Here is a 72089-nt window from a genome sequence, read left to right on the forward strand (position 1 = left end):
TTGTTATTATTAATGGTCTTGATTTGACTTTTTTTGTAAATTTCAGTCAAATATTAGTGCCAAAAAACATGCAATTGTGATGGACACATGCAACAGATATCTCTAAAAGAGAACCAATGGTTGCATTACAGGTATCAGCATCAAAAACACTAAATTTTTAGCTTTTTAATATTGATTAATCAGTTGTGAGTTTTATTTGTCTTTTAAGTTCTATATTAAGTCACAATTTTCTTGATAAGGAATGAAGTATGTAATTGGATAAACCAGTGGCGGCTGCTGGAGTAAGAGCTCTAAGCAAGCTTTGACTGTTGTAAGTTTGTAAGTTTCTTTGATTGATGGATTTTTGTCAAGTAAAAAAAGTGAATCGTGTTAACTGAAATCACATACATATATTGCAGATTAAGATAACATCTTTGTTTGGACATCATTTTAAAGAGTAATAGATTAATGTATTGCAATACTATTTCACCTACGTTGCTGAAAGGATCAAGAGAATGTAAAGGCATTTATTTAAAAAAACTAGGAAGAGTTGAATCTTTTTTTTATTTGGCTTTTTTTGTGTAATTTGCTAAAAAGTTGTATATCTGCATGATAATTTAAGACTGTACCAAATGGAAAATAATTTTCCCTAAGCTTTTCGTTTTTAGCTATTGTTGGTTTGTTTAAATTTGAGAATAATTTTTGTTTATCAATGAATAATAATATATTTTACCATTGACTAGTTACTTTACTTAAGTGGGTCATATGCAAAAAACAACAAAAATCAGTGACTACTTTTTATGGTCACTAATTGAATAAACCAGTGACGACTTTGTATAGTTACTAATTGAATAACACATTGACGAATTTTTATGGTCACTAATTGGATAAACCAGTGACGACTATGTATGGTCACTAATTGATTAGCACAATAACGACTTTTTATGGTCACTAGTGGGAGTGTGGGACAAAATAGTGATGACTTCCGTTGATTAGACAAAATTTAGTGATGAAACGGGTCGTCATTGATTTAGTGATAAAGATATTTTAGTCATTATTTAGTGACTACTTATATGTTTTGGTCACTAAATCGGTTTTGTGACAGACCTATAGTGACGAAAAGTGACGACAGAGATTTTAGTCACTAAATTGTTTAGTGACAACCATTTCTATTGTTAGTGACCATTTCATTTTGGTCACTAATTAGCATTTTTATTTTGTAGTGGTGATGGCTATGGGTTGCTTACGATTTAGGAGAACAGAAAAGATGAATCTTTTAGAAAGAAGTGTTAGGAATATGATGAAGCTTTGATGCCATGTTAACTAGTGTTTTTTTCATGAATAATATCTTCTCGTTGATTACAATATATAAATAAAGGTTTACAGTTTACCAGGACATAAAAGGGTTGTTACAAAACCGTCTAATGTTAGGTGAAACATACATAATATATATAATACATGCACTAACAAACCTATTTATAAACTTCTAAATTTTTTATGGAAAATAAGGATAGATTAATGAATTATGTTAAAATAAAACAAAACCAAAGTCTTTTTCTTTATAATTTTAAGATATTGTCCTTTGATTAACATAGAGTGATGATATTTAAACCCTAAAAAATCTAAATTGATGTTCTGTTTTAAAGAAAATATCCATTATCTTCTTTTAATAGTCTAAATGTTACCCTTTTAGCTTTGCTATTGGAAAAATTTTTAACTAAATATATCTTTAAAATTATTTTATATATATTTTTATTAGAAAAACCCTTTAATGTATAATAGCTTTTCTATTGAAGCCGCTTCTTTCCCATTCATCCTACCATTATGACGTGTTTGACATGGAGTGTTTAGAAGTTTTTAGTTTTTAGCATCTGATAAAATGCTATGTTTTGAACAAAAAGTTTTGTTTGGAATTACAAACTTTTAGTGTTTAGCTTAAACAAAACACTCTAAATCTAAAAGATATCGCACGTAACGTTTAACAAAATGCTACCAGCTACACGCTACTCATTACCATGCCGAAAGGGAGGGGAGAGCTTTCATCGTTAAGTGAGAGAAGTAGAGATGAAGCAGAACGACGACGACAAAGGTGTTGTCGTTGACAGAATCCAAGGCGACTAGATGTGGAGTTCCGTAAACAATGACATTCACTAGTTTCGAAGCTATGATGGTTTTCGTCTCGAGTAATATTTGAGTGATTAAATTTTTATCATCTTCATCTTCCATCCAATTTTTTTCAAATTCAAAGATTTGGGTTTGGATTTTCTTTTGTTAACTTTTCCTACTTTTCAACAGCAAAACCATTGAATCAAGTTTATTTTTGGAGTTCGCTTTTTGTTTATCTTCTTCTTCTTCCTCAATCAACATTCATCATCTTCACCGGATTTTTTCATCTTGAAAATCTGGTGCCATTGTGCTTCAATATCTAAGAGTGATAATAGTGGGGTTTGATATGAGTTTGATTTGACATGAGGTACCTTTATCTTGATCTTCATACCTAAGATGAACAATTTTGAAGCCAACAAAAAAACGATGTTTGTTTTTGTTTGAATTCAAAAAGGCTAAGGGATTTTAACTATTTGTAATAGAAAATTTTGTGATTTATGTTTTGTAATCTACTATATCTATTATAATAAATGAAGGTTTTTTTGCCACATGTCATCTTGTCATTCATTTAGACACATGGTATTTTCTAGAATTTTTAAATTTTCTATTTTTCACTTGTCATTTTATTGTATTTTTCATTTTATTAAATTAAAATTCTACATTTAATATATAAGGTAATATATATATGTAAGGTATTTATTAGAAAATGTTTATATATGTAATGTATTCAATACATTAAAGCCTCATTAATTTTAATAATTCAAAATTTTTCTCATCTCTAAATATTATTAAAAGAGAAACCTTATGACATCATCTTAAATAATCTGGACCCTTGATTGTATTTCAATCTTATTTTTCCACCCTTAAATCAAATTGTTGATATCATCTTCCCTATATGGAATGTATTTAATTCCAATAAATGATTCCAATCGTCAAACAATAACTTACATTCGTTGAAATTAAATGTATTTAATTTCAATAAAAGCTTTCCATATTTTTAATCTTAAATTTCCGGTTATGAAGATTTTTATATGGTCAATTTTAGAAGCATATTACTAACAAACCATTTCAATCAAGGCATTAATATCAATCATTAATATAAATCCGTTTATATTAGTAACCATTAATATAAAATCTATTTTTATTAGGAAATCATTAATACCAAAAAATCATATTCAAATTAACACATACATATACGATTCATCCTTGAATCCGCGGCTCACATTTATTTTCGATCGTTTCTTTTCTTCAAACCTTCTCCTACGGCATCATTATTATTGTTTATAACTTCCATCATCATTCTCTGCTTCAAACATTCGCTCTTGTGCACTAGAAGGTCGGTAATTTCTTTTGCTTTTTATATTTTTTTCGATTATTTTTTTGTTCCTATGTCAAATATATGTATTCATATATTTCGATTTTCTTTGTCACAAATTACATGAAATCAATTAACTACATTTTTGAAAATTTTCAAACAAACAGGAAAAGATATTACATACCTTTAACAAAACATAAATAAACTATCTTGGAAACTGATATTAATTACGAAAATATTACTTGTATATATTAGAGATGATTATGATTTTTTATGTTATAAGAATCCGGTTAATTTTGGCATTATTTTAAAATATCATTGAAATTATTATGTTTTTGTATATCATATCAACCTACTTTTTTATCTTTATATAGTAACAATAAAATTTATAAATTTACACAACAAATATACATATTTCGAATTTTGTAATATTATTATACCTTACAAAATACAACTCCCTCCAAAATAATTTTCGCCGGTAATTTCATCCATAACTTCACTAAATTTAAATTTGTATTTTCTTTATATAAATTTTTTTTAATTATCTTGATTTTTTTTCCTCCAAAAATATATCAAACATTTACGTTTTAGATAATGTTGACCCATTATAATTATTATTTTTCAAAAATATATCCGTTTAATGAGGAATTTGAATTATGAAGGAAGTAAATGCTAATTAAAACGAGATATATATTCCATAATTATTACACGAGTTTATTTAAAAAAATTAATATCAATGTGTAATCATTAAACATTTTTAAAGTGAAATTTCAGAATGCATACAAACGATGATGTTGTATAATGAAATATATATAAAAAAGAAAAAAGAAACTATTAAGACAGTCAATATTGGAAAAAACTTAGTTATGAAAAATTATAAAGTAAGATAAAAAATTATAAGATATTAAGAGATTAGTAAAAGTGTTACGGTTATTAGAAAAAATATCGTTAATATTTGTAAAAATACAGTATATAAACTAAATTATCACAATAGTAATTAAATGTCATTATTTGATATCTCATATAATTGAAAGATATACCAAATTACATTGATGATATACTAAAATTATTCGAAGTTGCACCAAAACTAATGCAAAGTTCTTGCGAACACCAAATAAATAAGAACAAACATAAAAGTTAGCACTTATATTTATAATCAATTTAATATAAACCAATCATGATTTAGAAAAGAATCTCCATTTGATATATACTAAAATTAAATCCATATAACATTTAAAATTCTATAAATTATATTATATGCATTTATTTGAATAGATGAAATAGTTTTCAATATTTAATTCAGTGGAAAAAACGGTATATTGATTGTCAATATATATTTAAATTAGGTAAGCTTATTATGAAAAGAAAATGTAATTGAAATGCTTATAATTATATAACAATATCATAACTATATGAGACGAGGAAGATTATTCAACTAATAAAACAAAAAATATTGATTACAAAGAGGTCCTTCAATGCTTAAAGATATTTATCATTTTTAATGTATTTTCTACACATTTCAATAATACCAATAACCATATATATATATATATATATATATATATATATATATATATATATATATATATATATATATAATCATTATGCAATATCTGTAGATAATTATATCTTTTTTATGCGTTTCCCGCGTTTCACGCGGGCTATAATCTAGTTTTTCTTATAAATTCAAAATTTTTAAACTGTTAAAATTTTATATTTAATTTCTACTATAATAAATGAATGTTTTTGCCACATGTTCTCTTCTTATTCATTTAGACACATTATATTTTCTAGAATTTTTAAATTTTGTATTTTTCCACTTATCATTTTATTGTATTTTTTATTTTATTAAATTAAAATTCCTTATTTAATATATAAGGTAATATATATATATATATATATATATATATATATATATATATATATATATATATATATATATATATATATATATATATATATATATATGACAAAATTACATAAATGGTCCTCATGGTTGACAAAATTGACCAATTATGGTCCTTATGACGAATTCTTTACACAGATGGTCCCTGTGGTTTCAAAATCTTGCAAAGACAGTCCTTTTGACTAACGGCGTTAACTTTTTCAGTTAAGTCCTATGTGAAACGACATTTTGCCCTTCATGCATAAGGACGCTTTATGTAATATGTTTCTACCACAGGGACCATTTATGTAATTTTCTCTATTATTTATTATTTTTTTCTTATTTATTTTAATTATATATTTAAGGATTTGGATTTATTTAAATTTATTGTTATATATATATATATATATATATATATATATATATATATATATATATATATATTCTAACATTTTTTAACGTTTTGCTCAAATTATTTTTTCTAATCTTTTTGACATTTTCTTCAAGTAAATTTATTAATTTTATTTTTATTTTGACGTTTTATTTGAATATTATGTATTTATTTTGACGTTATGTTCGAATACATTTTTCAAGTATATAAGGTTGTATAATTATTATTTTTGTAAACTAATTTATTAACATTTTTTATAAAAAAGTGTAAAATATTTGTTAAACGTGAATATGATTAACATAGATTAGGTAGACATAGGCTAATCTGAGACCGCCTCACAAAGTTGCCGAGAACGACCAGGTCATTTCACATTGTTTTTTTTAGCAGTGTTGTAAAAAATCACAACGCAAGAGCCTCTAATCGGTCAGATAGCGCTTAGGGATTAATCGGGATCTAGTGATTTTTTACAAAACTGCTAAAAAAAAAAAAAAAAAAAAAAAAAAAAAAAAAAAAAAAAAAAAAAAAACCTCGAAATAATTACATTTAAATCCAATGTGAAATAACCTGGTCGTTCTCGGCAACGTTGTGAGGCGGTCTCAGCGTAGCCTATGTCTACCTAATCTATATTAATCATATTCACATTTAACAAACATTTTACACTTTTTTATAAAAAATGTTAATAAATTAATTTACAAAAATAATAATTATACAACCTTATATAGTTAAATATTTGAATTAAAAAAATAATAATTATATAACCTGATAAAAGAAAAAAATGAAAACATACTTGAAAGTGAATTAAGTTACGAATTATAATTACAATAGCTGTGAAATTCTTTAACCAATATAAACATACTATATGTTGAAAAATGTATTCGAACATAATGTCAAATAAGTAAATAAATAATATTCGAATAAAACGTCAAAATAAAAAACATTAATAAATTTACTTGAAGAAAATGTTAAAAAGATTAGAAAAAATAATTTGAGCAAAATGTTAAAAAATGTTAGCATATATATATATATATATATATATATATATATATATATATATATATATATATATATATATATATATGTATGTATATGTATATATATCAATAAATTTAAATAAATCCAAATCCTTAAATATATAATGAAAATAAAAAAATAATAAATAATAGAGAAAATTACATAAATGGTCCCTGTGGTAGAAACATATTACATAAAGCATCCTTATGCATGAAGGGCAAATATGTCATTTCACATAGGACTTAACTGAAAAAGTTAACGCCGTTAGTCAAAAGGACTGTCTTTGCAAGATTTTGAAACCACAGGGACCATCTGTGTAAAGAATTCGTCATAAGGACCATAATTGGTCAATTTTGTCAACCATGAGGACCATTTATGTAATTTTGTATGTATATATATATATATATATATATATATATATATATATATATATATATATATATATATATATATATATATATATAAAAGGTATTTATTAGAAAATGTTTATATATGTAATGTATTCCATACATTAAAGTCTCATTAATTTTAATAATTCAAAAATTTTCTCATTTTTCTTATAAATTTAAAATTTCCAAATTGGTAAAATTTTATATTTAATTTTTTTTTTTATAAATAAAGTATTTAATAAAATAATCCATGGTTATTATTAGAGAGAGGGAGGGGGATGAAATAAAAAAGTGGTAATGGTAGTTTTAGTGGAAGGGGGACGATATATGGTGAATTACCATTTATAGTGGTGGTGGTGATCTCAGATCAATCTTCACTCTAATTTCTCAAATATGCATAGACAAGTAGATGTAATTTCAATGCCACTGGGACATATTATGTTGATCAAACTGCCAACCGAACCGCACATGTTAATGCTATCGGATCCCTTCTGATGGATTATAATGACTTTTTAACATGTAAAATTGGACTCTAAGCCCCTAGACTACTAAAATGCAAAGATAAATGAGCTTTTTAGATAGAATATAAGAGTAAAATATTATAAAATTAAACGCATGCTTATTAAAAACATTATCGGCTGCCTACGATAGATAATACATTGGTTTATCCAATGGATTCTTGATCTCTACCAAGGGAATTTTCAGCATAGAACTCAACCTACTTATGAATCGGGAGAAACGGTCGAGGTGATTAATGATCACATGAAATCACATGATCTAGTTCAGAATTTCTAACTACAAAATAAGCAATTCTATAACGTAAATTAAATAACAAAACCGAAATTTTACAACTACAATAACCAATTTCACCCCAACATAGAGATCAAATGAAGTGTGCATATTGTGAGTACCACAAAACGAAACCCACACAACACCAAAAACTAAAAGACAACATGAATTGAACCTGTGCGCAGCATTTATTCTTTTTTTAGTTTTCAACGCTAAATTAAAAGTTTAAGATGTCTTGGTTCCCTATAATTGGCCATTAATATGTTTTTTGTCGTATGAAGACCCCACCAAGCATAATAATATTGTAGCCATTGTGCATATTATTGTTTGAATCAGCCACTTGTGAAAGCTTCAGATTACTCCAAAAACATCAACAAGATGGAACCAGAAAATGAGCACATGGAAGATGAAGAAAGTATGGAGGTTGCAAAGCGCAAGAAGCTTGGTGGGATCAAAACCCTTCCCTTTATCCTTGGTATGTATATTCAAACCCGACTCATATTTCATGATCTATTAAAGCTTCTAGCGATCGAGTATGTAATATATTAAATCTGGTATCCATACTCACAAAACAACCTTGAAACTCATGCGACAACACAAGTTTAGATATGAAGGAATTGATTGATGGTTAGGTCCAACAGGGTAGAGAAACACAGCGGCAGAGAAATAGTTGTTTGATTGCTAGATTGAAATAGCAATCGATGCACAAATCACAATGGATTGGATGATATGACTTAATTAATCCAATAAGTTATATACTTAGTGTATTTTTTTTTCTTAATGTATAAATAACAACTTAAAAAGATAAGTCAAGATATGAATCATCTATATACACATATATTCTTTTTTCCGTTATATTCAATGGGTTATTCACTTTTCAATTAATTTTATTTAAGTATATCCCTATTTATAAATTTATAATTAATTACATTCGGTACATACATATTTATATAAAAAGCAATTATTAGTTATATCAAATGTTTAAAAGTTCGTACAAAATATTTTTTATTTAAGTATTTTATCATTTTATAATTCAATGTTACTTTTAAGGCATTTTTATTATTTATTACATAGCAAATTCATATCTACGACATTGACCATAGAATTTGTTAATTCGACATAGTAAATAGTGGGTGATTAATTTTAAAAATTAAAAAAAAAATTAAAAAAAAAATTTAAAAAAAAAAAAAAAAAAAAAAAACCTACTTTATTTAGTGACCGTTTTCTTGTTCCCGTTAATTCGCAATGAATAGTGACTTATTGAAGAAAAGTTAATATGCATGAATTTATCATCTCAATAAAAGGTTGTATGCATGAATATATTTATTTTTTGAGATTATAGATGGACACATTAATTAAAAAGTTAATTGTTAAATAAAAAATTAATTGATAGCTAAAAAATTAGTTGATAAAAAAACAATGTTTGATAAAATTACCTGAAATATATAAAATGATATTTTAAATGAATGTGTATATATAATTAATTAGGGTGTATATTTGAAAAAAAAAACTCTTCTAAAAAGACAATCTAAATAACTTTTTAAAAAGCTAGCTTATAATCTACTTTTTAACTTATCATATAAAAAAAACTCGAAAAATAAGATAGATATGACGCATCAAAGATAACCTAAATGACTTTTTTACATATATTTCACCAAATAAATTAAGGTCCGATATATTTCTTGTAAAATATTATTAAGAAAATTTCTTATCGAGACAAAAAAAAGTGCACTAGTTTTTAAAAATCAAGATTTTATAAAAACAAAAGTGATAATACCTTTTTTATGTTCTTTTTTTAATGATAAAACATTATCAAAATTTATAGTTTTATTTTTAAATGCATTTTGCTTCGCTAAATCGATTCTTCGTTATGATGATATTTTGACGCTTTTCTTTATGATATATCAGAGTGAACTAATAATCTCACTCTTACTATATCCTTCAAAACTAAAAGCATGATGTTTTTCATATAATTTAATTTGAACGTATAGCCGAATACACTTTCAAAATTTGACTTATGCTTTTGGGCTGTAGTTTTATATACATATCGGTGTCAAATCTTAATTAATATTGATAACATATTTTAAAAATAAAAAAAATAAGAAAAATAAGAAAAATAAAAAAAATAAAAAACAAAAAAACTATTGTTAATAATATAAATGAGATTTGTAAGATGTAATTATATTTTAACTAACATATTATTATTATTTTCTTTTAAATTTTTTTAGTGGTATAGTATTAAATAAATTTCTTAATCGGATACCCTTTTATAATTAGAGGCCTCATGTGACCGCACGATCCACAAGGCCTATGGATGAGTAGTGGAACATGGTATCCGTTTACGGAACCGTAACCGCCTCAGTTCCGGAATTGAAATCGCCTTAAGCGGTTTCAATTCCGGTTCTCATTTTTACGGAACTACTAGGTACCAGCCGGAACCGACATATATATATATATATATATATATATATATATATATATATATATATATATATATATATATATATATATATATATATAACTTCAAAAATGGTCCCTGTGGTTTTCAAAAATATCAAGTTTAGTCCCTAAGTTCAAAAAACCTCACAGATGGTCCCTGTGGTTTCAAAACTTTTAACATTTGGTCCTTCCGGCTAACTCCGTTACCATTTAGCCGTTAAGTAAGGGGTATTTTTGTCATTTCACAGCCCAGGGACTATTTATGAGGTTTTGTATTACTTTTTTTAAAAATAAATAAATAAAATTTAATATGCAAGGGTCCCATCTCTCTCTCTCTATCTCTCTCTCTCTCTCTCTCTCTCTCTCTCTCTCTCTCTCTCTCTCCTCTGTAAGTTGTATAAAATTCCTACCCTAATTTGAAAATACAAAGGTTTTTCACTCGTAATGCCCTATCATTCCATACTCTTCCATCGATCAAATATGTTTTCATTTTCGCCTTCGTCACCACCAAATTCTACCACCGGTTCCTCTGGTAAACACTCTGATCCCCATCTCATCCTTCTCTTCCTCCCTCATCATAGCCTGAAGGTGGATCTTTAGTCTTAGACAATCTCCTTCTTTCTTTCGTCAACATGTCAAATCCAGATCGAGCATCATAAAAAGGGTAGGACCTCACATTCTGATTTTAATGGATTTCCATTCCATTAACTTCTTATATGCCCTTTCTTTAGGTTCAGTGATGAGGGAAACAAATGGTGGTGGAGAGCGCTCAGCAAGAGCAGCTCCTGTTAATGGTGGTGTTACAAATCACGAAAATGCCCTTAGGCAAAGCAGGGGATGGAGGTGCTGGTAGTCCCTATTAGGATTTTAGTGCTGCCTTTTGAAGCTTCCCGAAGCTCTATGGGTATGCTATTTCCAGTGGTCACTGAAGAAGGAGCTTTTTTGTACAGCTCATTCCCGAACTTAGGCTTGGACTTTTCTGAAAATTTCCACAATTTCACGTTACCTTGGTCCAAGAGTTTTGTACGGAAAGGAATGAGGGTCCGGAAACTACAGAAACTACAGAGTACCTCGTTGAGAAATTATGATTCAACCAATCATCATCTTCCAGATGCTCCAGACCTTCATCAAAATTGAGCAAATAACTAGCCCGATCGTACTGGAATTTGGCGTGCGGACGTCGTTGCTTGTTAAACCGACGGATAAACGTCTTCAATTTCGGAACGGCGACAAGCACCGACCACTCTTTAATCTTCTTAAATTGTGATAATCCCTTGGACCACCACCGATTATCGTAAGCTTTTCCGTCGTCTGCGGTCCCTAGCCACCAGTTCGGCTCTACGGAAAATGTAAATCGATCGCAATGAATACACGACATCCAGAAACAATATCTTTTCTCGGGGAATGAGACCTCATCAATTAATTCTTCATCGATACCGGAATGAGACGTCTATCTCGGTCTTCAGTATTCCTGTTCTTGTTTCTTGAATACCCTTGTCGATTTTGTCTTGAAAAGTCTGGGTTTCTTCTTGAACATCGATTTTGTGTTCAGAAAGTACTACTTTGACATCAAGAATCTTACCAGGGACGCCATGAGATACGAAATGAGACACCGACAACATTTGGTCGTGTAAAGAGGTTTTTGGGGATGTAGGTTGGTACGCTGTGGTGGTTCTCGATTAGCTTTGCTGGTGTTGGACGAAGAAGGACAGATTCAATTGGTTGTGGCGGTGATCAAATGGGAGGCGGCGACATTTCGAGATATATTCTTATACCTATGAGAGAGAGAGAGGGGGGGTGGGACCCTTTATTAAATAAATTGTATTTTTTTTAAATAACAAAAAACTTCATAAATGGTCCCTCTTTTGTGAAATGACGGAAATACCCTTCATTTAACGTCCAAAAGGTAACGGAGTTAGCGAAAAGGACAATTTGTTAAAAGTTTTGAAACCACAGGGACCATCTGTGAGGTTTTTTGAACTTAGGGACTAAACTTGATATTTTTGAAAACCACAGGGACCATTTTTGAAGTTTTGTCATATATATATATATATATATATATATATATATATATATATATATATATATATATATATATATATTCATTTAAAATTCTAAAATTTTAAGCAATTTCTTTTGAACATTTAAATCGGTAGAATTTCTTTATAGGTTTTTGGAAAGATATCAATTGGTAGAACCCTCGATAAAGGAAAGAGATGTTGTGTATGAATCACTCACATGTTCTTCTGAATTATATATATCTGCGAGACTAATTTGGAAAAACGATAGGCGTAGGTATATCCAAGAATAAACAATTTTGATAGGAAAGATCCCTCTAATGACTTCTCTCGGAGCTTTTATAGTAATTAGAATATATAGAATTGTGATCAATCAAATATTGCAAAGTCCCGGTATTTATTACTAGTCATAATTGAACGATAATGGAATTTCCATCTATACCGGCACCATAATATCAAATTGGGGAGGAAGATTAGAATTAGAGATTGATAGAAAAACAAAGATATGAGTTCGCATGAGTAGGCAACAAAAACTATCTATTCTAGTTCTATTATCAGCTATGGGGTTGAATATAACTATGCATATATTTACTCATGATATTATTTATGATAGTGATATTTTCTAATCCTCATTTTTAAGACGAAGTGAATTTCATATTGATGTTATTGATAAATTTATTGTAAGCTTACGATAGATATATTTTTATAAGTTTTAAAATTTCAATAAATTTAATAAACCATGTACCGGCTAGCTATTGGAACTGCTACCTGTCGATTGCGATTCCAGTTACAACATTTTAGGAATTGCTGTTTCGACTCGCCTACGCTCATCCATGTCAATAATAATAATATATTAATCAATTTTTAAAATATTCATTAGTTTTGCGTGAGATGAGTTGGTGTTTGTATACATGAAACAAGGTTTTTTTTTACTTAACTGTTAAATCGTTCGGTCCAGATTAACGCAATATATAAATGACTAGATCAAATGCTTAACATATTATGCATACTAGTTGTGAGACCCGTATGTAATACGGGTTGGATAAAATAAAAAAAAATTAAATATGAAGGTTTAAACAAAAATTTATTTAAATTTGAAATTTAAAATTTAAAATTTAAATTTAAAAGGAAACATATTAAATACTATATGAGTTGTAATATTGTAATTTAATTGTTATTTTCAATTAAGGCAATTATTAATTAATTAATTAAGGTGTAAATATGATGTGTTAATTAAGAAAGATAAAAAAAATGAGAAAATGACAAATGGAAAAAACATATTTATTCAAAAATACCAAAAAATGATAAGTATCAAAACTCATAAGAGATTGATATGTGGCAAAAAAAACTTTCATTTATTAAGAAGGATTAAATCCCAAAGAAACATCCGGTAATAATTAGAACTAATGTTAATTTACCAACGAAAATTGTTGAATTTCACAATGGACACCATGCATAGATATATCCTTGATTCCTTGTCATGTGTAACAAGCTACCAATGAAGCTAGCTTTTGATGATTTGGCAGCAAATGAGATATGCGACAGATTCGCCGCTACCGGATTCCATGCCAATTTGATCACATACTTGACCCAACAACTCAACATGCCATTGGTCAAGGCTTCCAACACTCTCACCAACTTCAACGGCGTCGCTAGTTTTATGCCCATCATCGGTGCACTCGTCGCCGATTCTTTCGCCGGTCGTTACTTCACCATCATCATCGCCTTGCTCATCTACGAGCTGGTTCAATTCTTATCGATTTCCAGTTTTCCACAGTCCACACCACCTACTCATATATACACATGCATTAATAATGAAACCTAACGACTTCATATCATCTCTGCAGGGAATGATCATCATTACTGTATCATCAATCTTGCCTCAATTCCGGCCACCGCAATGTCCGACCCAAGTCAATTGCAAAGAAGCGTCGTCATCTCAACTATCGGTGCTGTATATCGCCCTCCTCCTTACCTCAGTCGGGTTAGGAGGAACTCGGCCGTGTGTCGTTGCGTTTGCTGCTGATCAACTTGACATATCCAAATTGAAAACACAAGCAAAAACAACCACCTGGAATTTCTTCAACTGGTATTACTTTTTCTTGTCGCTCGCAAGTTTATCTGCTCTTACGGTGGTTGTGTATATCCAAGATAGGGTGAGTTGGGGTTGGGGACTTGGGATTCCAACCATAGCAATGGGTATTGCATTCGTAGCATTTTTAGTAGGTTCTCCGATTTATCAGAAAATAAAACCACAAGGAAGCCCGTTTGTTAGACTTGCTCAAGTGATCGTTGCTGCAACCAAGAAATGGAAAACTTTGGTGCCTTCGGATGATAATCTTCTTTATCAGAATAAAGAGCTTGATGCAAGTATTTCTAAGGATGGACGACTTGTTCACACCAATCAATTGAAGTAAGATATGTCGAAAAAACATAATATACATGCACACTCGAATTTGCATATGCTTCTTCTATACTTATATTAATTGATCACCCACTATTTTGTTTTTGAAGGTGGTTTGATAAAGCTGCCATAGTTACCGATGAAGACACCGATCTCGTTTCAAACTCACCAAAGCTCTGGCGAATCGCTACTATCCACAGAGTTGAAGAACTAAAGTCCATGATTCGATTGTTGCCAATCATATCAACAGGAATAATTTATGTAATGGCTTATTCACACCAAGCTAGCTTCACCCTCACGCAAGCTCGCACCATGGATCGACATCTCTCCCCGTCATTTGAAATCCCTCCGGCGAGCATGGCTGTCTTTGGTGTCATCGGCACCCTTGTTACTCTAGCATTATACGATCGTGTATTCGTCCCCTTTGCATATCGCTTCACAAAAAACCCTTCAGGCATCACATGTTTACAAAGAATCGGTGTAGGTTTTGTCGTGAACATTCTTGCAACATTTGTGGGATCATTTGTGGAGATAAAAAGAAAACAAGTAGCAAGAAATCATAACTTGCTCGACAAGCCAACTGTAATGATACCCATAAGTGTGTTTTGGTTAGTTCCTCAGTATTCACTTCATGGTGTAGCAGAAGCGATGTTCCACGTTGGTAAACTCGAGTTTCTTTATGATCAGTCGCCGGAAAGTATGAAAAGCACGGCGTTGGCTCTTTACTGGAGTGCAATTGCAGTTGGACAATATGCAGGGACGTTAATGGTGACCATGGTTCATAAGTACACTAATAAAAACGGGAGAAATTGGCTCCCTGATCGGAATTTGAATAGAGGTAGATTGGAATACTACTACATGCTAGTTAGTGGGATTCAAGTTTTAAACCTTTTTTATTATTTTGCATGTGCATGGTTTTATACTTATAAGCCATTGGAAGAGCATGCAAAAAGTAAAGAAGATGGAGATTTGGAGTTACTCGTGGATAACACTACAACTTGACGATTGTAATCTGATTCTTTTATATGGAAAAATGATATGAAAATGGTTTTAATTCTAGCTAGCTAGTCTTTATTGAATCCTCTCAATGAGTAAGTAATCCAAAAAGGCAAAAACACAACAAGAATATCAAATTCAAATGTTCGTTAAGCCTGGCATGACATCATCATCTTTATCTCTGTCATCGTTCATGTATTTTCCATTCGAATTTCCATTGCATGCTTCATCTTCCTCATATTCATCGGTTTCTTGCATCTTTTCTTTTCCTTTGCCTTTTGGATCACTCTTTTTTGCCATTTCTTCTTGTTCATATTCTGCCAACCTAACAGCAAATGTTGTCTTTCTTGCCGTTGCTCTGCCTCTTCCTATTCCTCTTTTTGGAGAAGTGTGCGTTTTTCGTATTTTAGGGAGTCCAATTACAACTCCTTGAACGGGTACTCCTCCTCTTCCTCTTTTTCCAGCTTTTTTCATGGGCGACTTCCGCTTACGCTTCTTCACATCTCCTTGCCATTCCTCACCACTACTTTCGCTACTTTTTTCATCATCTTCATCGTTTGACACTGTCTGTATCTGTTCTTGACCTTCATTATTTGATCTTGACTGTGTCCGAGTCTCTTCTCTCTGTTCTTGACCTTCATTGTTTGCTCTCGCCTCTGCGAGTCTTCTTGCGTGAAAAGGATTGGTCTTGGATACCCGAGCCATTGGATTTTAAGCACAAAATCTCAAAACTAGTCTTACACCTATGTGTGTTTGATTTCAAAACCAGAAAAGTTCCTGAATAAAATTGAATCCAGGAAAAAAGAAGAATCACATAATGTACAAGGGAGATAGTGGAATATCGATTCAGATGGAAACATAAATCAGATTCGATTCGTAAAAGAGATTCAAGAAAGTAAACTACTGAATTCTCAAGAAAGGGTACAAGGAAACTGAATAGAATGAACACAATAAGAAAAAGATTCAGGTATTTGCAGAATTTGTTAACAGAAATCAAAGATTACAAATAAAACACGACTAAGAAGCTCGAATTAAGAGAGATTCAAAATCTTGATACAAATTCAAAAACCCTAAATGAGCGCCAAGAAGTAGAAATAAAGCAAGAACAGGGAGGAAGAGGGAGTAAAGATTCATAATGTAAATGAAATGCGAATCGATCGTATATGATCAGACTATCAAGTGCGAGTAAGAAACAGAGTATCTCAATTAAGAAACTGTAATGAAATTTCGAAAACTCCAAACAAGAAAACTGCAATTTGACATCAGTAGAGAGATGAATGTAACTAAAAGAGAGAGAGAAGTGTACCTATGAATGAAGCAGTTGATTACTTGAAAATGTAATCACTAATCATCCGCATTACCAATGGAAGGTGATGGTGGAAGTCGAAGCCTGAGTTGCATTATGCGTTTATGATCACAGAAATTTTTGATGCATTGTGATTATGAGTTATAGCAGAAGGAATTAATAGAAGAATCAAGTACCGAACTCCACTTGCATCGCTAGAGCTTCGACGCAAGCGGCAATTTTTCATATTGTACACGTGGAACCACGGTATTGGTGCATAATGTGGAAGTCGTTTTTTTTTTTTAATAAACGATGGTATGCAGCTACTTAAGCGCATTTAACAACTTCAAAACGATTATAAAATACAAATAATACACAAAACTGTAAATTTAGTTCTATGATATTCAAAAATCTTTGGATGGGGTCCAAACACTTTCGGGATTGCATGGAAGGTTCAAAATCAAAACATTTCTTTAATTTTGGTCCAAAAAAACTTGAAAAGACGATTATACCCTTTTTATTTTCTTTTTTGTATTTTTTATATTTTCTTTAATAACTTATTAATCAAAAATTAAAAATAAAAAAATTGGGCCCACCTCCACCCCTACCGATACTCTCTCTCTCTCTCTCTCTCTCTCTCTCTCTCTCTCTCTCTCTCTCTCTCTCTCTCTCTCTCTCTCTCGTATGAATGGATGAATGAAAGGGTTGTTGATTTCTTAAGATAATTAACATTTTGAATAAACTTCTCGATTTAAGCATATACCAAAGAGGTGCAAAGTTAGGTCTTCGATTTTCACAGAAGGAGAAAGGGATGAAAGGGTGTCCTTCTTCACCAGAAAGATCTCCAGATCCTCAGTCGAAACCTGATGTTGCTGCCCTTCTCGTTTGCGTTTATGCTTCAAGTTGTTGATTATGGTTTTCGTTCAAGATCTGAATTGGAAATCAATTGCTGAAAACACTAGCAATCAAGCGTCGCCGCCATTTCGAAGAATGTTAGGGTTTCAAACGATGTCGTCGGATCTATGTCTAACCCTAATCAAAATCCATCTCCACAACCAAAATCTGAAGACGAAACGAGATCTAAAAGCAAAATATCAATTTCTAGAGTGTATGTGTCTGTTCGTGATTGAAGGCAAGAAATCTATTTCTTTCCCCAGAATTCTGGCATTTGTATATTCATGAGATGAACACAATATCTTCATCTTTATATTTCCCCTGATTTCTTCATCTTCATCTAGTTCCCATATATTCATCTTGTTCAGCCTTATATGTATGTGTATGAATAAGGAAGAGAGAGAAAGTGAGAGAGTGTATCAATTTGGTTTAAACGTTCATCAAATGGTAGTGGTGATATTCCGTTTTTTCTGAAAATCAGAATGATGAAGATGGGTTTTGTGGAGAGAGAGGGGGGGGGGGGAGAGAGAGAGAGAGAGAGAGAGAGAGAGAGAGAGAGAGAGAGAAATAGAGAGAGAGAGAGAGGGACGGTGGGTTGGGTGTGGGATACTTTTTTTCTTTTTTCTTTATTTTTTAATTAGAATAGTATTAAAATAATTATAAAAAATACAATAAAGAAATTAAAAAGGGCATAATCGTCTTTTTAAATTTTTTTAGACCAAAATCATGGAAATGTTTTGATTTTGGACCTTCCATGCAAGGGAGAAAGCTTTTAGATCCCATCCAAAAAATTTTGAATACCATAGGGATTAAATTTACAGTTTTGTCTAAATAATAAGATATGTTAAAAATGTATTAAGTTTTTACTCTCCTAATTTATAACTTCGTAACAATCACATTTAGATTAAATTATATTAACTCAAAATTATTGGTATCAATTATATAAATATTTCGATAGTAGATGGCATATATTTCGATGATTGAAATTTATTACTTATTGTAGCATGTATTCTTAAATTTGGTTTAAAAAATAAACACAAGTTTTTGCCGATTCTCTATTGGGCCTCAGAAAGAGTTCGTACAGTCGTACTAGGTCCTTTTCCATTGTTTAATGTTTATTGAATTTTCTCTGTAAGGCTTCGGCCCAAAAAAAAAAAAAAAAAAGTCTATTTTCGTTTGAAGTAAAAGTCTTGGTAGATTACTACTCGAGCGAGCCTGACGCGATCAATATAATCTATCGATCAAAATGTGCAACACAAAATTTTTGACATTTTACTAAGTGATCAATTAAAGAGTATAGCTAAATAATACGAATTATAGTAATACATCATTGTTATTTTATAATATATCACTATTATCAAGTAATAGTTACAAATAGGTAAATTAAAGAGTAAGTCATGGTTGTGTATTTGTTGGAAAGCTCGAGACAAAAATAATAATAATAATAATAATAATCCATGGTGTATTATTAATAAGAGCATCGATAATGAATTTTTGGGAGTTTTTTCAAGAATTTTTTCATCCCACGAAAACACCTTAAATTTTTGAAAAAATAATAATAATAATACTGCGCGAGGAGCTTTTCATGGAGCTTCAAGCTCTTCGTATGAGTTTTTTCAATGTTTGGCGAGCTTATACGTTTTCAATCAATTGTATACAAGATGTTTAAGAAAAAGAAAACTGATACAAGATATCCTAAGATCTAATAAAAAATTTATATTAAACCTTAAGACTAGTGGCTACGGTCATAAATGTTTGGAGGAGCCTACGTGGTAATGCCTCAACGGCGTTTAGGGCCATGGAACATCATTCCCGCTTCTCGTTTAATGGTAATGTAGCTCAACAGGAGAAGCAACCAACCATATATTATTTTTTTACCGTTGAAAAGCCAAAAATTTTAAAAGAAATTAATTAATATTGTTGTATCTATAAATACATACTAACTTACCCAATTTTATTCACAATATTCTTTTCTTTTTCTATATTTTATACAATTTCAATACTACTTCAAAAAAATATGGATCCATTCAACACGTCATCCGATGATGATGATATGTCCATCACTATGATTTACGAGTATCATACTAATGAGCTACCAGAACCAGATCTAACTCTTCTACTAACAAGACGTGTGATATTAAACAAAAATTACAATGAATGACATAAACATCAACATCGTGATTATTTTGCGGATGACTGTGTCTACCAGTCAAAAGATTTCAAAAGAAGCTTTCATTTAAGTAATAATGTGTTTGTACAGATAGCCAACACCTTGGAAAGCATGTATCTTTTCTTTAATTTTTATACATATTAATTATATCTTTATATAAAATTAATACATATTTTTACTTATTAAATATATATTAGGTATCGTTTTTTTTTTCCAATTAAGATATGATGTTCGGGGTAGGCAGGGATTCACATAGTTGTATAAATGTGTTGCGGCAATTTAGTTGATGACTTACGGGTAGTCACCCAACTTTATTGACGTTTATATGATAATGTATGAAAGAACTGCTAAAGAAAGTTTGTATAGATTGTCAAAAAGTGTTGTTGAAAATCTAGGTAACGTTTATTTGTGGAAACCTTCATTACATGATATGCAAGAACAATACGTAGCACATGAAGAAAGATATGGTTTTCTTGGTATGATTGGAAGCATTGATTGCATGCACTGGAAATGGAGAAATTTTCCCCAAGAGTGGAGAAGGCAATTTGCAAGTGGTCATAATGGAGCATCTTTATTGGTATTAGAGGTTGTTGCTTCTCAAGATTTGTGGATTTGGCATGTTTATTTCGAGATTGCGGGTTTCAACAACGACACCACGTTCTTGATAAATCACCAATGTAATGCTCGTGTTTCCTTCTAGAATAGTCATAGTTTGTAATCACCTTAGTCTACTATTATAATCTTTTTATGAACAAATAAGAAATGATTATTCTTATATTTATGTGCTTATATGTTTTATACATCTTATGCAAATTATATAAGTATTTAATAATAAAATAAAAATACACATTGAAATTAAATGGTTATTTTGGAAAAATAGTCTTAACCTAGTTATAGTATACGTCATAAGGATTTCGGAGATATAAGGATTGTTCGAATACCGACTTAGAGCAAAGAAGTTATGATACATTGAAGTTTTGCGTTAAATCCGATTTAGTTGAGGATGTCGCAAAATAGTGAATCGGAGTGTAACACCCCAAAGTTTGGAAAGCCAAGAAAAGAAAGAAAAACCTCAAGTTTAAGGGGAGACTCGGCGAGTCCATGGAGGGACTCGGCGAGTCCGAGCGGGATCCGGGTTGTGGTGTAAGCGACCGACTCGGCGAGTCGGCCAAGGAGACTCGATGAGTTGGGTTTGAGCGAGGAAAAACCCTAAATCCGGGATTTGGAGCCTATTTAAGCGTCTCATTCTCTTTCCTAGGGTTCCTTTACTGCCTCTCTACCCCAGAACACCAAACCCTAGCCGCCATATCCGTTTTTGAGCTGGATCTTGCCTTGTAGAGTGCACTAAAGCTTGGAGAAGGAAGAAAAGCCTTGGAGGTGCAAGAAGGGACTGTAGATCCGAGATTAAGAAGACATTTCAGACTAGTTGGAGGTAATAAGTTGTTGCTTGGACTCCCTTTGCACCTAGACCTATTCTATTATGTGAGTTTTGGTCATTGTTGGTATGATATGTAACTAATCCGAGTTGGAGGTTCAGATCTGAGGTTGCTACCTCAGATCCATGTTTGTTTTGGTCTTGAATCCCCTAAAGTATCAGCCCTTGGTATGTTGAAGAAGTATGTTTGCCATAAACCCTAGTTTAGGGTGTTTTGAGCCTAGATCTCTTAATCTACACGTAAAGTTTGCCACTTTACGTGGGGGATACTCCCTAGAAGTATGGATCTATGAGTTGGAAACTCTGTTTGGCTCGAAAAGACACTGCATGGATTGAGGACTGGATAGACTCGGCGAGTCCTTCGAGTGGACTCGGCGAGTAGCTTGAAGATGAGGAGGAACTCGACGAGTAGGATGAACAACTCGTCGAGTCGGATGAAGTTAGGCATGGACTCGACGAGTTGGATGAGCAACTCGACGAGTTGGTTGAAGATTGTCTAGGACTCGGCGAGTCTGTTCTTGGACTCGGCGAGTCAGATCGCGAAACCCTAAACCCTTTGAGTTGGGGCTCGAATCAGTGAGTCGGGTGGTGACTCAGCAAGTTGGACAGGACAGGACTTGGAACTAGTTAGACTCGGCGAGTCGAGTCGCGAATAAGAAAGACCCAGAGCATATGAACTCGGCGAGTCAGTAGGTAGACTCGGCGAGTAGGGTTGACCCGGAAGGTTGACTTTGACCAGGATTTTGACCTTGACCAAAATTGACCTAGTGACCTTTGGAGGTCAGTTGGACTAAGTGTTATATTGATATTGGTAGCTCGAGGAGCTAGTGGAGCAACAGTTGAAGTCAGAGGTCAGGTAGCAGTCAAAAGGATTAGCAGCAGCAGTTCAGCAGCATCAGGTGAGTTTCCTTCTAGTAGGGACGGGTCTAAGGCCACAATGCCGGCCCGTTCAGTTAGCAGTAGTTTCCGGACTTCGATCCGATGCAGTAGTTAGTATGTTTGATGCCTTCGTGGCTCAGACAGGATTTATGTGTTATGTGTTATGTGTTATGTGTTATGTGTTCCGGGCTACGGCCCGATGTAGTATGCAGTATATGTGTTCATGCTAGTTGATATGTTATGCTATGCTATGTTCAGTCAGCTTCCGGACTTCGGTCCGATGTAGGGGCAAGGCCCCAGTTAGTCCAGACTTCGGTCCGATGCAGGGGACAAGGTCCCAGTCAGTTTCCGGACTTCGGTCCGATAAAGGGGGCAAGGCCCCAGTTAGTCCGGACTTCGGTCCGATGCAAGGGACAAGGTCCCAGTCAGTTTCCGGACTTCGGTCCGATGTAGGGGGCAAGGCCCCAGTTAGTCCGGACATCGGTCCGATGCAGTGGGCAAGGCCCAGTATGTGCTTTATATGTTATTGCATGGTATGTGTTAGATTGGGGGAGCTCACTAAGCTCCGTGCTTACGATTTTCAGTTTTGGTTTCAGGTACTCAGTTTTCAAAAAAGGAGCTCGGGAAGATTGTAGTGCACACACCATAGTCAGATAGCCTGGGAATGTTTGACTTTGATAATGATATTATGTTTTGAATTAATACTCGAGAATTTATGTTATGACTTATGATACAGTTTTTCTAAATATGATTTTAGTAATGTTTTTAAAGAAATTTTTGGGTTGTATTTTTGGGTCGTTTCAAGTTGGTATCAGAGCCTTGGTTTGAGGGATTTGGACATGCTCTCGAGCGTGTCTGGACTCAAACTGAGGGATTGGTATAAAGATTTTCAAAAAATGAAAAGTCGGTTTTGTAAAAAGAGAGTTTTGAGAAAGAAAACGGTTTTAGAAAAGTAAAAAGAATTCAGAAATAAGGAACTTTGAAAAGAAAAAAAGGTGTGGTGCATGCAATCAGCCGAGCTCAAGTAAGTACTCCTAATTTACCCATACAAGTTATGTTATGATTATCATTATCAGCTTCAGTTTCAGTTCAGTTTCAGTTTCAGTTTCAGCTTCAGTAGAACAACATGCTAGAATAGGACTAAGGATCTAGGATGATGCCTTATGTGCCCGTTTTATGTGTTTCAGTAGATAGTAGTAGGATAGCCTGTGTAGGTTATGCCTGATAGCATGAGCTTAGCATTGTATGCTAGTGCAGTTTCTTGTTATGAGAATTGTTTTGCCTGAGTATGTTTCCTCTATCCGAATGCTGCTTGCTTTGTGCTTTGTGGGACTCTGAGTGATGGGAGTTAGCCATTAGGTGAATACGTCACATCACATGTGATCAGGGTTGGATAATCTCAGAGTGCTGGATTTGGCCCTACTGGGCAGCTCTCGTCTGAGTCCAACCGTTGTAGGGACGAGACTTTTACTCGAAGGATTATCCGAGCCTCATTACATGTGATGGTATTCAGGTGGTGGCTAATTGGCATTACAAGGAGGCCTTCAGCAGCTGAGGACTGTTTGGGTAGAGTCAGAGGTTCCCTAGGGCAAGCCTAAGATGAGAGTAGCAGAGATCAGTAGAAGAGTAAAGGGGACTTGGTGGAGTTGAGGTAACTCTTGAGGAAAGTACGGGTAGATGTGGAAGGTAGTAGGGGCCCATACTACTGAAAGCAGAGGATCCGTACTCGATTCAAGAGGGGCCGAGGCAAAACCAAGGAACTAGTAGAGTGTGTGAAAGATCCCTCAGCGGTAGTGTGTAAATTGATCAGGAATTGTTATATTTTCAGCATGGTGACATTGCGCGAGATATCAGTTGGCAGTTCAGGTGCAGGGGAGGGGTCTGGCTTGGGCTTTAGAGCCGGGCAGCTTGATGATCAGATGAGGGATTTCATTTCCGCAGAGATTATGCGCAACATCATTGATCAGACTCCAATGATCTTCGGTTCAGTTAGAGAGGCCATTGTGGAGCTCATGGACAGTCATCTTGAGGCCTTTAAGGCCGGGATGGTTTCAGGACAGATTGGGGCTCGTCTAGGTCCCGAATCTTATGGAGTTCAGGGATCCATCAGGGAGGGAGATCCTATTTCTAGTTCCTGCCATTGGGGGGCAGGGGTGAGTGGGGCATTCTGTCTCCAAGAGAGACCTTTGCATGATTGGATAGTTGAGGAAGTTTCGCAAGCCATTCGTGAGGATCTGCCCGACATGGTTGTGAGGACCACTGATAGATTGATAGCGAGGCTCCAGGATCAGACAACTGCTGTTCAGTCGGCAGGCGTTGCCGTTGGGGTAACGCAGGAGCGAGAGCCGGGCAGGGGGTCGGAAAGGAAGAGGAAAATGGATGAGACTCAGGTAGCCACAGGTTCGGGTAAGAGGCCCAAGGGTTCGGAATTGAGGACGAGGAACTACCAGAGCCGCAGTCGATGCGGGAAGTGCGGAAGGACGCACATGGGTGTGTGCAGGCATAGGAGTGGTGGCGATGCCGGATGTTTCAAGTGCGGACAGATTGGCCATTTTAGCAGGGATTGCATTATTACCATCGCCCAGGGACTTGATCCAATATGTTCCCATTGCAGTCAGAGGGGCTACAAGAAGGCCCACTGTCCGAGTTTGTATTCAGCAGGGCAGGCGCTAGCTCCTGCCCTTGGGACTTCAAGTACCGTCAGTGGTTGTCGAGGCCGGGCAAGGGTGCCTACGGCTCGGAGCCGAGTTTCTCCGGTAGATTTCAGCAGGGATTCGAGCAACACTGAGTAATGGAGGTATGTAACTTTGTTTTTTTTCTTCTGTCAGCTTATGTTATGGTTCTACATCAATTGTGGTATAAGTGTTGTGTTATGGAGTGGCTTGCTTGTGATTATGTTATATGCCATTTGCATACCTCGGATAATTGGTTGGTAGTTAGGGGATGTGCTCTTATGGAGAAGGTTTCGGAGGATGCAGTAACTGTAGCATGGTTGGGAGAGATTTGGTTTGTTTCGCTAGTTCGGAGTGGTTAGTGTTTGGGATGGATTGGTTAAATTCCTACCTGGCGGGCTTGGGTTCCCCAGTAGATGTTTTGGAATGGTAGTAAAGGTCAGGATCTCTTTTGAATGTGAAGCAGCAAGGGGTAAGCATGATCGAAGTGGGGGAGAACCCTCCGGGTATACATGGATAAGAGTCACGTAGACCCAAAATGAGTGCACGGCCTCTAAGAAGAAGTGGTAGTAGCACAGTGATGGATGGATTGAGAAGTTCAGAAGTGGGAGTTCGAGAACTTTTCCCAGCAGTTAGTTCATGTAATGGAGAGGGTTAGAAGCTGGTTGGGAATCCAGGATTTGAGGACCACCTGTAAAGGCTCAAGTGAGTCGGAATGAGGATCCGGAGAAACGGTTAGCAGGAGATGTCTTCGTATTCGTAGCCAGTGGCAGAGCCAGCATGCAGGATTATGTGGATTCAGGAGTTGGGAATTTGGAAACTTCCCAACAATAGCTTCTTATATCTGGATTAGTAGACGGTTGGTTCGGGAACCGAGCCGAAGAGTTCCTTAACGAAGCGCTGAGCATTCAAGGATATAGGATGTCGAGGATGATGCAGTAATTCAAAGACTGAGAGCTGGTTTTGAGAAATCAGGATGAGGATTCACGAGCGGGACTAGGGATAGTCAGGATGTCCTCGGGATAGTAGTAGTAGTGTTGTAAGTCTGCGGGGGTAGCCGTAGCATTCACTAGCAGTCAGATAGTAGTAGAGTGTTGTAAGTCTGCGGGGGTAGCCGTAGCATTCACTAGTAGTCAGATAGTAGTAGTAGTGTTGTAAGTCTGCGGGGGGTAGCCGTAGCGTTCATTAGCAGCCAGATAGTATTTGAGAGTTGTGAGTCCGCGGGTGTAGCCGTGGCTTTTATCAGATTGGTAGCAGCATGAGCGCGTTGTTGAACGCGGGAACGTAGTAATTCCCACCCGTTCGGGTGCAGCAGTGGGAATATGGGAATCCACGGGTTAGATTCGGATTTCCCAAATGGTTCAGTTATGGCTAAGTCAGCAAATTTTGGCTATAGATCGTCACATCAGTTATGAGATCAGAGTAGCAGTGGACCGTTGGGGTTCGGGTATGTTAAAGGCTACCGTCAGTCTGGGAACCATCATGTTGTTAGCCATGGAATGGATGATGTCAGGATGTGATGAATGGACCCGATCGGTTGGATCGGAAGGTTGTTAGAGCCACAGCGACAGGATAACTAGTGGAAACTAGTTCCAGAGAAAGATTTCGTTCAGAAGTCGTGGAAGCGACTAAGTGAGGAGTCCTTAATTCCGCGTTTGAGTCGGAATTCAGTGTTTCAGTCAGTTCAGTGTCTCAGGCAGTTTAGAGTTTCAGGCATGATCAGTATTAGTATTTGCGTTGGAATGCAAGTGCTGGCGGTATAGTTGGTTGATTTGGAAATGACAAGTCTCTCTCAGCAGGATCAGCTGAGCCTTCGGTCGAGTATAAGTGATATGTAAGGATAGCTAGGCAGGTAGCTTTTCTTCAGGATGAAAGGTTTGAGTTAGTAGGAGTTGAGTAATCAGGGAGAGATAAGCAAGCTGGTTCCAGCAGCATCGATTCAGTATGGATGGCAGAATGGATAGAACAGTTATAGACAGTCGAGGTATCTTCCGGAGTCGCTGGGAGTGGCAAGGAGATTGCGATGGAGTGTAGTGACCGGTGGGAGTTCGGTAACTCAGATATTGGCAGAATAATTGAACAAGGGTAGTCTCAGTGCATCCAGTAGGCAGATGAGAGGCAACAGGATTTTCAGTCGGAGGAAGTAACATTGAGGAAATTATGGAAAAGAAAAGGATTCAATATGTACCAATGGTAGTGATCGGCATTGTGAATGGCTGGAGTGAAGGACAAAAAGGGTGTTAGATTTCCCAGACAAAGAGTTGGACGCAGTTTGCAGGCAGTTGGTCATAGCAAACTTCGAGGATGAAGTTTAATTTAAGTGGGGTAGAGTTGTAACACCCCAAAGTTTGGAAAGCCAAGAAAAGAAAGAAAAACCTCAAGTTTAAGGGGAGACTCGGCGAGTCCATGGAGGGACTCGGCGAGTCCAAGCGGGATCCGGGTTGTGGTGTAAGCGACCGACTCGACGAGTCGGCCAAGGAGACTCGATGAGTTGGGTTTGAGCGAGGAAAAACCCTAAATCCGGGATTTGGAGCCTATTTAAGCGTCTCATTCTCTTTCCTAGGGTTCCTTTACTGCCTCTCTACCCCAGAACACCAAACCCTAGCCGCCATATCCGTTTTTGAGCTGGATCTTGCCTTGTAGAGTGCACTAAAGCTTGGAGAAGGAAGAAAAGCCTTGGAGGTGCAAGAAGGGACTGTAGATCCGAGATTAAGAAGACATTTCAGACTAGTTGGAGGTAATAAGTTGTTGCTTGGACTCCCTTTGCACCTAGACCTATTCTATTATGTGAGTTTTGGTCATTGTTGGTATGATATGTAACTAATCCGAGTTGGAGGTTCAGATCTGAGGTTGCTACCTCAGATCCATGTTTTTTTTGGTCTTGAATCCCCTAAAGTATCATCCCTTGGTATGTTGAAGAAGTATGTTTGCCATAAACCCTAGTTTAGGGTGTTTTGAGCCTAGATCTCTTAATCTACACGTAAAGTTTGCCACTTTACGTGGGGGATAGTCCCTAGAAGTATGGATCTATGAGTTGGAAACTCTGTTTGGCTCGAAAAGCCACTGCATGGATTGAGGACTGGATAGACTCGGCGAGTAGCTTGAAGATGAGGAGGAACTCGACGAGTAGGATGAACAACTCGTCGAGTCGGATGAAGTTAGGCATGGACTCAGCGAGTTGGATGAGCAACTCGACGAGTTGGTTGAAGATTGTCTAGGACTCGGTGAGTCTGTTCTTGGACTCGGCGAGTCAGATCGCGAAACCCTAAACCCTTCGAGTTGGGGCTCGAATCAGTGAGTCGGGTGGTGACTCAGCGAGTTGGACAGGACAGGACTTGGAACTAGTTAGACTCGGCGAGTCGAGTCGCGAATAAGAAAGACCCAGAGCATATGAACTCGGCGAGTCAGTAGGTAGACTCGGCGAGTAGGGTTGACCCAGAAGGTTGACTTTGACCAGGATTTTGACCTTGACCAGAATTGACCTAGTGACCTTTGGAGGTCAGTTGGACTAAGTGTTATATTGATATTGGTACCTCGAGGAGCTAGTGGAGCAGCAGTTGAAGTCAGAGGTCAGGTAGCAGTCAAAAGGATTAGCAGCAGCAGTTCAGCAGCATCAGGTGAGTTTCCTTCTAGTAGGGACGGGTCTAAGGCCACAATGCCGGCCCGTTCAGTTAGCAGTAGTTTTCGGACTTCGATCCGATGCAGTAGTTAGTATGTTTGATGCCTTCGTGGCTCAGACAGGATTTATGTGTTATGTGTTCCAGGCTACGGCCCGATGTAGTATGCAGTATATGTGTTCATGCTAGTTGATATGTTATGCTATGCTATGTTCAGTCAGCTTCCGGACTTCGGTCCGATGTAGGGGGCAAGGCCCCAGTTAGTCCGGACTTCGGTCCGATGCAGGGGACAAGGTCCCAGACAGTTTCCGGACTTCGGTCCGATGTAGGGGGCAAGGCCCCAGTTAGTCCGAACTTCGATCCGATGCAGGGGACAAGGTCCCAGTCAGTTTCCGGACTTCGGTCCGATGTAGGGGGCAAGGCCCCAGTTAGTCCGGACATCGGTCCGATGCAGTGGGCAAGGCCCAGTATGTGCTTTATATGTTATTGCATGGTATGTGTTAGATTAGGGGAGCTCACTAAGCTTCGTGCTTACGGTTTTCAGTTTTGGTTTCAGGTACTCAGTTTTCAAAAATGGAGCTCGGGAAGATTGCAGTGCACACACCATAGTCAGATAGCCTGGGAACGTTCGACTCTGATAATGATATTATGTTTTGAATTAATACTCGAGAATTTATGTTATGACTTATGATACAGTTTTTCTAAATATGATTTTAGTAATGTTTTTAAAGAAATTTTTGGGTTGTCTTTTTGGGTCGTTTCACAGAGATAGATCGCTTATTAGCCTAAATGATCTAAATGATAGTCATAGTAGTCATTAAACGGAGAGCGTACATATAGAGAATGTCTAAATTTGACTTAATATGAGAAAGTTATGATTTTGTTAAGATTCAACACATCAGTGTGCAACAAAGATATCGAAATTTAGAACGGTCAGTTGTTAGGAAAAACAATCGACACGAGAGTTGAAGATCTCGTCCATGCCTATCCGTCAATATAAAGACAGTCGAAAACAGATATAGTATAAGAGACTTATGATTTTACGCGGACTTTAACCGTCTATGCCTGTAAAAATATAACTCTAAAAATAAATTTAAAATTAGTCAAGTACAGAGTCTAAATAAAAGTTATAGATCTCATCGATAGTTATGCAGGGATATAAAACTTGTCGAAGACAGAGCTCATATGAGCAAGTTATGAATTTTTTTAAGCAGTCATAAAAATTCACGCGCGAGCAGCACATACCTGACACACCACTCAGATCGTAACATGTGGCACCATAAGATAGTAACATGTCACCCCTTATGACCAAATGCATGGTGTGCACCTGATCTATGCGCAACATGCATTTCAAAAAGTCTTATAAATAGCCCCGTTTCGTATATGCCGCTCATATCTTGCCCTTACAACCCCTCTCTCTCTCTCTCTCTTAGTTCTACCTCTTGTAGCCCATTTTCCTTAGTTTTTTGGTAGTCAGCGAAGCCCTGCGACCCCTTGAGTACCTGAGTTGTAGTAGCCACCGAGTAAAAGTTCTGCATATACATATTCAATACTTTTAGTCAGGAAAACTCTATAAGTATCCCTACACTTACTAGGCTTCAATGCAAATTATGGTTATCATCATAAGTCGTTAATATGAACATGTAATTAAGATTTATCAGTGATTCCAAGTCACAATGTTGATTGATCTATTTACGGGAGTGGTGTCTAGGTTAGATTTAGTGAGGTGTTTAAAGTGGAATTTCCACTACAAGAAAAACGCGATTTTGCTAGGGAAGGTCGCTATGGAACGTATTTTCGTTGTTAATCTGCAATGGATCGTGATATGGAATGTCGTTCCATAGCAATTTTGCTACCACATTGTCAACGAATTTTATTTCTGGTAGCGAGAATGGGACTTGCTAGGGAAAATGCTACTGACTCCATATCCGTTGGTATTATGCTACCGATAGTTCTATGGAACAAAAATTCGCAGCAATTTTCCGACGACATTTGTTACGAAAAAACTTTCCGTTGTACTGTTGCTATGGAATTAATTATCGTGGTTACTAGGCAACGGAGTTTGTGAAGGAAACCAAATCCATAGTTGATTTGATATGTAAGTATCATTTGTAGGCATTTTGCTAGGGAATTCTGCTATGAAATATGATTTCGTTTGCTTGTTTTCCTATGGAACAAAACGCGTAGCTAATTTGTGACGACATTTGTTGGGATGTTGTATGTTTAATTAATTTTCTTATTCTATTGATGAATTATTATTATGATCAATGGAATTTGTAAGATATGGTTTGAATAAAATGTTTTTGAATTGGTAATATGTGGCATAAACTAATAGCAAAAAATGTAAAAATGAATTAGAAAAGTAGATATTGCTAGAAAGCGGACTCGAATGTAAGCTTATGCTAGAAAAGGACACAGTTAAGCCAGTTGTGTTAATCAAGTTTTGTATAATTTCTTGAAAAACATAGTATAAAATGACTAATTAACCATATAATTTTATTAGAACGCAGGCCCAATTTTTTCTAGGGCCTGTGCGGTTGCACCTCTTGCACACCTTTAAAACCGGACATGTTAAAGTATATAGTCTATGTAGATTATTTTCCTTAATAACAAATTCATTATAAACTTATTTTTAATTCCATTAACTATACTTCATCACAAAAATAACATGGATTTTATGTATATTTCTTCCTACTCAAACAACATAGCAAGCAAAAATGACTAAAATACCCTTTTAACATAATTACGTAAACATAAAACCAAAACAAAATTATAGTAGTATACAACTTCATATACAATAAAATATGAACACTAATATTCAATGTCCAATCTATTATCAACCATTTATATTTTAAAGAAATATACAAAACCTACCATACTCTACATACCAACGACAAACCATGCAATATTTTTGTCGATCCTCATCCTTTTCATGGCCTATTGCAAATGCACATTTAACAGAATGATGGGGGTATTCACATTGGAATGTGATGTTATTTGTTGTAAGTCTATGAACAACATCAATAGCCCGCAACAACTCTTTGACACTATCAACAACACTCGTATACTCCCCATCATCTGGAACTACCTAGCAAAAATAGGCATCAAGTAATTGTAAACCTACACATAAAAATATCCATCAACTAATCCAATGTATCCTTTTCAATACCACAGTAAATATTATACAACACAACACAACTAAATAATAACCCCAAACTACAAACATGCCTTGATTAACTATATATATATATATATATATATATATATATATATATATATATATATATATATATATATATATATATATATATATATATAATTTACATATATACCATATATACATACCTTCATCACATTGATGAGGCCCTCTTGAAATGTAGATCATTCCAAGCAAATAAATTGCCTCAAGATGATCTTCATCTACTGCTTGTCTCAACAAAGTCAATCCTAAATCAAAATTGTCATAATAAAAGCACTCCTATTGTTGACAGAGTAACAATATCAATATATAACATTAATGACACTAAATATTAATAAATGGTATAAATTATATATAATTACTGAAACTACACATACAATTCCTTATCTGAACATGGCTTCAATGTTATTATGCAATGCACATGTGCGTATAAATAAATCAGCTTTCAGATTTTTGGGACCCATTCCTTCAAACATATCAATGCATGTTGTTCTGTACACTTGAGGATCATCCCCCGCTTCATACATCTTCTTTGAACTTCAAACATTTAAATACACGGTAAATAACAAATAAATAAAGTTATATATCATCAAATATACATTCATTAGTTGATGTTTATTAAGTTTACCAAAGTCTTGCAGAAACGATGTTTTTCGCATACTTTACCCCTAATACTACAAATATCCGACTCAAAATCTCTAGTGGGAGATCATCTAACAAACAACGACTTCTAGTATTCAACATTCTACTTACAAAATACACATTGGAGTAGTTGATTTCATTTTTTTTTAAATTAAGCGTAACTATGAAAGACAGTGGAATAGGGTATGGAAAAAAAAAAACTTACTTTATGATGATCTGGTCCGGCGGAGGACAAGAGTCTATTATCGAATAAAATCGTTTTTAAGAACGATTATCCTTCGACGATTTGGGGGTTTTAGTATTTGTATGCAAATTTATCGTCCGGAAAAGTTGAGATTTTCTGAATGGTTGAAGAACTAAAACGCCGGTCCGACGTTAGAGATATCATGGCGCATTACCGATTTAGAGTGCAAAAAGACCAAATTGCCCTTGAAATCATTCCAAATATGTGAATACTAAGGGTATTTGTGTCAAAACACATTATTCAAATATTATAACCTTTTATAGCTTGGTAACAGTGAACTTTTGATTGTTGATTTGAAAAAGACAAAAATAACATATATATCATAATCCATAATGTAATACATTTATATTAACATTTCACCAAATTACTAGTATATATTCATGTATTAATATATATATTAAAAGTGGAACAAGATTTTAACAGTAAACTTTGTTACTCTAGATTTTAGATACAATAGTTTTTTTTTGTTGCCACTTTTAGTCTGTATGTTTATAGTAACTTTTTTTACTTTAATGTTAGCCACAATAGTTTTTCTTTGTTGCCACTTTTAGTCCCTATGTTTATGCCTTTACAATTTTATCCCATGCACAACATGGGTTCTCCACTAGTTGATATTAAACCAAATTACCAAATCTAAAATAAAATACATGTATGTTTATGCCTTTACCATTATATTTTATACGTATTTAATACTAGGAAAGAATAAACATTTGCTACATACAACTATAATCACAATACAATATAAACACTAATATTGAAAGTCCAAAACACATTATTCAAACATCCTTCCAAACTTTTACTCTTTTAGTCCCTTATTAACAACACAACATATTTACTAATCAAGTAATTACTTATCAAGTTAATTACTATATATTTGTATATTAAACCAAAAGAATGTACATAGCATTAATTGTCATAATATTAAAGCACATATAAACAAACTACTCATAAATTATACCAAACTCCCTAGAAAACCTAACAAAACAAGCATCCCACAAACAAATTTCACACCTAAACACCCAATTGTATCCATTCACAAAAGCATCTGATACACTAATTACAGACTTATGCATTACACAAGTTCTATGGAAGCCATGGAGGTGTACATGTTTCTTCCCTTCCCTATTTAAGTTGAGATGAACTTTAGAACAAGTTGCTCTAATATTCCACTTACCTTTTGCTTTGTGGTAAGAATTGTTCAACATGTCCAAAGCTTCTTGCTTCCTATGTCTCCCTTCAACCATCACCATCATTCCCAAGACAAATGTTGAATCCAAATGTCTCAATGTAGATGCTTCTTCAAACATCATTTTCCTTCATGATTAGCTTCTAAGAAAAATAACTTCATCTGAAAAAAAACATTAAACTCATAACTTCTAGTTAAAGTAATGCAAAACAAGAAACAAATTAATTAATACTATGCATATATATATATATATATATATATATATACATATATATATATATATATATATATATATATATATTTAACAATGTACCAATCCATTCCTGAACAGACTATTTGGGTTTCTCATCTCTATGCATTTGTTGACAACTGTATGTTTTTGGTCAGACCAACCACGAAATCGTAATCCATCTACGTCCATATGTTTATATACTTCATCCCTTTTTCCTGCCTCGTTAAACGATTTACAACTGCAAACGACACATAACATCCACCCCAAAATGTAAAGACAACTCAAATACACTTGTGAAATAGAATGATCGAAAACAAAACTTACACACTCTTCATCCTAAAAGCATCAACTGCTGAAATTTTTCCTAAGTCGACTATTATTTTCTCCATCACTTCCAATGGCATGTCTGTTAGCGATTTCCTTTGATTTCTTGATTGCATCTTCGAAGAAGTACTGACTTCCATAATAATAAACCTTCACTAAGATAAAGATTCTGCGAAAATGATTTTAGGGTTTTTTGATTGTCGGAATTTTGAAATTGGGGTTGTTTGCAAGTGACTGAAATAAGAGTGAAGAACTGAAACAATGTGTTTCGTCGGAAAACATTATGGCGCCTAGAAGATGTTCCACTATAAAATGACCAAATTGTCCTCATAGATACAATGACTCATATTTAGTTATTAAGGGTAGTTTTGTCAAAAGTCATAATTAAAAGAAAATTCAATTTCTGAGGAAAGGGCTTAATAGACTAGAAATGCAAAGGACTCAGCGAGTTCATAGAGGAACTCGACGAGTTTGGTCGAACATTCCTGATTTTGTTCATGGAACTCGGCGAGTCCACAAGGGAACTCGACAAGTTATACTAGGAAGTTTCGTTTTTGTTGAGAAGGCAGAACTCTGCGAGTTGGAGGAAAACGCGACGAGTTAGATTGCGATTTCACGATTCTGTGATTCATAAGAATTCGACGAGTTGAAGGGTAAACTCAACGAGTTTAGTCAATTCGGAGCGTTGACTTTAACTTTGACTTTGACTTTGACTTTGACTTGACCAGAGTTGACCTTAAGGTTTATGAGTATGGAATGGTATCTAAGGGGTTATTTTGGTTCAACGAGTGAGTCACTTATTCCGGGTAGAGACATTTCAGCTATCATTCGACAGTGAGGTGAGTTCCCTAGACCAAGGTCTAGAAATTACATTGGCGGAACTTCGAGCTGATAGCTATTAGAGTTCGGGATCCTAAGGACCTCTAAACTTGCCAAAATGCGCTAAAATCTAAGAAGAATTTGGACCAAAAGAAGTAAAATTGATATATATATATATATATATAGGGAGAGAGAGAGAGAGACAGACAGACAGAGAGAGAGATAGAGTTTTCGATTTGTATGGAAAGAGTGAACATTGAGCAACTATTTATAAGTTGGAACTTCTGGATGCACGCCGCACAAGGGCCATACATGTTGCGCACATGGTCAATGTTCTTGCCCAGGTGTGGTGACACGTGTCGGGATCAAGCTGGTTCTACGTGGCGGCTTCTAGAAGGTCATGTGTGAGGCGTAAACGTGTGCAACGGAATTCAAACTTTCAAATTATATAACTTCTTCATACGAGCTATGTTTTTGACATTCTTTATATCTACACGTACCTATCAACGAGATCTACAACTTTCATTTAGACTCCATCTGCTAAGACCTAGTTCATTACCATGGGGAGCTTATGTACTGTTTGTAAAGAAAAAAGATAGTACAATGTGAATGTGTATTGACTATCGAGAGCTAAACCAAGCCACGATAAAGAATCGATACCCATTACCTAGGATAGATGACTTGCTAGATCAATTGGAAGGAGCAACCGTCTTCTCGAAAATTGATCTCAGGTTAGGCTATCACCAATTAGAGATAAGGGAGCAAGACATTGAAAAGATAGCCTTTAGAACAAGGTATGGACACTATGAATTCCTTGTTATGTCCTTTAGACTAACAAATGCTCCAACGGTATTCATGGATCTGCTGCATTGATTTTGTAACTTTTTCTTGATAAATCAGTAATAGTGTTTATTGATGATATTTTGATTTACTCCAATAACAATCAAAATCATGGCAAACAACTCCGAGAAGTACTATAAGTCCTAAAGAAGGAGAATCTTTACACAAAGTTCTCCAAGTGTGACTTTTGGATATAAGAGATACAATTCTTGGGTCATTGTTGGATTAGTGTCTAAGTCCATAACTATTTTGGTATGTACTTGACCCGATGGTGCATGGTCCTTTTGGGTTGCCTTCACCAAAGCAACTTGATAGGATGAATTATGGAGAGAGAAGATTAATTATGATTTATTAATATATTATGAGAATAATATATTAAAGGAGAAATTATATTGTTTAATTAATATTAGTCAAGAATTAAAGGAGAAATTATATTGTTTAATTAATATTAGTCAAGAATTAATTGATAATTAATTTTGTGGCTAAAAGAGATTAATTAAACTTAAGGGACTAGAACTGTAATTATAAGATAATTGCATTTGGGTTATGGATTACCTTGGAATAATAGGTTGGACGAATTCTATGGGGAAACCCATTAGAAATCGTCCAAGGGTTATTCTAAAAGGGTCCATGGGCTGCTTAGGGCTTAAGCAGTCAAATTAAGGTTTCCTAGTTGAAAACCCTAATAGCCTACATGTATATATAGTACCCTTAAGCCCCAAAAATGGGGATAAGAGTTCCACTAGGGTTTCTGGACGTTTTGGGCAACCTCCTCTCTCCTTATTCTTCATCCTCCTGCTCTTGATGTTTGTAAGCCATTAGAGGAGTGACACTTGTGACTCTAAGCTTTCTAAAGTCATTACAAGGAGGATTTGAGATTGTTGTTGCTACATAATAATCAAAGGTAACTCTCTAAACCCTAATTTCAGTTTATAATATGTTAGATCTAAGATTGTAAGTCTTGGATACATTGCATGTATAATAGAGAAACCTAGATCCAAGCATTAGGGTTTGCATGAGCACATAGGATGTTCTTATGGTTAAAACCCATCAATATTGTTAACCGGGAAGGCATTATGGTTGACCTAGCAATGATAGAAGTCGTTATGAAATGGGAAAAGCCAAAGAGTCCAACAAAATTTTGTAGTTTCATAGGATTGGCAGGCTACTACCGAAGGTTCATCCAAAATTTCTATTCTATCATGGCTCCATTGACAACCCTGGCCAAAAAGGGAGTTGTCTATACTTCAAGCGAGAAGCAAGAAAAAGCTTTTGGTGAACTGAAGAAGAAGTTGTGCGAAGCACTAATCCTCGTCCTACCAGAAGGAACTGATAAATTTGCGGTTTTCAATGATGTTTCTAAGATTGGATTGGGATTTTTCGTTACCCAAAGAGACAAGGTAGTAGCTTACGGCTCGAGACAATTGAAGCCCCACGAGCAGAATTATGCGACTCGTGATCTAGAGCTTGCGGCAGTGGTTTTTGCCCTAAATATTTGGAGGCACAATCTTTATGGAACCAAATGCAAACTCTGTACGGATGATAAAAACCTTCAATATCTCTTCAGTCAGAAAGAATTGAGCATGAGACAAAGGCGATTGATTGAGCTACTCAAGGAATACGATTGCGAGATCCTTTACCACCCATGTATAGTGAATATCATATTCAATGCCTTAAGTAGAAAAGTGATTCCAGAAGGTAAGAGAGCTAGATAATTGAAGATTAAGGTGAGGTCAATGACTGTGGAAAATATCAAAGAAACACAGACAAGGGCTCTGCCAGAAGGTGATAAGAAAGAAGAACATATATGCAAGACATTTGCATTTGAAGAAGATAAGCAAGGGTTAAAGACGTTTAAGAAACGCATTTGGGTACCAAAATTGGGTGGTATAAAAGATCTTCTTATGGAAGAATCTTATAAAACCATGCATTCTATACACCTAGGAATTACCACAATGTACTTAGACTTAAAACCCTATTACTAGTGGCTAACAATGAAGTTCAACATGGCAACTTACGTAGCAGAATGCTTAGCTTGTGCAAGATTAAAGGCACAACATCAAAAATCATGAGAGAATTTGGAACCCTTATCAGTACCTATAGGGAAGTGGGATGTTGTTCACATGGACTTTATAACTAAGTTGCCAAAGACAAAGAGAGGTCACGACATAATCTGGGTTGTAGTAGACCGATTTACGAAGAGTGCGCATTTCATAGTCACACAAGAGAATTAGTCTATGGATATATTGGCAGAGACCTACATAAAGGAAACCCTTTAGGATTTATGGAGTATCCTTATCTATCGTGTCAGATAGGGACAGTCGATTCACTTCCAGATTTTAAAAGAGTTTGCAAGAAGAATTAGGCACAAAGTTGTGTTTGAGTACTGCCCATCATATACAAATGGATGAACAGAGTGAAAGAACTATCCAAAGTTTAGAGGATATTTTGTGGGCATGTGCATTAGATATAATTCACTAGTCTTTGGGATGCTCACTTACCATTAGCAGAATTTACCTAAAGCAATAGTTATCATTCCAACATCAAGATGCTTCCTTATGAAGCACTATATGAAAGGAAGTGCCATACGCCATCATGTTGGTTGGAAGCAGTAGAGAAACACTTTGCAGGTACTAATATAGTACATCAAACCATAGAGAAGTTGAAAGTGTTCAAGGAAAGGATGCTAGCTACTCAAAGTTGTCAAAATAAAGCTATGCGGACAAGAAGCGATGACCGATAACATTTGATGTGGGTGATAAAGTGTTACATAAATTCTCACCATGGAAGGGACTTATTGGATTTGGGAAGCATGGAAAGTTGAGTCCTCATTTTATAGGACCATTCAAGGTACTTTAAATGATAAGGAATGAATCTTACAAGCTTGAATTTCCTGTTGAACTAGAACATATCCATAATACATTTCACATTTGTTACTTAAGGAAGTACTCAAGAGAAGAAGTGGATATGCTTCCACTCTCAGAATTAAGGATTGATGAAGATAGAACGTTGGTTGAAGAGCCTAAAAAAATCATTAATTGTAAGAGGAATAAATTACATCAAAAGATTATTAAGTTGGTGCTAGTATGATAGAAATATATGACAGGACCGAACCTCACCTGGGAAACAGAAAGCGAAATGAAAATTTGCTATCCTCATCTGTTTGTTGATGCATGATTCCAGGACAGAATCATCCTAAGAAAGAGATAATTGTAACGCTTGTGTTTCCTGCTATAATATTCATAGTCTATAATCACCTTGGTCAACTATTGTAGTTTTTTATGAACAAATAAGAAAGGACTATTCTTATATTCATGTGTTTATGTGTTTTATACGATCTTTTATGCAAATTATATAAGTATTTAATAATAAAATGAAAATACACGTCGAAAATAAAAGGTTATTTAGGAAAAATAACATTAACCTAGTTATAGTATACATAATAAGGATTCAGAAGATATAAGGAATGTTTGAATCTGACTTAAAACGAAGAAATTATGATACTTTGAAGTTTTGCGTTAAATCCGATTTAGTTGCGGATGTCGCAAAATAGTGAATCATATATAGATCCCTTATTAGCCTAAGTGATCTAAAAGAAAGGCATAGTAGTCATTAAATTGAGAGCGTGCATATAGAGAACATCCAAATCTGACTTCGTATGAGAAAGTTATGATTTTTCTTAGATTCAACGCAGCAGTGTGCAATGCTGATATCGAATTTTAGAACGGGCAGTTGTTAGGAAAAACACTCTAAACGAGAGTTGAAGATATCGTTCATACCTATCCGTCAATATAAAGACATTCGAGAACGGATATAATATAAGAGAGTTATGATTTTTACACAGACTTTAACAGTCTAAGCCTGTAAAAATATAACTTTAAAACAAATTCAAAATTAAACGACAGATTCTAAATAAAAGTTGTAAATCTCATCGATAGCTATGCATGGATATATAACCTATCGAAAATGGAGCTCATATGAGAAAGTTATGATTTTTTTTAAAAAAATAAGGAAAATTCGCACGCAACAGTAAGGGGCGCGACGCGCACCTAACATACCACCCAAATCGCAACACGTGGAACCATAAGAAAACGACACATCACCCCTTCCAACCAGATGCATAGCGAGCACCGGATCTATGTGTGGCGCACATTTCGAAAAGTCCTATAAATAGTTGCATTTTGTATATGTTGTTGATATCTTGCCCCTATAACCCCTATTTCTCTCTATCTCTCTCTCTCTCTCTCTCTCTCTCTCTCTCTCTCTCTCTCTCTCTCTCTCCTTCTTGTAACCTATTTTTCCTTAGTTTTCTGGTAGTTAGTGAAGCCCTGCGACCTCCTGAGTACCAAACTTATAGTAGCCATCGAGTATGAGTTCTACCTATACGAATTTCAAACTTTAATCAGCAAAACTCTATAAGTATCCCTACATTTACTCTGCTTCAGTGCAAATTATGGTTATCATCGTAAGTCGTTAATATGAACATGTAATTAAGATTTATCAGTGATTTCATGCCATTATACTGGTTGATCTACTTACTAGAGTGATGTTTAGGTTGGATTTAGTGGGGTGTTTAAAGTGGGATTTCCAAACAGTATAATCTGTATACCAAACGGACCCTACCTCCGATATAATCCTACATGGTTATTCCTTAATTGATAGATCTTGATGTAGGCATTGAGATTGTTGAGGAATCTAGACTATTAAATATAGTCCCCATAATTATGAAGCTAGACTAAGACTTAGTAATTTATACGTTTAGGTCTTTGAGAAGTGTTAAGGCGAAGCATTGCTCTAACCTGTAGTCACCTATTTTTTAAAAGTAAGTGCATATTTACTTTCAAGAGTATAATTTCATATAAGTATCTATTAAATTCTAATTGTTTTAATTATACTATGTGCTACTTGTATACCTGTAATAATAATGCGTACAAGGAACTGTATTGGACATAGTTTGCCTTTAGTATAAGTCTGGATTAGTCTAGGTAGAGTGTCAGTGCGCGTGACACAGTTTGTCGTTGCGCCCGGGTGTGCAAGAAGAATTTATGTTCCCAAGAAAGTTTATATCTTCTATATACGAGCTCCGTTTTCAATGGGTTTTATATCCACACATAACTATCGATGAAATCTACAACTGTCATTTAGAGTCCATCAGCAAGTTTTGACTTTATTTTTAAAGTTATATTTTTAATAGTCCTAGACTCTTAAAGTTCATTAAAAATTCATAACTCTCTTATATGATATCCATTCGCGACTGTCTCTATATCGACGAATAGGTATTAACAAGATCTTCAACTCTCATTAGATTGTTTTTCCTAACAATCAAATGATTCCAATTTTAGTTTCTAACTCGGATACTACTATGCTGAAATATTAGAAAAATCATAACTTCCTCTCACGAAGTCAGACTTGGGTGTTCTTTATATATACGAAATCCTCGTCACATATACTATAACATTGGCTAAGATTATTTATCATAATTAGTCCTCTGTCTGAAAGTCAATTTTAACGCTTCTAATAGTCAAATTGACTACCCCTAATTTGTGAGTGTTACATGTGGTGCATCTTTGCATTGAAGAAGACAATCAAATGGATTTGAAGATGAATTTTCTAAGGTTCATATGGTGGAAGCTAGTCAAACTTCCAAGAACAAAGGCAACGGAGCTCACAAAGGGAAAGGAAATCGTAAAAACCTAGGCCCCAAGGCAGGAACTTTCAAGAAGAAGTTCAAGTGTTACAATTATGGCCAACTAGGTCACAAGGTTTCAGAGTGCCCGTAGCCCAAATGGGAGAACCATCAAGCAAACATGGTAAATGGTGACATGGAGTAGTAGCCATGATAACTGATCACACGACTATGGTCTCACATGTGAATATCATGAATATCAATTCGAAGGAGTGATGGATTGACATGGGGGCTACTCATCATGGTGTCATGAGAAGAGCAGTTTCAACACCTACAAAGAAGTTGAAGATGGTGTAAAGCTCTACATGGGAAATGCGGCTACCACGGATATTAAAGGTGATGGTGATGTTGTTCTCAAAATGACACTAGGGAAAGATGTGAAACTTAGGGATGTTTTGTATGTTCCAGAACATCATAAGAATCTAATGTCGGGTGGTTTGTTAAATAAGTTTGGCTTTAATCTTTGCAGAATTTGTTGCCTATGCTCCTTTTATGCCGCTCTTAAAATCTGACAAGGGAATATGACCTATTGCAATAGGCACTATATGGAGATGTTTGGTTTCCAAGTTGACTATGAAAGGTGTTGGTAAAGAAATGACCAAGTATGTTAATGATTTTCAGTTTGGGGTCAGGGTATCAGGTGGCGCTGGGGTCGTATTACATAGCGCCAATAGGATGTTGAGTGAGTGCCATGATGATTGATCTCTTTCCATGCTTACCGTGGACTTCTCTAATTCCTTTAACCTTATCGACAGATTCGCATCACTTCATGAGGTTAGATTGAGGTGTCCTTCTATATCCTTGTGGGTAGAATTCTTATATGGTCAAGCAACAAGGTTGTATCTAGGCAACACATATATTTGGTCCACTACTAGGGTTCAGCAAGGAGACCCCTTGGGACCAATTATCTTTGCCATTATGTTGCAACCGCTCTTGCATAATATTAGAGACAATTGCAAGCTTCTTTTCCATTCATGGTACCTTGATGATGACACACTTATTGGAGATTTGGAGGAGGTGGCCAAAGCGTTGGACATCATTACGGTGATTGACCCAAAATTGGGCCCTCAGCTGAATATCAAGAAAACCGAGCACTTTTGGCCCTCATGTGATTGTAGGAAGCTATGTGAGGGGCTATTCCCGGCTGGCATTGGGAGGCCACCTTTGGGGGTGAAACTTCTTGGGGGAGTTATTGGTAAGATGCTAGTTTTATTAGCAGCTTAGCCATAAAGAGAGCCGAAAACCCTGTGAATTTGATGTGTCTTCTTCCACAATTATCTGACCCCCAGTGTGAGCTCCTTCTGCTTCGGTCTTGTATAGGTATTGCTAATATTTTCTTTGGGCTGAGGACATGCCAACCCGTTCACATGGAGAAGGCAGCATTATTGTTTGACAATGGGTTGTGTGGGGCGATTGAGGACATTGTGGTTTGTGTTGGCCATTTCTTTGGCGACATACAGTGGTGAATTGCTTTCTTACCCATTAGGTTTGGTGGTTTTGGTTTATACTCAGCAATAGAGGCTACCTCATACGCTTTTGTTGCCTCAAGGGCCCAATATTGGGTATTGCAAGACGACATCTTATGGGATAGCGGCATATATGGTATGAATTCTGATTATGATTGTGCCTTGACTTATCTTCGTAACAAGCTTCTGGATATTGACCTTAGCAGTTTTACTACTAAAGACACCCCCCCTAAATCCCATAATATACTGGCAAGTGCCCTTTCCTAAAATTGTCCAAGATATGGAAGTACATCTCGACATGACACCTCGACAGAAAGTGGTTTTCCAGTGCTTACGTGCACCACATGCTCAAGATTTTCTCCTAGCTATCCCTATAGATGGGCTTGGCTAACATATGTCTCCTGTGGAGTATCGTACTATCCTCAAGTATCGACCCATGATTCCAATATTTCCAGCTGACGAGATATGTCCGGTGTGTCGCAAGGCATGTTTGGACTCTTATAGAGAGCATGTAGTTTACTATAAAGAACTCTCGGGGTTCAAATACATGCACGATATGATTAGGGATGTTTTGTTTGACATATTTAAGCGTGTCGGGGTTTCCGTCAAGAAAGAGACACCTGTGAATTTCTTGACTGACCCGACAGAATGGATGTTAACCCTTAGATCGGCTGGTGTTTTGATTTTTTAGTGGGTCGGAGGGAAACACGCATGTATGGACCTTATAGGGGTATCCCTTTTCGTGGGCTTGAGGGTTGAGGGTTTCATGATGGGACAGGTTGCTTAAAAAGCTGCTATAAACAAAGTCATCAAACATGAAAAATCATGCATGGAAAATCAACACGTGTTCATACCATTTGCATTTGATACGTTTGGTTTTATCGCACCGGATGTAATGGAGTTTCTTAATAGAGTACAACGGATCATACATAGTAATGTTATATCTCTAGATCTATGGATGTAATCTTCAAAAGAATTAGTTTTACAATACAAAAAAGCTTAACGGCAAAACTTGTTGCTCGTTTGTCATCTCATTTTTTGTACAATGATAATTAAACTAATAAAAAGTATTGATTTTTAGGGAAAAAAAATTCATGTATCAAATTTGATTTCGTGATGACTTAATAGCATAATCTATCTCATCAAGTTTCTCAGAACTTCAAAATGGATGGTGACACTACGCGTGTTGCAATAGGATATTATTACTTATTAGTACACATGATAACAACACATTTACACTCACAAACAAAACCCTCCAACCCAAAACAGTATCTCTATTACCATAAACAGAGACATCTCACCAAAATATTACAATTTAAGCGTACATTGTACAATCGACCCCCAAAAATAAAAATAAAAACAAATTTCATCCTATCAAGAAACCGATTCTTGATTTGCACCAAAAACCGTTTCTATGTTCCCTCGTTGTCTACATTCAACGAACCATCTTTGAATAATTTCAAGCTAAGATTATTGTATCTCTCTCTTGAATATTGTCTAGATGCTTTCCTCCAATCAGTTCCTGCTTTCATCATTGCTTCAAATTCCTCATAGCTAATTCGCCCATCCTAAAACCATAATCAATTTATCAAATTAAACAAATAAAACCACACAAAAATGTGTTGAACAAACAAAAATAAAAAAAATTAAACAAATACAAACCTTGTCTGTATCAACATCTAGAATAATTGCAGCAATTATATCCTCATTATCAGTTTCAATTTCATCAACTAAAGCTTCCCTAAGCTCTTCTTCCTCTATATAACCACTTTTGTTTTTATCAAAAAACTCAAAAGCCTCTTTCAGATGATCATCACTTCCCATTTTTCTTAAGTGAACAGAAATAGCAACAAACTCTCCATAGTTCAAGTACCCATCTCTATCAACATCACCCTGTACAAACATATTTAGTTACGATTTGTCTCTTATATATGAAGGGTATAATCGTCTTTTTCAAAACCACAGTACTTACGGCATCCATAAGCATTTGAAGATCTGAATCAGGAATCTGATGACCAAGCTTCTGCAAACCAACTTTTAACTCAACCATGGTTATCTTCCCTTGTTTGTTGGTGTCCATTAAATCAAATCCTTGTTTTATCCCCTCCACTTCTTCCGCAGATAAAAGCTCAGCAATTACCTAAATTCATGATTTACAAATTTCAGCACTTTGAAATAAAGTTTAAAAACAAAACCCTAAAAATTTTAATCTTTTTGTTATACCCTTAATGCCCTCTTCTTGAGCTTGTTCATGAATGAGAACTGCTTTAATCTTGCTTTAACAGTTTCACCTAAAGAAACGTTTGGAGCCTTCTTGGCATTTTGAATCCACGGATGATCTGTACATTTTTTTAAAGGGTTAAAGATGTAATTTTGAATCTTATGATCGATTAACTATTTTTAGTACACATAGGGTCCATAAACAAAACTTCTATGCCCTATTTATTATGAAGTGTCTAAAAAAGATTTAGTAACCATATTGATGGGAAAAAGAAGAATGAAACATGAGTAAAATGTTACCTAAAACTCCTTGAGCAGAAAGGCGTAAATTAGGGTCAGGATTAAGCATCTTTTTAACAAGATCTTTTGCATTATCAGATACCACAGGCCATGGATCCCTCTTGAAATTAACAACCGATTTAATAATCGCTTGTGCAACTCCTTGTTCAGTTTCTTCATTCAAAAAGATAAAATGTATTTTCAAAACTAACAAAAAAGGAAATAATTTTGTGAAGTGTGTTATGTGTATGAAGGAATTCAAACTCACCAGCCCAAAATGGTGGGACCCCACAAAGCAAAATGTATAGAATTACTCCAGCACTCCATACATCTATTTCGGGACCATAGTTACGTTTCAGGACCTCAGGAGCCATGTAATATGGGCTTCCTACTATTTCATTGAATCTTTCACCTTTTTAAAGATTAAAAACATCTTCATTTAGTGAAAATGGTGAAGAAAAGATGTACAAAAAGTATGATTGTTGATAGTTTTTACCTGGTTTGAAGATCACCGAAAGCCCAAAATCAATCACCTTTAATGCTGCTGTTTCTTTCTTGTTTGCGTACAGAAAGTTTTCAGGTTTTAGATCACGATGCATGACGCCATGTTTGTGGCACATCTGTAGTAAGAACAAAAAAAAACACATTTGATTCGTAAAAACTTTCTTCAAGAAGTGGATATCAAATATGTTTGTGTTATAAACATACAGGAAAATAGAGATGGATAAATGTTGACCTGAATCACTTCAACAATGGTGCGAATGACACCTGCAGCAGCCCTTTCTGTGTAATGGCCCCTAGCAACAATCCGATCAAACAATTCCCCACCTTCACATAACTCCATAACTAAATGAACGGCATTATCATCTTCATAAGTGCCCTTCAAGCTTACAATATTCTGATGTGGTGGCATATGCTTCATAATCTCAACTTCCCTCCTTACATCTTCAATATCAATCCTCGTTCTTAGTTTCTTTTTTGAAATCGATTTACAGGCCAAGACTTCACCTGTAGATTTATCTGTACACATGTATGTAATCCCAAACTCTCCTCTACCCATCTCCTTACCAAGAACATACGTTTGCTCAATTTCATGTCCGGTAGGGTTTTCAAGTACATATGATTTGTATCCAGTAGGACGTGATGTATTGGGGCCATCGTAATCTAACGAAAATGGGTTTGGTTTGTTTTTCCCCTTTTTATTCTCGTAATCAGTGGTGGAGGGTGTAGCACAACAATTACCCATATAATCGGAGCTTGAGGATCTAATCTATATCTTGACCTTAATTGTTCCGATTTCGGAGTAATAGTATAAAGCTTCAAGATTCAAAGATCTTTACATAACTGGGTATCAGAAATTAGAAGGAACAAAGAGTCAAGAACAGCCCAATTACTGTTATTTATAGCATAAACAGTGAAACGGGTCAAGGATGGAGGGCCTACCTGGAAACAAATCAGATCTTGTACTTGTGCTTTGATTAGCAGCCTGATATGGGTTTTCGAGGGTAAAAAGCAGATGACAAAATTGGCAAAAGGATAGGAACCTGAAGAATGCTCCCAGAATTATCGGGAGGTGTGGGTAGTGATTTGTCGACAGGATAGGGTTGAAGAAGAGGGATTTTTCAGGGTATTAGCAGCTCGCTCATTATTGAGGAATTGGTCAACGCCTTCTATCAGCTTTTATTTAACGTAAAACTGTCGCAACTTGCTGTAGTGTTGTTTACCTAAACCCTTATTGGTGTAATATTTTATGAGAAAGTGACAAAATAGCCTAAATTGCTTAAAACTTTTTAATTAATATATAGCCAAAACTTAGACATCGTCGACAATGTAACCACTTATTTAGCAAAAAGGGCATAGTAAAAAGATGTGGCTAGTGTGAAATGTTTCAAATGATTTGGTTCTATATTGCAACCAAAGTTTACGCGGTATGTTTTTGTGAAAATTGACTATATTTGAGATAGAGAGCGAATGTTTGTGGATCATTTATGTGTATTTGAAAACTACATTAACCAAAAAAAACATTATAGATGATGTTATCTTGGGTCTAAACCGAACACTCACTTGAACGAAATTCAAGGCAACATGGACCAAACCGAAAATCGAATAATAATTTGGTTTGGTTTGGTTTGAAAATCCAGAAAATCAAATATTGAGGTTAAAAATGAAATGGTTTAAATCATTTTTGGTCATTTATTTTTTGGGTTTATGTCCATTTGGTCACATAATTTTTTTTAAATTTAAAATGCCATCGAATTTTTGGCTTTTTGCTTATTTAGTTACCTAACTTTTGGTTTCATCACGTAACTTTTGGATTTATGCTCATTTAGTCACCTAACTTTTAAAATTGTGTTTATTTAGTCATTAAACTTTTAAAATAAAGTATAAAATGAGCACAATCTTAAAAGTTAGGTGATTAAATAAACATAATTTTAAAAGTTAGATAACTAAATAAGCACAGGTCCAAAAGTTAAGTGACCACACTCCCCACCAAAAGTTAAATAAGAATAAAGTCAAAAGTTCGGTAACCTTTTAAAACTTAAAATGGTTAAATAACCAAATGAACATAAAGTCAAAAGTTAAAGGACAAAAAATGACCTAAACTTAAAATTAAATCTAAAAGTTTAAATTTTCAAACATAAAATCAAAAGTTTCAAAAATATGAACATAAGACAGAAAAAATGAGTTAAAAAATTGAACTTTTGGGATTTTGGAATTAAGAATTCTTTGTTTTGTATATGTGAAATATGAAATATCAAATATGTTTTATTTTTTCTATTTAATTTTTTTTAATATAAAGAAATATAATATTTAATGGATAAAAAACTAATTAATTTAATTCGTTAATTCAATTTGGTTTGGCTCGAACTCTATTAGACCATAGCTTAAAGCCTCAAACCATTAACCAAATTCCAAATTCAGTTTGGTTTGAAACCAAACTTAAAATCGAATTTGAAATTTATTTTGTCAGAATTCGATTTTTGTTTGGTTTGGTTTTCAGTTTCTTTTATTCTAAACTAAATAATGTCTACCCTAGGGCACATAAACCATTTGGTAAATTGGAACTATTTCTATGTTTTTTTCTCAAACATGGACCAATTTGTCTATTTGAAAACAACAAGGACCAAAAAAATTGTACATGACGCTTCTCTTAGGAACACAACAACCATGTAGCAAGAAAAAAACTATAAAAACGGTCCATATGGTTTGCATATTTTTTGATTTGGTTTGAAAATAGGGCTGACTTGCAAAAAAGATTGTGATGTCCCAAATATACTAATAAACAATTTGCAAGTTCAAACCATCAAATTGATACAATATTTGTTCCAAAATCAATCATGGTAAAATGTATCTTAAACATCAAAGTAGAATGATAATAAATAGTATGGAAAAGTCATCAGGGATATGTGCAGTCAAGTCGGGTCCTTTCCTCTGGAGCTGGAAGTACCTAAAAGTATTTAAACCACAATATATTAAGTACAAAGTTTAGTGAGTTCTCCAAAATACCACATCATACATATCAGTGGGCCCAGTCCTAGGTATGTATTTCAACCCTATGTGAGTGTTATGATCTAACCATAGCCTTACATTCACTTCTAGACTACAACCCAATTGTAGCCTTTCTGTCATGATCCAATCATGGTCTTTCATACAAGTCACAAAGACAAACAAGCGATGTGATCTAACCACAATCCTTCATACAAGTGTTTTGATCTAACCACAGTCTTTCATACAAGTGTTGTGATCCAACTACAGTCTTTCATGCAAGAGTCACGGATACAATCTTGCAACCTACATAGTATAGTGAGAAAACACACCTTAATCTATAGACAAGACAATCACACACCCGAGTTGCTGATATGAAACTCTTCACGTTAAACATATACACAATAAAACCCTAATCAACAATTAAGGTAATAGCTAACACTCAAAGAGTCTTGATTCATAGTTAATCCTTCGTGGGGAAAAAGACAATTTTTCCCTCCCAATACTAAAACCCAACATAATTAACCAAAAGTCAAATTGGTCAAGTATTGAGGGCAAGTTTTGAAACTCTTCAAAACCTTTTGGTTCCAAAACTTGATGACAAGTTTTTTAACTCTTTAAAAAAAACTTTTGAGTTACATAACTTAATGAGTTTAATGTTTCATGAATGAGATTTTTCATATTTCATAACTTGATGACAAGTTATGAAACTCTTCAAGAAACATTTAGATCAAATTTAACTAATAAAATTATCATATAACTTTATCTTTTACTAATTTGACCTAATTCCACTCATATGACAAGATAATTTCAAATTCTACAAGTAATTAGTTTTTCACAAAATCAAGTAATTATCTTAAAATTTGACAATCATCATGTTATTGGTGGGGATAATCATTACCATATCAGTAAAATCGAATTGTATGAGCCAAAACATTTTTGTTGTAATGATCCTAATCCAAAACAAGACAAAAACTCGAAAAATCTGTCAATTGATGATCCAACTCGTCGAGCCAGGCTATAGGCTCATCGAGTTCATGGTCATATGAGTCAACTCGTTGAGTCCACTTAGGGGACTCGTCGAGTCCAGCAGCTAGACAACAAAAATCATAAATTTTCAACTTTGAAAATAATACAATTGCATCTATATAACAGAAAACACCCATGGCTTTGATACCACTATTGGGTTTTATGTACTATAACACTCTTATGGTGCACATACAACCCTAATGCTTTGGATCTAAGTTTTCTCTAGTTATACATGAAATAAACAATTTCCGAAGCCTGAAGCCTAACTAGCATACAAATTTGGTACATAAATCATAAAAACTAGTTAGAAGAATACCTCTTATTTGTAGCTTGTAGTTGTTGGCCTTTCAAGAGCTTAGCACCTCAAGTGTGATGCCTCAAATGGTTCAAAAAACATCATGAGGAAATGGAGGATAATTAGAAAGAGGTTATAAACCACCCAAAATCGGGTAGGTATCTACTTGGAACTCTTTGGGTGCCAATTTTGGAGCTAGGGGGTTACACTTATAGTGTGGAATTCCTAGAGTTTCAACTTGTAAACCCTAATCCACTTCCTTTGGGCCTTTAATCCAATAATCCATATGATAAGCCCTTTGGACTAAATCTTCATGGACTCCACAAAGATTTAGTCCACATAATCAACATGGATCATTAGCACAAACTATAAGTATCATTGATTTACTTAATCAGTCCCCTTAATTTAATTAATCTCTTTTGATCACTAAACTAATTCCAAATTAATTCTTGACCAATATTAATTAAATAATATGATTCCTCAATTAATATACTATACTTATAATATATTAATAAATCACAAATAACCTCTTTCTCAAATATCCATCCTATCAAATTGTTTTGATGAATGCAACCCAAATGGATCATGCTACTCACGGGTCAAGTACATATCAATTATAGTTATGGGCTTAGACACCTAATCCAACAAATCTAGCATGCAGTTCTCGTAAGCATATCATAACATAAACTTGTATGGCTAATTTGGGAGTACTTACTTGAGCTCGGTTGATTGCATGCACCACACCCATTTCTCTTTTCAATGTTCTTTTTCTCTTTTCAAAATTCATTTTATAAAAATGATTTTCTTTTGAAAATTTTCATACCAAGTCATCAATTTGAGTTCAGACACACCCGAAAGTGTGCCCAAATCCCTCAAACCAAGGCTCTGATACCAACTTGATACATCCCAAAAATACAGTCCAAAATTTTCGTTTTAATTTATAAATAAAACCATCGTAATCCAACATTATACAAAATCATAAGTCATGTATCTCAATATATCATAAAAATATGTCATATATATCAGAGTATAAACATCCCGGGCTAAACAAATGGTGTGTGCACTGCAATCATCCCGAGCTCTTCCCCCTTGCTACCGGAAGTACCTAAAACCAAAACTGAAAACTGTAAGCACGAAGCTTAGTGATTCTCTCCAAACTATCACATACCATACATATAATCATGCTACTAGGAGATACGGGCCCCGCCCATACTCAAGGAAATAGAGGCCCCACCCAGTCTATATTAACTAGGAGATACGGGCCCCGCCAACACTCTGCTGATTATGAGATACGGGCCTCACCCACACTCAGCTAACTACGAAATACGGTCCCCGCCCACACTCGGCTAACGATGTGATACGAGTCCCGCCCACACTCGGCTAACTATAAGATACGGTCCCCGCCCACACTCAGCTACTTAACAAACTTACAAGTATTACATAGACAAACAAGTATAGCAAAATCTATCAAACAGTCCTATATACATACTCAAATAATGCTATGAGATATGGGCCCCACTCACACTCAATTAATAATGAGATACAGGTCTCGCCCACACTCTATGAGATACGGTCCCCACCCACACTCAATTAACTAGTAGAAACGGGCCCCGCCCATACTCCGCTGACTATGAGATACGTGCCTCGCCCACACTTACATTCCTAACAACACATACAGGTATCACACAGACAACAAGTATAACAATCCAACAATCTGGTTGATATCTATACTCAGGTAATAATGAGATACGAGCCCCACCCACACTTCGTGTTCCTATCAAGGACATACAAACTACACGGGCCAACATTGGTGCCTTCAACCTGTTCAAACCAGGAGGAAACTCACCTCGCACTACTGAAGTGTAACATAAACGTTAATAACCTTGTATAATTATCGTGTTTTGTAAGCTTGTTAGCTTAAAAATGAATATTATTAAATATTATATGATTTTTATCGTTGATCTCTAACAAGATAGTTTTATGAGATTTGAAGTAAAACTATGTTTAAAATCATTCGGAAAGCATTGGAAGTGATGGGAATTCTTATGAGATTTCGATCAAAAAGTTAACTATCAAAATTAACAAAAATATAACATTTAAGTTGGAAATAAGTAAAACTAATGTTATTGAAAGTTGTAAATTATCTCGTTAGAAAATTTTAGGCAAAAACCTCACCGAAATCTGAGTTATAACGAAGAAATTATGACTTATCAAAGTTTCGCGACAGAACCGACACGGCGCCATATGACGTACAAAGTGAGTTTACAATAAACTACTTTTTAGCTTTAGTGATCTAAATGAAAGTCATAGTATTCGTTAAACCGAGAACTTTCATAAAAAGAACGTCCAAATCTGACTTCGTATGAGGAAGTTATGATTTTTCTAAGATTCGGTATAGTAATGTACAACTCGAAATTCGAATTATAGATCGAGCAATTTTTAGCTGACACAACCGAAATGAGAATCGAAGTTCTCGTCAATAGTAGTTGAACGGTAAAAAGACAGACAAAAATGGACGTCGTGTGAAGAAGTGATGAATTTTTAACGAACTTTTCCTGTCCCGACCTGTTAAAAATATAATATTAAAAATAAAGTCAAAATTAGCAAACAGAGTCTAAATAAAAGTTGTAGATTATAATCTCACTTACGCGTGGATATAAAGAACGTAAAAAACGGAGCCCGTGTGCAAAAGATATGAATTTTTGAAGTTTCAGACACAAACTTCTAGGAGGTCGTACGCCCAACGTACTCGAATTACGCCCCACGTACTCGAACTAGGTCCGAAATCAGCCATGTCGCCTCTTTCTTCGGACGAAGGACACCTATCTCGCAATATTGACACGTCGATGACATGTCCGCTCCTACTCCCAGCATACGAGAGTACGCTCAGCATAGAGCATCATAAGGCAGTACTCCCCGCGTACGTGAAGATTACATCCTGCGTAATGCAAGGCTTCGACCACTATAAATAAAGAGTGAGACCTCTTGATTTTTGTTTACAAAAGTTTACACTTTTACACCCTAAACTCTTTCTCAAGCTATCCTAACACCACCACCCCCCCCCCCCCCCCGGAAGCTTAGGGAACCACCCTAACACCCGAAGTAAGTCCTAAAGCACCGAAGACCCCGATAAAAAGAATATTTTCAGTTGAAACTCTACCCACGCAAAGCCCCATTTTCAACAAAAACTCATTTCTAGAAACGAAGTGTTGTCCAGATTATCTATTTTCCACTTGTCATTTTATTGTATTTTTCATTTTATTAAATTAAAATTTGTCATTTAATGTGTAAGGTAACATATATGTAAAATATTTATTAGAAAAAGTTTATATATGTAATGTATTCAATACATTAAAGTCTTATTAATTTTAACAATTCAATTTTTTTTTTCATTTTTCTTATAAATTCAAACTTTTCAAATTATTAAAATTGTATATTTTTTTTTTTAATTAAACTCATGTAATACATGGGTCTCACACCTAGTCTAACATAAATCGAGATTGAAATCGTTGCAACCAGACACAATGTTCATGCTTGGTGACGCGCGTGTGCAAAATGGGCATAGGTACAGGGCCATTTTTGTAAGGGGCCCAATTTTTCTATACTATATTCATATCACTAGATCAGGTGATTGATAGATGAGTCCAAGGCCAATTAACGAGGATGTACAGAACGTGAGAATAGTGAGAACACAACACTGAAGCCTAAAGCGATTGTCATTATTGATTGTCGATAAATCGACTTGTGGTCATTCAACGAGCGCAACCAATGAGGATTAGTGTTACTCTCTGTTAATTGGTTACTAATCAGATAACCCATATGCACACATATATCTTCTTTTTTGCTCTCTCTCTCTCTCTTTCTCTCTCTCTCTCTATCTCTATCTCTCTTGCAAAAACATAAGGCAAACACTAAACATTCTCTAAAAATACAAGTTGTTTTTAGCGATTTTAAAGAGTCTTTTCGGTCAATTAACACATAATTGACTTCTTCCTGATAGACTGTAGGTAGGGGTGACAACTCTTGACCCGACTCCTAACCCGACATTGACCGAACCGGTAAATAGATGGTTTTGGGTTGAGATTTTTGACCCAGTAACTCGTATGTGTGTGTGTGTGATGTGAATATAAATTGTAAATGAAACAAGAAACAGATTAAATGATGAAATGTGATGAATGAGTGAAAGGAGAATGAACTTGTATTGATAATTCAATCCGAAGATTGCCCAGGGAATGATCCCTCTCTCACTGAAACAAATCTTCAGGAGCCAATACAATCATAACAAAAAACATGACCTCATACTTTCTTATTCTCTCTCTATACATTCTCCTCTCTACATAACTAACTAATGATAGTCTTTCCCCTTTTTACCCCTGGTCCCTTTCTAGAATACACCAATAACGGTTTAGGTGTGACATTTACTGTGGTCCCCTCTTCTCTATTTGTATCATTACTCCCTTCTTCAGAATGAGTCTTGTCCTCAAGACTCAACCCTGGAAACTATCCCTGAATCACGATAGCATCTTCCCATGTAGCTTCTTATTTCCCTTGTCCATCCCACTGAATCAGCCATTGCTCAAACTCCTCTTGTTGATCTTTGATTAGCCGGGTAGCCAAAACCCGTTTAGGTACTAAAATCTCATCTTGATTCAATTCCAATTCCGGAGGGAAGACAGAATCTGCTGGAGTTTGCACTGCTTTCTTGAGGAGAGACACGTGAAAAACAGGATGTATTTTTGAAGTCGGGGGTAACTGCAATTTGTACGCAACTGGACCCACTCTCTCAATGACCTGGAACGGACCAAAAAACTTGGCTGCCAATTTGTGATGAATACGACGAGAAACCGACATTTGTCGATACGGTTTTAACGTCACATACACCCATTCTCCTACAGCGAAATGGACCTCTCTTCTTTTCTTATCCGCAGCAGTTTTCATCAACGCATGAGCATGGGACAAGTGAGAACGCAATTGCTTCAATGCCTCATCACGATCTTGTAATTCAATCGCAACTGCTGGTACATGGACTTCACCAGGCACAAATTGCACCACCGACGGTGGTTTACGACCATAGACCACTTCAAAAGGAGAAACACCCGTTGACCCATGAAACGTAGTGTTATACCAAAACTCCGCCCACGGAATCCACGAAGCCCATGAACGAGGTTGATCGACAGCAAAACAACGTAAATACGCCTCCAAACAACGATTGATCACTTCAGTTTGCCCATCCGATTCCGGATGATAAGCTGAACTCATGTTCAATTGAGTTCCCTGTGATCAAAAAATCTCTTTCCAAAAATTACTTAGAAATAAGGGGTCTCGGTCACTTACAATGGATTTAGGAATGCCATGATGACGAATAACTTCACGCACAAACAACTCGGCCACTGATTTTGCGGAAAACGGATGTTTTAACAACAAAAAATGACTGTACTTCGATAGCCGATCGACCACCACCAGAATCGTATCACTGCCTTTGGATTTCGGAAGACCCGTGATGAAATCTATAGAGAGATCCTCCCAAATAGCAGCTGGAATGTTCAAAGGTTGTAACAGACCCCCAGGCAATAGCGAACTAACTTTACAACGCTGAAACACATCACATGCTCGCACAAACGCCTTTACACACCCAATCATACCGGGCCAATATAAATTGTTAGCCAAACGGCGATATGTACGGTAATACCCAGAATTCCCTCCCAAAGCGGACGTATGAAACTCTTGTAACAGTGCTGGAATAAATTTAGAAGCCCGAGAAATAACCAATCTGTTCTTATAATAAAGAATTCCTTGTTTAACTGTGTACCCCACCGGATGAGGTGAATTATGCTCACATGCCACAATGAGTTTTTGTATTTCCGGATCAAGTTGTGCTTCTTGCACTAACTGTGCCCCTTGTACCCAAATGGGAGACGATATCCCTTGACTGAATTCGCCTTCCTCTTCGCGACGTGACAACGCATCGGCATCTCTATTTTCCCTTCCTGGCTTATAACAAATATCGAAATTGAATCCCAAAAGTTTGGCCACCCAGTTTTGTTGATCCGGTGTAGTAATGCGCTGGTGGAGAAGAAATTTAAGACTTTTTTGGTCGGTATACACTATAAACTTTGTGCCCAATAGATACAAACGCCAATGCTGCACCGCCAAGACCAATGCCATAATCTCACGTTCATAAGCAGACTTAGAAAGATTCCTGTCACTTAGAGCTTTGCTAAAATAAGCAATAGGTCGATTGTGTTGCATAAGAACTGCACCAATTCCCCTTCCCGAAGCGTCACATTCAATGGCAAACGGAATCGAAAAATTAGGGAGAGCCAAAACAGGAGCAGAAACTAAAGCTTGTTTAAGTTGCTCAAATGCCTGCTGAGCCTCCTTGGTCCAACAAAAAGCATCTTTTTTGGTAAGGTCTGTTAATGGTCGAGCAATACTACCGTAATCTTTGACAAATTTACGGTAATACCCTGTGAGTCCAAGAAAACCTCGAAGAGCCTTGATATTCTTCGGAACCGGCCACCCAAGCACTGCCTCTACTTTACTTGGATCCATAGCAACTCCTGTACCATTAATGATGTAGCCCAAGTAATCCACAGCGGTTTGAGCAAAATGACATTTCTTTTGATTGGCTACAAACTGATGTTGTTGTAATATACGAAAAACCAACTCCAAATCAGCGAGACGAGCCTCCCACGTGGCACTGTATACCAGAATATCGTCAAAGAAAATTACTACCTTCTTCCGCAAGAGGGGTCTAAAAACATCATTCATAACGGCTTGGAATGTAGAAGGAGCATTCATCAACCCAAAAGGCATAACCAAGTATTCATAATGACCCTCATGTGTGCGAAATGCCGTTTTTTCAATGCTGTCCGGATGCATACGGATTTGGTTGTAGCCAGATTTCAAATCCAATTTAGAAAAAAATTGTGCACCCTGTAATTCATCAAGTAACTCTTCGACTACCGGAATAGGAAACTTATCGGGAATAGTGGCTTTGTTCAAAGCTCTGTAATCAACACACATTCGCCAAGATGCATCTTTCTTACGAACCAAGATCACCGGGCTAGAATAAGCACTCTTACTTGGACGAATCATTCCCAAGGACAACAATTCCTTCACTTGATTTTCGATCTCTGTTTTGTGTAAGTGGGGATAACGATACGGATGAACACAAATTGGGTCCTGATTTTGTATCAAATTGATACAATGATCATGTGTTCGGATAGGAGGTAAGCCCGTTGGGTTCTGAAAGATACCTTCAAATTTGGCTAATAATTGTTGAAGTGCCTGTTGATGATCCTGCTGAAGCAATGCAGTTAACTGATTCGATGCACCCAGTGTGGAAGGTATGTATGGCTGAGATAATTGACCTCCAGAACTCAACCAATGGTGTAACGGAGTGTGAGAACGTTGGCCAACAGGCAACCCATGAAGTGTGATTTCTTGATCGTCCCACTTGAATTTCATCCATGCATCTTTCCAATTGTGAGTCACTTCTCCCAAGGAATTCAACCAAGGCATACCCAAAATCATGTCTGTGGACCCCGTGTCTAGCACTAATGTCGTAATCAAAAAAACACATAACCCGATCGTGATGGAAAGATTAAGACAGCGTTCGGTAACATGAACAATGAAACCGTCACCCAACTTGATACGAATACCCGAAAAAATATCCGTAGAGAAATTTAAAGCGTCCACTAACTGTCTCGAAATGAAATTATGGGTGGCACCACTATCAACTAACAGAATCACGGGAATACCTGTTAGTGCCCCTTCGAATTTGAGAGTTTGGCCACCAAAGGGTAACTGAGAATCGCCGGCAAATTCTAGGGCAGAACACATTCCGTGAGTCATGATCTCCTGTTTTGGATGCTCCAGTGCAGACGAGTCCAGCAAAACGGAACTGGTCCTCGAGTGCAGTATCCTCTTCATCATCTCCTAAGAGTAAGACACGTAATTGACCCTCAACACACTTGTGGTTTGGTCCATATTGTAACCCACAACGAAAACAGAGCCCCTTCTTGCGGCATTCTTCCAATTCCGTGCGCGTGAGTGATCGAGTTCCCCGATCTCGATTTCCAGATTTGGTGATGTCTGAAGGAACAGATGGAACAGATTTTGGTGTAGCTGTCGATCGAGTGACCTCCATACGACTCGAAACAGATTTGGATCCCCATCTATTGAAACTGGGCTCTTTTGAGGCCGTTTGACCTACCATAGTATTGGGCTCAGAAAAAAACCCATTGGAAACCCCAAATCGGTTCAAATAACGGAAACGGGTCTGAGACACATTCCCCGACACCGGACGGATCAAATCCTCCACATCCTTAGCAACGTACATCGCTTCCATTGTTGTATGAGGTCGCTGCAAACAAACCCAACGACGGACATCATCCTGGAGCCCCGCCACAAAATACCCGATAGCTTGTCTTTCCGGTAGTTGGGGAACAAGAGAGAGCAAATACTCGAAATCATCAATATATTCCAGAATGGAATCAGATTGTTGAATTCGAGCCAGCTGGATATAAGGGTTTTGAACTTCTAATCCACTGAAACGTTGCAGAAGTTCCTCTTGGAACTGTTCCCAGGAAAGTGACGGATGAAGTTGAAGAATAATGGTAAACCAATGTTGAGCAACACCCACCATACTCAGCTGAGCTAATCGTAAACGAAATTGGGGATGCATACCATTAATGTCGAAGAAGAGATTGGCCTTCTGGATCCATCCTTGAGGATCGAACCCATTGAACTCCGGAAGCTTAATTTTCTTCACCGACCAAGGTAACCCAGATGATTGCGGCTCAAACTGTGGAGGAAGACGGGAATCACCACCGGAAGGGAACAAAGGCTCTCTTGTAGGTGGTGGTGGAGATGGAAAGACTAGACCAGATCCAGATCCAGTTTCAACGAATCCCTCCGAAACCGGCGTCTTCTCAAATTTGGCCATCCACGTCAACATTTGCTTACGAAACGCTATGTTCTCCTGTTGTTCTTTCTGAAAATTGTTGTTCAAATTTTCCATATTCACCTTCATCTCTCCCATGTCTATCTGAAGTTGAGAAAGAGTTGCATCATGATCATCCAAACGTTGAGAGGTAGAGCGAGTCCCAGCCATGGATTCACCGGCGGCAGGTCAGGGGCAGGTCGGACCAATGATGTGAATATAAATTGTAAATGAAACAAGAAACAGATGAAATGATGAAATGTGATGAATGAGTGAAAGGAGAATGAACTTGTATTGATAATTCAATCCGAAGATTGCCCAGGGAATGATCCCTCTCTCACTGAAACAAATCTTCAGGAGCCAATACAATCATAACAAAAAACATGACCTCATACTTTCTTATTCTCTCTTTATATATTCTCCTCTCTACATAACTAACTAATGATAGTCTTTCCCCTTTTTACCCCTGGTCCCTTTCTAGAATACACCAATAACGGTTTAGGTGTGACATTTACTGTGGTACCCTCTTCTCTATTTGTATCAGTGTGTATATATATATATATACATATATATATATATATATATATATATATATATATATATATATATATATATATATTACATTTATAAAAAAATATATTTAAATATTAGTGAAATCTGATTTCCTTCCGTATTCGTAATATTTTATATCATTGTATTCATTTTGTACCCGTATATGGTTAGTCTGCGTTTGCAGTGACCTAATCAAAAAAGAAAAAACACTTGTCAATTTTAGATACTCACGAGTCACAAACGAATTATACATCCACTTTGTATGAACGTTTGTATTTTTCAAATTTATTTGGATGTTAATGACTTTATGAATTTATTTTGAAAACCTCTTTTTTATGTTAATTACTTTAATAAGTTTATGACTTTATGTTGAAAATACCTCATTTTTTAAAATGTGTTAGCTTATCTATCTAACGAGTTATATGGGTTGGGCTCGATCCACTAACTTGTGAACCCGCGAACCCATATACTTAAACGGGTTATATGATTGAGTTGGGTTGAAGTTTCAAAGCCGTGACCCGCCAACCCATATATTATATATGTTGGGTTGAGTTTATGTTTTCTAACCCGTCAAACCGAACCCAACCCGATTGTCAGGCCTAACTGCAGGTGGTTTGTACTAATCGCCTTTTCTGTTTCCTGGAGTTTCTTACTCTTATTTCTCACTCTCTCCATGGATTTAAACGTTAAATGGTCGATGTTTACTCCCACTTTTTGGTGTTTCCTCTCCCTTTCAGCATGAAGTTTCTGATATTTGTCTATATTTCTGGTACTCAGCTTTATATTAAATGGTTAATTTCAGATTCTAGTGTTTCATAATATTGTGACTGACACTTTAGAAAGTTTGTTGTTTCATGCTTATGCAGGAAGGTATTGTAGACGGTAGGTTGTATATGTACCTGGACGATTTTGCAATAGCTCAAATGGCACCAAATGTCATAAGATTCAAAATGGCACAACAGGTCATAAAGGTTAACTGGTGAGGTAATGCTCTTTTTCTCATGTACTTTATCTATTGTATATTGATAAGAAATAATCAACATACCTTGAGGATAATTGTTATGAATTTTGAATACAAAAGCATGGCTGCAAATCTTAAAAAAATGCTAACCCAGATCCGTGAATAATGATGTAACACTTTTGGTTTGAAAGTCATTGCCTTTACCTAACCACCAGTAGGTGACCATCTTATTTTCTATTCAATTTCATTCTATATTAATCATTTATTTGCTTAATTGTTATAACAATCTTATTTGCTATGTTTATTGTCATTTAAAAAAAAATAGTTTATATAATTTAATTTGTTACACGTCCTAGCCTAAGTGTTTTTTTTTTTCCGACTCGTCCTAAACATTTGAATCTTCAGACCTAACAATATTGACCTCATCTCTCAATCCTTCAAAAAAAAACCCTACTGCTTGGGATTTTGGCAATTTGGGAGCCAACAAAAGCAGATATTCAAAATCATCTATGTAAATTGTAAATAGGCATGGTTTGCTTGATGATGCCGAACTATTTACACATATTTTGAATCTCCAAATCACTGAAAAGTTGTAATAGTTGGAATTGGAACTAGGGAACCCCAAATAGCTTCTGTCACACCACTAGTGCTAGTGGTGCCACACTATTACTGCCACAACATGGTTGTTTCCCATGGTTGCCTCTTCCATGTGATTACCACTTTACTCTCTCTCTCTCTCTCTCTCTCTCTCTCTCTCTCTCTCTCTCTCTCTCTCTCTCTCTCTCTCTCTCTCTCTCTCTCTCTCTCTCTCTCTCTCTCTCTCTCCCCCCTCTAACTATCAGCCACTTTCCACATTTTTCCTTTTTGCTTGTGAATCAATAAAATGAGTTTGTTCACATCTAAACCCTTACATGGAATCGATTTATTAACTGCTTATTCACACATAAATGATAAATCAACTGCCTTGAACTCTTGATTATTCACCTCTAAACCCTCTTCCAAAAAACACAAATAGTTATCAAACCTTATTTCAATTAGACATTTTAATTAAGAAATAACATAATAAAACCAATACCCTCCACTACCTTCTACGCTCTTTTACCAACAAAATTCAAACTTCAACAATTTCCCAACTTTTATTTACAATAAAACGTCCAAATAACCACCCCAATCTAAAGTGAAGAGAAAATCGGGACACCCGGTAGGGTAACACCCGCATCGACTATGAACACATTGCCACTGATGTATCGGGACAAGTCATGGATCAGATACCTCGCTAGTTTTGTCAAGGCTGGATCCGCAGTTCCAAATGTTCTTAATGGAACCGTTCTTTCAGCCACATTATTCAGCCAATCCTTTTCCATTAAGCCCTCCGTGATCTCCGACCTAAAAAGCCCCGGATTAATCGAGTTCACCCTAATCTTATACACTCCCATTTCCATAGCCATCACCTGTAACATCCAAAACCCAAAGTTACAGATAAGCCCAATAACCTCTGGATCAAACTAAAAATGCAAATCAAGATTCTCATTTTGTAAGGTTACCTTGGTCAACGTGACAACACCTGCTTTTGAAGTGCCGTAAGCGAGACCACCGGGGAGTTGACCACGGTCAAGACCCGCAATTGATGAGATGTTGATGATTGATCCTCCGTGATACGCGTCGCGCATACGTATACATACGTATTTTGACACCAACCATGTTCCGGTTAAGTTTGTTCTCGTTGTACTCTCCCATTCTTCTTCGGTCAACTCCAATACACTCTGGACATTACCTGAAAGTCAACGCAAGTATTTTAAATGAAGTTTAATGCGCATGACCAATAAAACATTTGGATATTATTCTAAAGATCATTATTGTTTATGATAAAAGGTGTGGACCCATGTGATGATGTGAATGTGAAATGCTTGGACGCTTTCTTGGTCAAAGTGTAATATTGGTTAACAGTACAACACGATGTAATAATAATTGACTTCGACTTTATGTCAATGATATTAAGTTGTAAATTGACCTGTTTAGTTTTTTTTTTTTTTTTTTTTTTTTTTTTTTTTTTTTTTGAATGGGAGATATTTATATTTATTGAGTCGTCAATTCCTAGAACCTACACAAGAAACATATAATATAGCTTGTATTACTAAAATAAAGCGACTCGTCTTCACATGTTATGTCTTTTTTTAGATAAAAATTGCAAATTTATAACGCAAATCATGTGTATGAATCTCATGTGTTTCAACACAACAAGCTTTAAAGCACCCAACTTTTTTCAGGAATCTAGAAAACTAACCAAATTAGCATGCATCAATAAAAAGTGAATTATATATCATGTTCTTGCAATTCCATCATTCAATGATCATGAAGTTTAGTGGTAAATAGGGTGAAATTGAAAAATACAATGACGAATTTAATTTGATTAGAATCCATGGGACTGATGTGATTCATTACGAAATTGAAAACTACAACGACGAATTTATGTATTTTGCACAATATCAATGGAGGTGGATGGTGTATTGAATGATTACCTCTAACCCCAGCATTATTAATCAAAGCGTCGATACGCCCAAATGCCTCCCACGCCTTTTTCACGGAGGCCTCAATGGCGGGGCCCTTACCACTCACATCAAGCTCCACCGCCACCGCCCTAACATCGTCGGCGATCTCACAGTTACCAGATGTACCAGCACCGCCGTTTCGTCCAAGTTGATTTATCTCGTCGCAGAGAGACACGAGCCTGTCTATCCGACGCGCCGCCGCAATGATTCTACAGCCGGATTTCGCCAGGTCGATACAGAAGTCGCGGCCGAGCCCTGAAGAAGCTCCGGTCACCATCACAACCTTCCCGGACAAATCATGCCATGGCTCCAATTTTGAAGAAACGCTTTGATTGGTCATTGTTTTGTGGTTGTGGTCCGGGGGTTTGAAATTTAGAAGAATTGGAATTTGGAAAGGAAAAAGAAGGTATGTAAGTGGATTGGAAATGGTGTAGAAATATATAGGAAAAAGGGGAAGAAAACAAGTGAGAATCTGGTTAGACTAGCACTTGGAGCCCGATTTGAAACCACCCATGATTTTACACACAACTACCATGACCGCTTTCAAAGTTTCAAGGCAACCCCACATGTTTATGATCGTTCTAATATTTGGTAACCATGCTCATGTTATAAGAGTAAATTACACCAATAATGCTTTTGATTTGAAGTAATTTTTATTTATTTTATCTTGAAATATCCTTATAGTTTGTTTTTTGTTGCATGCTTAATCTCTATGTTATCTGAAAAAATTATTTTGCTTTTGATTTTTTAGTTTATTTAAATAAAATGGGGTAGGTAAGATAAATTGAGGTGAGGTAGAAGTGGTGTTTGAGGTGTGTTTATTTAAATAAATTAAAAAATCAATGACAAAATAGTTTTTTTTAGATAAGACAGAGATCAAGTAAATAACAAAAACAAATAGTAGGAACCTTTCGAGTTAAAAAATAAATTAGGGACGAAACGTATAATTATCCCAAACCATAGGGACCATTCGTATAATTTACTCTTAAATAAAACATATATATTCAAAGAGTATCAAATATTCAAAGAGTATGGAATATAAAACGAAAAAATTTTAAACTGAGAAATATTCATTTATTGTTATTAAAGAGTATCTAATATAAAAAGAAATAAAATAAAATTGAGAAATATTCATTTACTATTATTAAAAAGTATCGAATATAAAAGGAAATAAATTAAATTTGAGAATTTGTTCAATAAAAGCACACAAACATCATAATTTCATAAATATGCTAACAACGAACAATCATATCGATTGAATCAGATCGGATCTGGATCAGTACCGATTTTATGTAATAAATTAGGATTTTGGTTCTTAGCTTCAGTGTGTTTGAATGTTTCAATTCCAGCTTTAGAGGTGGATCGATTCTGGTGTATTGGGTTGATTTTTTGTGTGCAATCTATGAACTTTTAAAATTTAAACGATTCATTTGTTTTAAGTCAGGTTAACATGAGATATTTTTCAATATGTAGTGTATAATTTGTATCTCAATTTAGGGTGTAATTTTATAATTTTTTTTTATGTTGAATGATTTACAGTCCCCCAGAGTTGGGTATCAAAGTTGAAAGTTTTTTTATTTTCATTATTGCTTCAACGACGTAACAAATATTGTATCGGCCAACGGGTCCAAAAACCGGAAAACCAGAACCGATATGCATCATTAGGTCCAATTCACATTCTCGTAAATTCTTTAAAACCAATTCAGTCCAAATGCTCACCTATCAGTAACAACTAAGATTTCAAGCCAATTATATTAATTGAGATCAAAATTTTATGTTAAATTAAAATGACACGATAGTTTATCACCAAACCATTAGATAAACATTCAAATAACACGAAATATAAGTTACAAATACAAACCCATGGCAATTTATAATAGAAAATGCTAGAAAAGATTTCCAACCAATGCCATAGTATTCTTTTAAATTAGCACCAATTAACAAGTATATATATATATATATATATATATATATATATATATATATATATATATATATATATATATATATATATATATATATATATATATATATATATATAGAGAGAGAGAGAGAGAGAGAGAGAAAGAGAAAGAGAGAAATAGATATAGGTTTAAATGTTTCCAACAAATATTGTGTGCTTAAATGCACCAATCAAAAATTAAGAAAATTTTAATCATTATTAATTAATATAAGGGTATGATAGTAATCTTGGTTATATCTAATTATAGTAAATATTTAAACCATTTAATATCCATTTAATTTAGTAAAATCAGTTTTAAAACCCTATATATCATCGATCCCTTTTGCTGGCAGCATTCACCTTCATTTCAGCGACTTCACACCGTCGATTGCAACCCTTCCTTGTGATCGATTAAGATTCACCGACTATTTTTCTGACTATTTTTGTGTTTCTTTCTTCTTCAATCAACAGAGGACCGAAGTCTTTCCCTCCTTGCGTGATTGTTGTCAGATAGAAGAAGGAGCAGCCTTCGCTGCCACTTGACGACAGCACTGCTGCCTCTGTTCCTTTCCTTTCCACAATTGGTGATATTAAAGGAGATCAGGAAATGAATTTTGTATTTAGGGAATACATTAAATCAAGGAACTGCAAGAGGTAAAAAAAAATGCAACCTTGTTGGTTATTTCATATCAAGTTTTATGTATAAAAAAAAAAGGATTGTTCATTTATTATACAAATTTGCAAGTTCTGCAATTGGTTTCAAGTTAGATAGTCTTTTGAAACTAACAGATAGACATGCTTCAAACAGCAAAATGACCTTAATGCATTACCTCTGCAAGGTACAACTCTCTTTTGCTATGTATATAGATTTGGTACAAGTCCTTTTTGCATAAAATTTCAAGTTTCTTATAGGTTCTTGCTGCCAAATCACTTGCCCTTTTGGATTTTCATGTGGATCTTGTTAGTCTCGAGGCTGCAACTAAAGTTCATAGCTTCACTTATTTTCTCAAAAAAAAAAAAGATTTATTTAAAGAAAATGATAAATGAAAGGCGTTTCTTGTTTGTAGATACAATTAAAGTCTTTAGCAGAAGAAATGCAGGCCATTATTAAGGGTCTTGAAAAGGTCAAATAAGAACTAGATGCTTCTGCAAACGATGGCCCTTGTCTCTGAAGTTTTTCATAAAGTAAATACACAAATATTTTACTCAATTTCTTCTAATTCGATATCTTTTTTTATATAAAACTACAATCTGATGCGAATATTTATTTTTGTTCCATTGTTAGATATTGAATCAGTTTATCAGCATTGGTGAGTCGGAAGTGGGGTCCGTAACAAATTGTATTATGTGGTGGTAAGAATCAAGAACAACCCTTGAATTAAAATTCATATATAATTTGTATTATTTTATAATGTTTGTGTTGCATGGTAGAAATGTTGATGCATTGACATTATATTTTGGTGAAGATTCTCCTCGTTGCCCTTTTAAACAAGGTAACATATTTAATTGGTATGTTCTTTTTATAAGGAGAAATAATAATAATAATAATAATAATAATAATAATAATAATAATAATAATAATTGAATTGCATATGTTTGAAAGTATAAGAGAAGAATGATGGTTTATGGCTATGGTTGTGCAGTTACACAAACCCTTTTGAACTTTGTGAGGTTGTTTAGAAAAGCTCATGAAGAAAACTATAAACAGGCTGAACTAGAAAAGAAGAAAGCTCAGAAAGAGGTTGAAATGGAGAAGGCAAAGGGTATTAACTTAACAGTATATATATATATATATATATATATATATATATATATATATATATATATATAATTACAAGAATATGCAAGCATGTTGATGATACCCGCTACCCACACACCCAGAAAGAAAGTCAAAGGGTGTTTGTTGACCAAAGGAACCTGAAAAGGGTATGGTTGTCCATGTTGTTTCCTTTCCACAATTGGTGGCTGACGGAGACGGAGATAGTGAACCAAGGGAAGCCTGCCAGAGATTAGATCTCCCTTCCTTGCGATTTGTTCAACCACCGGCGAACCCATTAGAGCTGCATTCATTGGCTTTCTCATGGAAGTTGTTCTAACACTATATGTAAGTGTTTGATTTTCCCTAATTTTATTTACCCATTTGATACTATATTCTTGATTTTTGAGATCCATCATATAAAATGGTGAAGTCTTCAGTCAATGATTCACTTGCTCAACCTGAATTTTACCAGTACATCAAAAAATCAGATGTCTTCCTTTTTATGGAGTTAATAAAATAGATGAATTAGAAATAGAATGTTGGTTGATTTTTCATTTTAACTATAGTGGTTATGAGCTGGAGATGGAGGCTGAAGCTAAAGATTTTGAAGATGAAGCAGGAGGCATTTTAACTACAGTTGAATATTCTTGATGATACAAATTCTTTAAGAATATTCAAAACCATTATGCAAGAATAGTTTATTCTGTAAGAATATTATTGTTGTATTTTGATAGAATTGTAGTTAATTATTTGTATGTTTAATGTGCAGTTCTTACAAGTGTATCACTACGAATTACTTGGCAATGAATTTCTAATAGAAATGGCTTGAAGAATGGCTTGAAGACCTGATGGGAAAGGCTTGAAGAATGAATTAAAGAATGATCATACTCATTGTTTAAGAATGTTGTTATTTTTTAAGAATTATACTTGTTATTCTGTCAGAATGTTTCTTCTTATTCAATGAATCACAATCATACAATGTAATTATTTGGTATATTATTAGTTTAGAAATCGATTTTGTGTATTCTTTCAGAATGTATTTACTAGTTTATGGCTGGTATTCTGTCATTCTAACAGAATAAAATCAAAAAATGTATTTACTAGTTTATGGCTAACATTCTATCATTCTGACAGAATAAAATCGGATTTTTAATTTTGAATTAATTAAAATATTCAGATTTTTAAAAATAAAGGAATTAATTATCCCTAAAAATCCGAAAATTTCCTTTTTTTAATATATGTTAATTGACTAAAATGCCTTTATGTTGAAATTTGTGTGAGTATATGGTACATGCTATCATATTCTACTATCATAGACCTTCAAATCATGACCTTTGATTATATTCCATCCAATGGTCCAGATGTGTGCATTCTAGCACACAATAGTTACTAAAAACAAAATAACCTAACCCTATATATATATATATATATATATATATATATATATATATATATATATATATATATATATATATATATATATATTGTAACACCCGGTTTTGAAAGTGCTCGATTGTGTCTTCGGAGAACAAGGGTATAAGCGTAATCTGACGATTCGGTCTTTTACTAGGTCTCGGGTCTTATTCAGAAGGTTACAAGGCTTGGGGTGTAGCTAGGAGCGTAGGGCTTCTTGCCACCTTTACATGAATATAAAGTTCGTCGGAAACGGACTTAAAGCAAAGGAGTTATAGTATTTTTGAAGTTGTGGGCATTATTTGTCCTTGATAGAGAAAAATGGTAAGGAAGGTGGCCAACACGAGAATACACCCAGCGTAAGCTGGGGTACCCCCAACGTAGTAGGGATGAGGAGTCGTGGGTGTTGGAGGCGTACGCCCAGCGTACGAGAAGTACGCCCAGAGCCTTTAAACCCTAAATTTTAGGGTGTGTTGCTATATAAAGAACATTACACCCTTAAACGTCAGTGTAACATTCGAAGTTCAGAAGAAAGAGTTCAAGGGTGTAAAGTGTAAATGGAAAAGTAGACTCGGTGAGTTGGAGCTTTAACCCGTTGAGTCGTAATGTGTGTTGGGCACGCGATACGTGCCCTGACTCATCGAGTCAGCCGCTGGACTCGACGAGTCAGTGCTGGGAAGAGAAAACCCTAAATCTTAGGGTTTGCACCCTATTTAAAGGACCTTATGTCCTCCCCTCGGCCTCCTTGTTACCCTTGAGAATCAGTAAACCCTAAAATCGTGTGAGCTTCCATTGTTGAAGAGATTTGAGCTTTAGAAGAGGAATATAAAGAAGGAAGTTTGTAGATCAAGAGGCTAGCATCAAAGAATCCTTGTAGATCCGGAATCTACTTCATTTTGGGCACGTTTTTTAGGTAACAAGATGTTACCTTGAGCTTTTCCCTTTTAGATCTATTCATGTTTAAGGTTTTGGGGCTTTTTAGCTTGATGGGGATCCATTTTGGGTGTAAGGACTGGATCTAAGGTTGCAACTTCAGATCTAGGTTGGTTTTGGTCCATGGAAGCATAAAGCATCAGCCTTTGAGCATGTATAAGAGCATTCTTGTCTTGAACCTTCTTTCCAGCTTGTGTTGAGCCTATATCGCCTTGCATGCACATAAAGTTGGAAACTTTACGTGTGAAACTAGCCCTAGGAGTACAGATCTATGAGTTGGAAGCAATGAGATGGTCTCAAATCATCTGAATAGGGATGGATTAAGTAGACTCGGCGAGTTGGGTCGCAAACCCTAACTATGACAACCCAAAATTTCTTTCTTGTACAAACAATTCAAATCAATGAAGTTCAGACTCGTTTTGCTATCTTCTAGCACTGTTTAGAGTCTATTTGAGTGTTCTAAGCCTAGTACAATCAAGGTATGAGTCTAGGGATGAGTGTTTATGCGTCCAACACCTTTCAAATGAGCCAAACACCCCTTGTTAAGGAGTTTACGGCCACACACCTAGGTGTACGACCGTACACCCCCTTCTGGGTGTACACTCATGTGTATATGTGATATATTCCTTTATTATTCATCATATCTCACACTTCCAAGGCTAGAAAACTGATTCTCTCTCAAGTATCATCATGTTCTTCACTAGGATCTTCAAATAAGTAAGTTTTTCTTCCATTATTAGTTAATACAATGCTATAACTAGTAAAGATCCATGTTTTCATCCATGAAACTACTCATTTTGTTTAGATCTTCAAGTGTTCGTCAAGAACACCAAGAACACCCACTAAGTTTTGGGCCCTAAATCACCCTTTCAAGCTTCTAACACGTAAGTACCCTTTCGATAACTTGTTATATACTTGAAACACTTGATGATTATCATAAAAATCACCAGATTTCTAAGATCTTCAAGGGTGTACGGCCGCACACACCTTGTCTGGCCGTACACACCCTTTTTGTGGCCTAAAATGGTATCCAACTCCCATTAAGGCTAAGCAATGGTCAGTACACCCTTCCTAGTTGTGAAATAGGACTTTAAAACACACTTTGGCACATTTCATAGTGAGTGTACGACCGTACACCCACATGGGCCGTACACCCTGGCCGCACAACCACATAACTTGTGCACTTTGGTCTTACACTCCATTGTGTGGCCATATACCCCTTATATGCAATCATATATGATTGTAACACTTCAATATGAGTGTTTACTAGTCCCTAAGGTGGTTTCCTATCATAAATAAGTTGTTATATACACTAATTATATACATATATGTGTCATTATATGCTTAACTGGATCCTTTTATGCTCGAGTCTCCACTTGACACTCCACTTCCTATATCAATCTTACATTCGAGTTACTCACTACAGGTGAGTTCAAACCCCCCCTTAACTTATCTTTTAAATGATTTTAAATGCTTTTATGGGGGGGGGGGGGGTACAAGTAGAAAACATGTTAGTTATATAATCAATCACATGTGATTTATAACTGTGTTTCAAACAAAGGATTTCAAACTACTTTAAACTGTGTTATCAAACAAACTACTTTTAAATCATTTTATAAACTGAAATCGAGTCATTATTATTTATTGTTCAAAACTGTTTAAATGTATTACAAAACCTCTTTTAAACTTATATACTGTCAAAAACATGTCTATATATGTATAGTTATATACATAATGTTTAAAGGACATAGGACTACTAACTCGCTTTATTTCCTTTTCCTTGTTTGGATGTGGACTTAGGGTACCGGTTATTTGTCCGAAGGTCATCTAAATATTAGATATATATTATGTATACATATTTAGATATAAAAGTACTATCAATCAGTTCAGTACCTTTAGGTAGCAAAGGTATACATTCAGTCATTTATTCAATTACAGAAATCACTAGTAAACTATAATAGGTATAGTTTAGGAGAACACTATCATATACAAATACTATAACAGAGAATACTATAATAGAGAATACTATAACAAAGAATAGTATAACAGAGAATACTATATAGAGCATAAGATACAGAGCATACTATACAGAGAATACTATACATAGAATACTATTACTATAACAAGTATACTATGACAACGTTCAGAAATAACATAATGTGAGACACTACTTCATGGCACAACGACCATTTAGTTGTGTCACAATTTGTAAACAGAATCTCCTGGAGGGAGAGCGTGAGTTTGCATATATATATATATATATATATATATATATATATATATATATATATATATATATATATATATATATATATATATTGACTATCCTACACCTTTTTTGTTCGCTACAGTGGGATTTGCAAGTCTACGGGTGCCAATTGTCATTTCTTCCGACGTCTTTCATCATCGTGT

General features: G+C 35.3%; 5 protein-coding genes across 6 annotated transcripts; 2 read left to right on the forward strand and 3 right to left on the reverse strand.

Moving 5' to 3' along the window:
- The first annotated feature begins 8026 nt into the window (after positions 1 to 8026).
- LOC145012394 (protein NRT1/ PTR FAMILY 3.1-like) lies at positions 8027 to 15785 on the forward strand. Of its 2 annotated transcripts, XM_078971191.1 has the most exons (4): positions 8033 to 8340; positions 13849 to 14066; positions 14170 to 14735; positions 14837 to 15785. In XM_078971191.1, exons 1-4 carry the CDS (start codon positions 8244 to 8246, stop codon positions 15726 to 15728), a joined length of 1773 nt encoding a protein of 590 aa, XP_078827317.1. In that variant the 5' UTR covers positions 8033 to 8243; the 3' UTR covers positions 15729 to 15785. The 2 variants fall into 2 exon arrangements, with proteins under 2 accessions (XP_078827318.1, XP_078827317.1); XM_078971192.1 differs by lacking the exon at positions 13849 to 14066 and having other exon boundaries at positions 8027 to 8340.
- LOC145012395 (uncharacterized) lies at positions 15745 to 17140 on the reverse strand. The gene is made up of 2 exons (XM_078971193.1): positions 17029 to 17140; positions 15745 to 16499 (listed from the first exon to the last, which is right to left on the reverse strand). The coding sequence occupies exon 2, from the start codon at positions 16425 to 16427 to the stop codon at positions 15861 to 15863; it is 567 nt and encodes a 188-aa protein (XP_078827319.1). The 5' UTR covers positions 16428 to 16499; positions 17029 to 17140; the 3' UTR covers positions 15745 to 15860.
- A 3262-nt stretch (positions 17141 to 20402) lies between these two features.
- LOC145009832 (uncharacterized) lies at positions 20403 to 20771 on the forward strand. The gene has a single exon (XM_078968461.1). It carries the CDS (start codon positions 20403 to 20405, stop codon positions 20769 to 20771), a length of 369 nt encoding a protein of 122 aa, XP_078824587.1.
- A 23725-nt stretch (positions 20772 to 44496) lies between these two features.
- LOC145012027 (calcium-dependent protein kinase 8-like) lies at positions 44497 to 47482 on the reverse strand. The gene is made up of 9 exons (XM_078970790.1): positions 47255 to 47482; positions 46548 to 47155; positions 46308 to 46431; positions 46080 to 46223; positions 45833 to 45985; positions 45536 to 45651; positions 45285 to 45452; positions 44975 to 45205; positions 44497 to 44880 (listed from the first exon to the last, which is right to left on the reverse strand). Exons 2-9 carry the CDS (start codon positions 47055 to 47057, stop codon positions 44725 to 44727), a joined length of 1602 nt encoding a protein of 533 aa, XP_078826916.1. The 5' UTR covers positions 47058 to 47155; positions 47255 to 47482; the 3' UTR covers positions 44497 to 44724.
- Positions 47483 to 62096: 14614 nt separating this feature from the next.
- LOC145009344 (uncharacterized) lies at positions 62097 to 64142 on the reverse strand. The gene is made up of 3 exons (XM_078968051.1): positions 63601 to 64142; positions 62626 to 62855; positions 62097 to 62532 (listed from the first exon to the last, which is right to left on the reverse strand). Exons 1-3 carry the CDS (start codon positions 63968 to 63970, stop codon positions 62254 to 62256), a joined length of 879 nt encoding a protein of 292 aa, XP_078824177.1. The 5' UTR covers positions 63971 to 64142; the 3' UTR covers positions 62097 to 62253.
- Positions 64143 to 72089: the final 7947 nt, after the last annotated feature.

Source organism: Lactuca saligna, chromosome 8 (assembly GCF_052625555.1).
Source record: "Lactuca saligna cultivar CGN05327 chromosome 8, ASM5262555v1, whole genome shotgun sequence".
Taxonomy (NCBI): Eukaryota; Viridiplantae; Streptophyta; class Magnoliopsida; order Asterales; family Asteraceae; genus Lactuca; species Lactuca saligna.

What these genes read in the sequence shown, in the direction of transcription:
- LOC145012394 (XM_078971191.1), top strand. Translation starts at nt 8,244, where the DNA reads ATGGAACCAGAAAATGAGCACATGGAAGATGAAGAAAGTATGGAGGTT. An exon ending in AACCCTTCCCTTTATCCTTG is followed by an intron (nt 8,341 to 13,848) that starts GTATGTATATTC and finishes ATGATTTGGCAG; the next exon opens with CAAATGAGATATGCGACAGA. An exon ending in GTTCACACCAATCAATTGAA is followed by an intron (nt 14,736 to 14,836) that starts GTAAGATATGTC and finishes TTGTTTTTGAAG; the next exon opens with GTGGTTTGATAAAGCTGCCA.
- LOC145012395 (XM_078971193.1), bottom strand. Translation starts at nt 16,427, where the DNA reads ATGGCTCGGGTATCCAAGACCAATCCTTTTCACGCAAGAAGACTCGCA.
- LOC145009832 (XM_078968461.1), top strand. Translation starts at nt 20,403, where the DNA reads ATGTATGAAAGAACTGCTAAAGAAAGTTTGTATAGATTGTCAAAAAGT.
- LOC145012027 (XM_078970790.1), bottom strand. Translation starts at nt 47,057, where the DNA reads ATGGGTAATTGTTGTGCTACACCCTCCACCACTGATTACGAGAATAAA. An exon ending in TTCTGCTCAAGGAGTTTTAG is followed by an intron (nt 45,652 to 45,832) that starts GTAACATTTTAC and finishes AAAAATGTACAG; the next exon opens with ATCATCCGTGGATTCAAAAT. An exon ending in TAGATGTTGATACAGACAAG is followed by an intron (nt 44,881 to 44,974) that starts GTTTGTATTTGT and finishes TTATGGTTTTAG; the next exon opens with GATGGGCGAATTAGCTATGA.
- LOC145009344 (XM_078968051.1), bottom strand. Translation starts at nt 63,970, where the DNA reads ATGACCAATCAAAGCGTTTCTTCAAAATTGGAGCCATGGCATGATTTG. An exon ending in TAATAATGCTGGGGTTAGAG is followed by an intron (nt 62,856 to 63,600) that starts GTAATCATTCAA and finishes GTTGACTTTCAG; the next exon opens with GTAATGTCCAGAGTGTATTG. An exon ending in GTGTTGTCACGTTGACCAAG is followed by an intron (nt 62,533 to 62,625) that starts GTAACCTTACAA and finishes TGGATGTTACAG; the next exon opens with GTGATGGCTATGGAAATGGG.